At 32.2% G+C, this 71931-nt stretch overlaps 6 protein-coding genes and 1 non-coding gene across 11 annotated transcripts; 4 read left to right on the plus strand and 3 right to left on the minus strand.

Moving 5' to 3' along the window:
- Window positions 1–2333: 2333 nt before the first annotated feature.
- Window positions 2334–6320, minus strand: LOC21403027 (regulation of nuclear pre-mRNA domain-containing protein 1A). 3 transcript variants are annotated; one of them, XM_024167863.1, is made up of 8 exons: window positions 5935–6320; window positions 5575–5662; window positions 4649–4896; window positions 4246–4404; window positions 3915–4071; window positions 3624–3766; window positions 3471–3506; window positions 2334–3331 (listed from the first exon to the last, which is right to left on the minus strand). In XM_024167863.1, exons 2-8 carry the CDS (start codon window positions 5648–5650, stop codon window positions 2594–2596), a joined length of 1557 nt encoding a protein of 518 aa, XP_024023631.1. In that variant the 5' UTR covers window positions 5651–5662; window positions 5935–6320; the 3' UTR covers window positions 2334–2593. The 3 variants fall into 3 exon arrangements, with proteins under 3 accessions (XP_024023631.1, XP_024023630.1, XP_024023628.1); XM_024167862.1 differs by having other exon boundaries at window positions 5575–5669; XM_024167860.1 differs by having other exon boundaries at window positions 5575–5687.
- Window positions 6321–9515: 3195 nt separating this feature from the next.
- Window positions 9516–14378, minus strand: LOC21403028 (apoptotic chromatin condensation inducer in the nucleus). 3 transcript variants are annotated; one of them, XM_010101630.2, is made up of 6 exons: window positions 14078–14378; window positions 12102–13467; window positions 10929–11126; window positions 10692–10843; window positions 9892–10349; window positions 9516–9785 (listed from the first exon to the last, which is right to left on the minus strand). In XM_010101630.2, the coding sequence occupies exons 2-5, from the start codon at window positions 13435–13437 to the stop codon at window positions 9894–9896; spliced, it is 2142 nt and encodes a 713-aa protein (XP_010099932.1). In that variant the 5' UTR covers window positions 13438–13467; window positions 14078–14378; the 3' UTR covers window positions 9516–9785; window positions 9892–9893. The 3 variants fall into 3 exon arrangements, with proteins under 3 accessions (XP_010099932.1, XP_024023626.1, XP_024023625.1); XM_024167858.1 differs by having other exon boundaries at window positions 9516–10349; window positions 12102–13454; XM_024167857.1 differs by having other exon boundaries at window positions 9516–10349.
- A 6205-nt stretch (window positions 14379–20583) lies between these two features.
- On the plus strand, window positions 20584–27608 carry LOC21403030 (ribosome biogenesis protein TSR3 homolog). The gene is made up of 10 exons (XM_024167870.1): window positions 20584–20896; window positions 20994–21022; window positions 21587–21636; window positions 22630–22695; window positions 23542–23582; window positions 23697–23833; window positions 24967–25057; window positions 25565–25636; window positions 25785–25897; window positions 27108–27608. The coding sequence occupies exons 1-10, from the start codon at window positions 20814–20816 to the stop codon at window positions 27233–27235; spliced, it is 810 nt and encodes a 269-aa protein (XP_024023638.1). The 5' UTR covers window positions 20584–20813; the 3' UTR covers window positions 27236–27608.
- Window positions 27609–28593: 985 nt separating this feature from the next.
- On the minus strand, window positions 28594–28674 carry TRNAL-AAG. The gene has a single exon. It is a non-coding gene; the product is annotated as a tRNA-Leu (tRNA).
- Window positions 28675–36284: 7610 nt separating this feature from the next.
- LOC21403031 (galactose-specific lectin) lies at window positions 36285–37450 on the plus strand. Its single transcript, XM_024167883.1, has 3 exons — window positions 36285–36458; window positions 36670–36909; window positions 37208–37450. The coding sequence occupies exons 1-3, from the start codon at window positions 36285–36287 to the stop codon at window positions 37448–37450; spliced, it is 657 nt and encodes a 218-aa protein (XP_024023651.1).
- An 8913-nt stretch (window positions 37451–46363) lies between these two features.
- LOC21403033 (galactose-specific lectin) lies at window positions 46364–47555 on the plus strand. Its single transcript, XM_024167882.1, has 3 exons — window positions 46364–46540; window positions 46743–46988; window positions 47319–47555. The coding sequence occupies exons 1-3, from the start codon at window positions 46364–46366 to the stop codon at window positions 47553–47555; spliced, it is 660 nt and encodes a 219-aa protein (XP_024023650.1).
- Window positions 47556–59915: 12360 nt separating this feature from the next.
- LOC21403034 (galactose-specific lectin) lies at window positions 59916–61496 on the plus strand. The gene is made up of 3 exons (XM_010101636.2): window positions 59916–60080; window positions 60607–60852; window positions 61242–61496. The coding sequence occupies exons 1-3, from the start codon at window positions 59916–59918 to the stop codon at window positions 61476–61478; spliced, it is 648 nt and encodes a 215-aa protein (XP_010099938.1). The 3' UTR covers window positions 61479–61496.
- The last annotated feature ends 10435 nt before the right edge of the window (window positions 61497–71931 follow it).

The following is a 71931-nucleotide window of genomic DNA, read 5'->3' on the forward strand; positions in this document are numbered from 1 at the left end:
ATCCTCATTACATTGTGCAGTATATTGTTGAATAATATTGCTTCTGGTTGTTCTCCCCCATTTAATTGTGCAGTATATTGTTGAATAATATTGCTTCTGGTTGTTCTCCCCCATTTAATTAACTTGGCAATGGGGGAGAACAACCAGAAGCAATATTATTCAACAATATACTGCACAATTAAATGGGGGAGAACAACCAGAAGCAATATTATTCAACAATATACTGCACAATGTAATAAGGATTGCTGATTCATTTGGTTGAGAGTAAAATTGATGATTAAAGTATATATATATATATATTTTTTTTGGTGGTATTACTTGAAAACTTGTTGAACCCTGTTATATTAAACTGGTGAGGGAAATTGTTTAATACCTTAGATATTCATCGAAATTTCTATAGGGATAAAACAAGTAGAAAAAGAGAAGTGTCTTATTTCATTAAAATAAAAAATAAAAAATAAAAACATTATTGAAATGCTACATTATCTTTTGACATGTTCACTTCAATTTTGTCCAACAAATACAGTAAATTACAAGCCTTTTGTTCCAAACATATATACGATAGTGTTATCGAGTCATTCCCCTCTTTAAAACGCTCACTCTAATCCTACACGCACTATTTACAAAAACTTAGGAGATATTTAGTTCATAGATTAGAATCATGTGATTATAATTATTTTCGATTTACGTGTATTTTTGTGATAAAAATATTATAACAAAGCATGAACCATAATTAAAATCATAGTTTGAATCCTCCAACCAAACATCCTTTTAACCTTATTTCTCTCACCCACTTACCTGATTACCTCATCTCCGTTTTTTGTCTACTATAACTATAAGATTGCCACCTCCAACTTTATGTTATTGACAAAAAAAAAAAAAAAAGATTAAAAAAAAGAACAAAACAAAAACGTCAAGTTTATGAGATCACATATAGATATTCAAGTAACATCAATATGTTTTTCTGACATATATCTTTCGTTGCTTTTTCTATGTAAATGAAACTATTACATTTTCAAAGTCAATAAGTTGCCAATCGAAAATTTCGTGCATAACATTTTTGAAATGTCTATATAATAAATTTGAAAAGCACAACTTCATTTATAAATAGGTAATCTTAACAAATATTTTTGGTGCATGAATCAAGATTTTTACTATTTATTTTTAATTTATAATCTTTTTAGTTAGATAATTACACTAATAAAATGATATTTATCAAGAATAATGAGTAAAAGTCTAGATTCATACACTTTTAAGAATAAATTCTCTATTTTTTATTTATAAATTCCATTAAAAAAAAAACTCACACTTACAAAAAGAAAATAAATATGTTTCTCTTTGGATATTGACGTTATCAAGAAAATTTTGAATTTGTTTGTTTTGGATGAAAGCGTTTCTCTCTCTCTCTTCTCTCTCCTCTTCTTTTCTTAAAAGCAATTCCATTACAATAAAAAGATGGAATTTACATAAAATGTAGGGACTGTATGAACATAGGTTGAATAGTGAAAGTGACACTATTATAAATAGATCACCCTTATTCATCTTTATCGACTTAAAACTCCACTATTTTTTCTTTATCAGACTATAAATAAATCACCTTATTAGATAAGATCCAACTTAATAGGACTATTATTTTGTGAGTATGGAGTTTTATCCTTATTGGATAAATATCATTTTTTTTTTTTATAAATAAGTTTGGAAGTAATGGCTTGCAATATGCGGAGAAAATAAGTGACACGTGTCCAAAAATAAAATAGCATGCGAACAAGAGTCGATCTACCTGTGGTTTATCTTTTCTCAATCCTAAAGAAGAGCCATCTCCCTATTAATACCAATCCCGACCATTTCCATTTTTCTACCTGTGGTTTACCTTTTCTCAATCCTTGTCGTTCCATACACATTAAAAACTTACGAAAATAGTAAAAAATAAGCTAATATAAAAAGCTTAAGAGAGTATATAGATCAATTTTTAGTTATAAAAATTAATAGGTCATAATTTATTAAGTTATGGTTCATAATCAGATAAATTATAAACAAATTTGTCAAGTTATGATTCATAACCAGACAAGTTATAGACAAAAATATTAATTTATAGACAATAACTTATCAAATTATAGTTCATAACCAACAAATTATGAACGAAAACAATAATTTGACTTATTTATTAACTTATGTAAACTATTGACTTATTAATTTTAATTTATCTCAAGTCTTGACCTATTTCCCTCTTTCTCCTTAAACTTATTCGTAAGTATGTCGATCAATATTCTAACTATAATAATAATAATAATAATAATAATAATAATAATAATAATAATGCTAATTAATAGTCATTGAAACTTCTTCAGCGAAAAAAGAATAATAATTTTAATTAAAAAAAATACAACACTTCTCGAGTAAGGTGCCAATGAACTACACTAGCAGAAGCTGCGCCACTAAAAGCCAGCATGTGTTGGATGGTATCCGAATTGGTCGAATCACACAACCTCTGAAATCTATATCTCAAAAAATGATCAAACAAAATAAAAGCTTTTGAAACAACAAACTGTATTGTCAAAAATGGTCTACCATCTACTTTAGTTGAAAATTAGTTTCACTGAGAAGTACGAGGGTGACCATAATACACAATTCCCGGGGGCTGAAGAGGCCGAAAACTAGGAGCTATCGGGGGTTGCTGTGTCAAGGGCATCGTTTGTTGTTGCGCTATTGGTGGCAGCTGTTGAGCCAATGTCAAAGGCTGCTGCTGAGCTAGAGGCACCATTGGACTCACCATATGTGGCAGAGGCGGAGGCAGTGGCAATGGAGGAATGCTACTATAACCATATGGGGGCATGACCCCGCCACCTGGCTGCATGTACGTCTGGGAAACAGGGTTAGAAAGCATGTGATATTGAGCCTGAGAATGTGGAGCTTGGTTTTGCATAGCTGGTTGGGGTACCAAAACTGAATGGTATATATGGCTTGGGGGTGCGGTAAGCGACTGTGTTGACATAAAAACATTTGGATCTGAAACTGACACGGACTTTTCAGGTATAGAATCTGAATCCATACTCAATGAAGCGGAAGTCTTAGTTAGACCTGCGTTCTTGGCTTCTTCAGCGGCGAAGGTAGAGAGAACGGAACTCATAATTAGTTGCGATGAGCTAGAAGCTGCAAGCCTGTCTGCAACCTCAGCTGCAATCACTGCAGCTGATTTCTTTGGTGCTTGTCCTGGTGTTGCATTTGCATCAGCGGGTGAAGTGGTCGCATTTGATGATGATTTTGATACATAACCTTCATCTTCTAGACGCTTCCGCATGTTTCTTGCTTCCTCTGCTTGTGCATATGCCGCCTATACATATGCATACACGGCAATGGTGATTAGATAACTGACAGGGAAAAAAATATCATCCCCATGTGCAAAATGACTCTTAACATGCAGCTACAAACACTAAAAGTAACAGAAAACTACAGTTGCTTGGAGATTTTACCCGCATTTGCTTTTGAACATTCTCCAGTTCGGATTCCTGCACAAGAAGAATAATAGGGAGTAAATGCATAAAACCTCAAATTCATTTCGATAATTGCATATGGAAGAAAAGTAAAATAAATAAATATATAAATAAAATACTATAATCCAATACCTGTTCATGCAGAGCTTCTTTTAATTGTGATACCAGTGCTAATCTACTCGTTTCAGCCAATTTCAACTTTTCTACACACTGCTTCAAAGTATTTTCTTCCTCCTCCAGTTCCTTAGCAAGAGTTTTTCGTTTTGGATCCTTTGCTGACAGCAACAAAACTTAAGCCTTAGAGCACAACACACTGACTAATTGCAGAAAAGTAGGAGCATCCTATTCTAAATAGATGTAACAAAAGAAGTACGGGGCAAAACTTACTTAGGCAGATATTAACTTCATAACATCAGTGCTTACCCCTAGTACAGGCAGTCTCAACTTCTTTCTCCAACTTTTGTATGCGGCTGGTGGCAGACTTGCATTTATTCGTCTCTGCGTCTTCATTGGGTTGTTCACTGAGCACCAAGTGAAATGCCGAAACTATCTTTTCAGTCACACCTCCAATAGAAAGTTTCTGGTTTCCACGGTAATGCTATGTCAGAGATCATATACTAAACATGTTTATGAATTTTTCATGTAGAAAAAAACCTATAACCAGGTGAGCAGAATAATCCTTTCTATTTCTACAGCAAAACCAAATTAATAAATGGAGCAGAACAAGGGGGGAGAAAAAGGCCGCTGTGCTAACCGTTCTAATGGAACGAGAATCCCTTTTTACAATCTTAACAGAACGAGTGCGTTTCTTACTACCCAACTCCAACGGTGGAGGCGCTTCATCCCCTAGAATTACTTCCTTGAGGCTCCGCGCACGCGATCCAAATACTCTTCTTTCTTCCCATATGTCAACCTAAAAAAAGTGAAATTACCAGCTAAATAAGTTTGAATTTTCAAATTTACATACTAAGGAACTAAAAGGTAGCCGACATAAAGGAGGTCTTCCTAATTGCATAACCAACATAGCATTTCAACAAGTAAACATTTATAATGAAAAGCATATAGCCATTTAGTTGGATTGATAGTCGTACGTGCCACAGGGTGAAAATAGCAGTTTAAAAACAACCCTTAACAGGAAAGAGTAGGAATGAACCTACCAATCTGGAGACGACTTTCTTTCCACGCTCATCACCTTTCTGAATAACATCCTTGAGTGCTTTTGGAAGAACCTTCCAAAATTCGGTAACAAATTCATTTCCATTTTTCTTACTGTTCTGCAGGATGTCATTTGCAAGATAAAGAAGAGGAACTTTCTGAACCATCTGTGAACTGTGGAACTGTTTCTCCCATGTTGCAACAACCAGTTCTGCTTTGCTCCGATGGAATATACACCAATGCGATATAGCTATATAACAAAGTTAAGATACAACTCCAAATCACACCGGGAAAAACAATTGTTTTGTGTAAATCATAGCGGAGAGTGATTTATTTAACTCTGAGTGTGCGGACCCTAATTATATCCTAGACACAGAGTTAGCCCGCGGATAGATATTGGGATTTTCACACATGTATGACAGCTGAAATTACACGTCTATTGTGGGGACCCTGATTTTGAGAATTAGCTTAATACAGAGAAATACAAAAAGAATGACGGGCTTGAAATGTGTGATTCTCTTATAACTTTCATCTTCATCATTAAAGAAATTCAGTGACGGTTGAAAGTTGACATAGCTCTTCGATTAAGGATGTTCACCTTGTAAATCTTCTTTTATATATTATTGTTCTTGTTAGTAAATAATCAAGGGGTTTAATCCATTACAGTCAACAATTCAAAAAGGAAGAAAAACTAATCCAAAAAAAAAAAAAAAGAGAAACTTGGTAGTGCAAACTCCAAATTTATCAAATTAGGGTTCATAAATAAAAAGTTCATTGTTTTCTAACGCCAAGCAACGAATATATAAATAAAAACCTTAAAAGTTCATTGCTTTGATAAAAAAGAAAGAGGTTTATGAATAATGAGAAAACCAATAAAACCATAAAATAAAAATAAAAATGGGAAAAGATGATTATAAGCAAAGGATACTTTCAATAGACTGCTGGGTGCTGTTGACCTTGGAAAGCTTCTCAGCAAGTAACGGCTCGCTGAATACACTATTCATCCCACCTCCACACTGCCCACTTCAAAAACCAGCTCCACTATAATTTCAAATTATTCAATAAATAAATAAATAACTTATACCCTAAAAAAACCTTAATTTCATCAAATAAAATAAAATAAAAAACATGGGAATCCACAAAACTAAAAACCCAGAAAAGGGACAGTCAACAAAGAAAGAAACTCCAATTGGGTAAAATTATATGCGGTGTATTGTAGCCTAAGATTGGGAATTTTACAGAACAAAAAAGAAAATCAAAACTTTGACGTAGAAAGCAATTACTTTACCGGTCAATGCAATTCAGAAATGAAGGACGACGTTTTCAGTAGACTCCACAATGCAATGGCTACTCAGGATTGGAATAAGATGAATTCATAAGTTTGTGGTGTTGGGATGAGGACGGAGCAAAGTTGGAGGGTGAATTTTGAGAAACCCTAGAAACGAGTTTCGATTGTTCTATTGCAAAGCGGAAAGGGAACGTTTCGAAGGGAATGGAGATGGAGAACGGAAGAAAACAAGTCAAGACACAGAGAGACAGAGAAAAACTGTGTGCGAAATATATATAAACACACACACATATACATATATATATATATATATATAGAGAGAGAGAGAGATGGATAGAGAGAGGGACAGAGAGACACAGAGAGATGTCTAAAACGACGCAGATCAACGCTACAGTTTGAGTTTGAGAGAAGAGAACTCCTTGTGGATCCCAATTTACCCGCAACCCAATCGTTGGATCAAAGTCAACGTCAGCTCTAGATAAGTTCCAGAGTGGATGAGATCCTCATAGTTCAAATCACAATTACGTTTGTTTTCTAATATTCGTTCATTTACTAAATCATATTCATAATTCTTTATAATATTTTCTCTCATAAAAAAAATACACGTAAAACAAAAATAATTTTAAATTTATATAAACCAAACATCTTCTTAAGTTTTTAATACAATTTTTCTCTTGTGAAAATTCAAAGTCAATTATTTGCTAAGAGTATTTTTTTAACATAAATTTACTTGTTAACTTAAATTCTTAACTCAAAAAAAAAACAAAATTAACGAGGCAGAATTATACCTTGATAGTCATTGAATGCGTAATTAGAAATTGCGGATCAGAACTAGGAGAATCACGAGTTGGCGTACATTATTGATTAACAAGGAAAATTATGGTAATTTTGGTAGTGTACATTATTATGGTAGTTTAGGAAAATTATAAGATTTTAAAGATGACCGGACTTTTTCGACATGGAGAGGAAAAAAAAAAAAAAAGCATGCAAAATTCCTATTACACGTGGAATTGAAGGCTCGCAAAATTCCTCCACAATTGTGGTAGTATACAATATTATTGATTAACAAGGAAAATTATTAGATTTTAGAAAAATGAAGCATCGATGACCCAACTTTTTAGGCGTGCAGGAAAAGAATAATTGTTTCCAGCAAATCTCATATTTACTCGTCGCAATTAATAGATACATCATTTTTACAAACAATACTTACTAACTAAAATAATTGATAAATCTTATAGGTAAAATACCTAAAACACTCCGCGTGTTTGTCTAAATATCTTTCTGAAATAAATGTTACTCTTCTCAATCTATATTAATTGTTATTATAAATATGATTTAACTAAAAAAATAAATTAAAAAAATTAAAAATGTCCAAATAAATATTTCAATCAATTAAATACTTCAATTATGTTTTAGAAATTCTTCATTGTGTAAGATTGATTTTATTAATATTTTGGTCTAATAATATTTTAAATTATATTTAATAAAGATTAGGAAAGTTAATCTTCGAACTCTAAAAAATTAAATTGCTTTAGAAGGCATTTTAAGTTTTATTTTATAAATACATGTAGTGTTTTAGACATTTGTATAATAAAAGAGCTAAAAGTGGATTTAAGCAAAACACGGAGGACGTTTTTAGGTATTATCCCAATTTATATTTGTGAATAGTAATAGGGACACCAACTTAAATTTCAACTCTTAGTGTACCAACTGATGTAGCGTGTAAGTTGTTATTCTTACATTGGTGGATATTTAAAATATTATCACGTCAATTAATGAAATAGATTATATCTACTAATATAAAAAATGACAACTCGCATTTCAAATCAATTGGTAGAAAGAGTTAGGTCCCTCTCCCTTTAGGGTCGACCCCTGGCCCGATGAAAATAACAGACCAAGCCTGGCTGAAATTCCCATTTCACTTGACCCTAAAGGAGACAAATACCCAGTGCATGAGTTTAGATATTTATCATTTATTCTTAATTAATATCTTTTTTAGTCAAATAATATATTAGTCAAAAGGGTATTAATCAAAAGTAAGGTGTAAAAATCCAGACTCGTGCACTCTAAGGCTAACTTCATCAATTTTCTCTTTTGTTAAACTTTCCCTTAGAGCGTATGGGTCTAAATTTTTACCGCTTACTCTTAATTAATACCTTTTTAACTAATATAGTTGCTTGACGAAAAAGGATATTAATCAAGAGTGAAGAGTAAAACTCCAAACTCATACACTTTAAGAGGTATTTGACTCATTTTTCCTATCTGTTATCTTTTTTTTCTGAGAAAAACTTCATTAGATCCAATTTTATGGAGTCCCAATAGATAATGCATATTATCTCATTAATATAATTACACTAATATGAGATTCATTTGGCAACTTGTACCCAATCTCTGTTGGAATTGTTCAAGTTTAAATATAAGAAGGGTTGTAGCTTGACATCGAAGTCCCACATTGATAACTCATGAAGTGGAGTAGCACTTAAGAGAATTGGTTGTTGGAATGGCAACAAGAGAGTCTCTTGTGCCTTACATGGTGTATAAAGAGAATACTATTTATAATAATATATATATATATATTTCAATTTTAATTTTAAGATTTGGATTTAAAAGATAATTAAATTAGTTTAATTTATTTTTTGAGTGTACTTCCGGTTTTTAAAATCACAAAAACGTTGTAACATTTTTTATTCGGCAGCACATCTCTAAAAGGTCCATTAAAGGGTGTCATTTAATTATAAATACGAAAAAAGTTACTAGAAGAATTCACTCTAAAAATCTTGTTTCCTTTCTTCTCCAAATAGCACGTTCTCTGGTCTTGGTGTTTTTTCATTTTTGCTTAGTGTAAGAACACACAGAAAGGATTGTCATATCTTGAAGGCGATTGGTCACTGAAACCGCAAGCAATCTCACATATGAGAAAGAGCGAATAACGTTTTAAAGAAAGCGTATTTATTACATGTTTCAAGTCTTTATTACCCCACATAAAAAAATTAACGACTTATCCTTAAAAATATACGGGTTTAAATTTCATTATCTCATATGATTATTTGACTAAAAAAGATTATTAATCAAGAATAAGAGTAAAAATCAAACCTCATGAACTTAAAAGAATATTTATCAAGATTTCTCTTACTAAATTTTCAACAATCTCTCCAAAAATCCCTCAACGCACATCCCATGATATTATTATTCCCCACTCATAATAATTTGTTGTACATCACCAATCCAAAAATAATAATACCCCAAAACAAAGTTCAAAGTTTTGAGTGCGAACATCGAATTATAATAGCGTGACATTAGAAAATTCTGATTTATCTATTTAAATCTAGCCAAACCATATTAGATTGGTTGCTTACACCGGAATCAAATTACTCGCATTTCCGAACTTGTTTTCCAACTTCGTCCCCAAATCTGTTTTCCCAATCGTTTGTTTAAGAGGTCATGAACTAATGAAAACGTGCGTTTGTTTTGCCGTTCTTCCTCTTTGCTACGAGATTCCGTAAACCTGATTGTCGCTATTACCACCGCCTAATTTCTTTATAAAACAAGGGTTCTTTCAATAAGCAACAAATTGCAGAAAGTGGGCCTCAAACGCAGATCCTACATTTTAGAACCAAAATAAAGTATCTCTAAAAAGATCAACAAACTAAAAACTCTGGTACAAAAAGGAAAACCAGGTGTAGCTAGATGTGTGTTTAATACATCCATAAAGACAGCTCTCAATTATAAGGGTTCTAAATACTAAATACTAAATTTAACATACGCCAACACCAAAGCAGTTCTCCAAAAAAAAAACCCCGCAACTCCACCATGGAAGGACACTCTCCTTTCCACCACCAACATCCGCAGACCTGCAAAAACAGTAATAGATGCTTCTTTACCCTTATTCAGCATACCAACAAACCCGAAAGACAATCTCCATAGCAGCAAAGGATAACTCTAAAATAGTGTCCCTACTTCTAAGTGTTTTTCCCTGCTGCAAGTTTTGAGGCTGCTTGTTCTTCCGACAATGGAAGGTAATAGATACGAGGAGTCGCTTTGGTTTTGCGAAAAAGGTCGTCCAGTGTGACAATCGGAGGATCAAGCTTCTCTGGTAGCGGGGGTGGAGGCGGTAGAGGAAGCCGCTCTCTTGCTTGGGGAGGATTAGACAGAGGTGGCGGTGGAGGAAGTGATGGTGGGGCTGCAACCTGCTGCCTATGTTGGCGGGGGGACGGCTGGGACTGTGAGGCTGGTGGGGTCGGAGGAACAACAGGAGCTGCATTGGCAAGTGCAGCCGGAGCCTGTGGAGTCTCCAACCGGTCTTTAACTTCCTGAGGATCAACAAACTCAGCTAGAAGAAGGCGCCCACCATTTGGAGGCCACTGTAGGTTATACACAGCATTCCGTGTTTCTATGGCTTCTTCGACTGAGGAATACTGCATAATCATAATCATCAAATTTCATATTAATTTGTTGCTTCAATAGTTTACTAATCAAGATGTGCACGCACATGCAAATGCGAGTGCAGATATGGGCAAAGAGGCTTACAGTGACATGGCAGTGATAATCATCAAATTTCATATTAATTAGTTGCTTCAATAGTTTACTAATCAAGATGTGCACGCACATGCAAATGCGAGTGCAGATATGGGCAAAGAGCCTTACAGTGACATGGCAGTGATAATCATCACATTTCATATTAATTTGTTGCTTCAATAGATTACGAATCAAGATGTGCACATGCAAATGCGAGTGCAGATATGGGCAAAGAGCCTTACAGTGACATAGCAGTGGGTCTTAATGTGATCCATCCAGAAACTGGTAATATTCCCAGTTTTACCCAGAAGTTCTTGCACAGCTTTCAGGGTAAAGGGGCGCAGAAAACGATCAATTCTGAGAGAGTTAGTTGGAGGTTTCGGAGACGGTGGAACTGCAGAAAAACAAAAAGAAACAAAATGAAATCATATGTTTGATATAATTATCGGAATCCAAAGCAAGGTCATTAAGGAACTCACCAACACGCTCCTTAGGTGTATCCTCACTAGTAGTGGAGTCCACTCTGGTGAAGCGCTTAGAAAGCGGGGACTGAAAAGTATCCTTGGGAGTAGCTGTAGGTGTAAGGTTGGAGCTTTGTGGCTCTGGAACTTTTAGGCTTTCAGTGTTCCACCGCCGTTGCCTCTTTAGAGGCTCATTGTTTCCCACCAATGATTGATCTTGAAAAGCAAAAATACATTTATTTAGGGGAAAAAAATATTAAACTGAACAATGGAACAAAATAGAGGCAATAAAAGAAAGCTTGAAGACGAAGATATGAAAAGTGGAAAATTAATGAAAGTCAAAATTCTTAATGCAAGGGACATCTATGCCTTCGTCTCATCAACAAAATATTTTTCCTTGCAACGCAATCACTAATGGCAGGTATAAGGTACACCAACATCATAATAGGTCAGATAAAAGACGATTAGCATACACAAACATCCATCATCAAACAACATGCAAACCAAACAAAATTTAGTATTATACAGTGGCAGTAAATTCTGAAGTGCAATTCTCATTGAAAAAATAGTGGCAGCATAAAAGCAGTAAAGTCTCAATCCCTTTCTATTCTGTAATTTTCAAGTTCCCCTGAAAGGCTCTTTATGGGCCTTAAGTACTAAAACACAATGGCCAGAATTGAATCAACCTTTTCATCCACAATTATAAACCGTAATAGCTCCTATTTTTCAGGAAAAATAAATGTCACCGGCACACTTGTCCACATATGACCTAAAAACCCCATTCCATTTCTAAACTAGATAACAGAGCATAGTAACTGAATTTCCACATTCACCACCATGTCTAAAGCTCCTAAATCAAGTACAGTTAGAATAAATGAATGCCATCATGTTGATGACCGGTGTATTTGATTTAGAAATGTTAAGTTGTACAATAAATCTAGCAGAAAGTGAAATACAAGTGCTTAATATTATCTTAAGCGCATGAATTCATAACCAACAAGAGCACATTTCACATTCCCGGGACAGATACCATCTTGAAGAAGAAATGCACACAAACACATGTATAAATGCATCTATGCATGTATGCGTGTAGCAACATATGTATGCATAATGACAGAGGGAATCTTAAATTAACAAGTCTAAAAATGCCTAAAAATAAAACAATTAGAAAACTATAGCTGAAAAACTCACCACTAAGCTTTCTTTTCTCCACCACAGCAGATGGACGATCTTTAGTCTCAACATGAATGTCCTTTTTGTCTGCAGAAAAATCATCCCCCGTGATATCAACCTGATCCTCCTCCTTTACATCAAACACTCTTGTTTTCTCACTCTTATCTCCCACATTATCAGACCTATACTTAGAATCAACTTGCTTACTCTCCAGCACATCTTCTTCCATAGAATCATCTCCAGAACTTCTGTCTAAATTTAACTTTTCTGAGTACCCCACATCTACAATATCATTTTTCTTGCTCAAATCTGCATTAGTACCAGTAGTGTCATCCTTCTCTTCGACGGATGTGTTGCTCTCGTGTGGCTCTTCAACATCCATAGGATGTGAGTCACCACCAACTGGAACAATAGTAGCGGATGATGGTGCCACCATCTCCGGCTTAATAACATCTAATTCTAATTTGACATTATCAGCAATTATATTATCCTTTAGTTCATTCTTTTCATTAATTGACACAGAATCAGTAGAAATAGAATCATATTTTACTGGAGACCCTAAGTTAGGGCTGACCTCAGATACCTGGTTTTTGGAAGCAGAAACGTCGGGCCTGAATTCCTCGGATGTAGGCTTTGAATACTCATTCTCCAGCTGGGGCTTGGAATTGTCAATTTCCAGCTGGGTCTTTGAGTCTTCAGCGTCTACCTGGGGCTTTGAGTCGTCACTCTCTACGTGGGGCTTCAAACGCTCACCATCCAGCTGGGCCTTTGAATCCACAATCTCCAGCTGGGCCTTGGAATTTTCATTCTCCTCCTTAATCTGAGTATCTGGCAAATCTTGCTCTCTTTCTTTTACCTCATTCACCACACTCTCAGCGACCGTAACACTAGCATCCACAGTAGTTGCATGAACAACAGACATCTCCTCCACCACTTTCATTTCCTCCACCACTACCGAATCTTTGCCAACAAGAACATACCCTTCCTGAATATTTCCTAGATCAAAGACTGCGGCACTATTATTAGTGTCAACTTGAACCGGAAGATTATCCACCTTTCCAGTCTTCTTACCAATACTACCTTCATCTGCAATTCCTCTAACGCTTTCATTAAGAACCTCATGCGTGTCCAAATTTGTCACTACAACCTCAGGTTGAGGACTGAATTCAAGATCATTATCAGCATCATTCTGAGCATTTTCCCTCTCAATACGAACTGCTTCATCCAGACGTTTTACCAAATCCTCCTTCAAACCCCTGGTTATCAATTTCCTCTTCCTAAGTTCCTCTTTCAACTCTGTAACCCTCCAATGATCAAGTGGTCGATTGTCTAGAATCTGATATGGTGATGACATTTTTCTCCAATTGAAACCTAAAGTCAAACCCTGATTAAATATACCCAAATATTCAAAAATCAGCTGAATTAAAAAATGAAATTAAAAAAAAAAACAAAAGAAATAATAAAAAGAATTTACTGTATTTAAATTTCAAGTTTTTACAATAAGCAATGCATACATACATACAAGATACACGAAGATCCATTAGTTCATTAGAGCAAAAGGATATTGAAAAATAAATAAATATCATATGCATTATATGGATTGATTTACTAACGAAAGATAATGAAATTCGAAAAACATTGTTACAGTGAATTCAAGGTCGTATTATATTAGTTAAATAAAAAGAAGATGGAATTCAACAAGACCGCTTCTTTCATGCTAGGTAATTGAAAGGACAACAAAGAAAAAAATAAAAATAAAAAATACTATTCAAGGAAAACTCAGAAGGGAAAAAGAATGAAAAAATAATAATAATCAAAGGTAATTTCCCTCAAAGCTACCAAATTTCCGCCACAAAGCCCTCAAATTTTCTTTAAATAACCAAACAAGACACAATGCAAGTGAACCTTGAGAAGAAGAACCCAAACCCAATAAATATTGTCTGCCATAAGCTTTGAAATTAAACTCATAAATAAAAAATTCAGTAATTACTCACAGGAATGTTCGATTCGGATCGCGCCAATATAGAGAAAAGGCCCACAATTCCTTAAACAGAGCGATTGGGAGAAAAAAGTGAAACCCTAATTTCACAACAGAAAACCTCCCATTAGCGAAGAAAGCACAGAAAGCATCATTATCATCTACAGAAAAACCCACAACGAAACACGACAATTTCTCCAATTTCAGAGCTCTCCCGAAGAACGAAGACCCCCAAAAATATTTAGTCTGCTTCCTGAAAACAAATGAAACCAGAAAAAAAAAATCTCTGAAACAGAGAAATTAAAGAACAAATTAGAGAGAGAGAATGTAGAGAGATTAAAAATCGAACAAAAGAAAGTAAATTTCCGGTTCTTTTTTCCGCTTTGGAAGCAAGAAAATTGGGTAATCTAGGGTTTCTTATTATCTTTCGCTTTGGCTATCTGTGATATCGAACATAAATCAGCGGGGACCAAGCGGGCTTTCGTTGAAATACATTTTAAAGATTTTTTTTGGTTTGCGTACATTCCAGAAATACCCTCCATCTTATTTTTTTCCGCTGTTGATTAATCAGCTGGGCTGGGCTGTGCTCTTTTGGGCCATGCGATACCAATTTTACAGCAGATTCATGAAACAAAATTAAATAATAACATTTAAAACAACATGAAATAAATAGTAGTTTATTTACGACTATTAAAAATATTTTTTCAATGTAAATTTTCCGATTGATAAAAAGTTTTTTTTTGGATTAATAAAATTTTTTTACCATATAAATTATTTTTTACTAACTGTAAATGAAATATTTACATAATAAATTGATATTTATTTTAAATAGTTTAAAATTTGTTATTCGTTTAATTTAATTTTATAAATATGTTATTTATTACAAATTTCCTAAAAAAAAAAAGAAATAACAATTTAAAAAACATTAAAGAAGCAAATGTTAGTTGAAAAAATTAAATGAAAGAAATATCAAATTTTGTAAAAAATCTAAAACACCATCAATCCTCCCTCTTCTTCTTCTTCCTTTCTCCTCGGGACCATGAACAGTGCCAGAATCATGAAGCCGCTGATGGTGGAATCAACGCAACGCCAGAATATCAAAGCTCGCCATGACATCAGCGTTAGCATCTAGGAGATTGCGCAGATTACACGGGGAAGAAAGAGAGGACAATAGAGAGAGAAGAAGGGCAACTAAGAGAGATTTTTTGTTTAGAACATTTTTTTTTTGGTTTTACGCCTCATAATTCTTCTTCAGTCAGGTGGGGCAGAATACCGTACAAGTATTAATAGCATAGCAAAAATGTGTTCCTCATTATTAATATGTTTGCTCGCAGTAATTGTGTCCTCTCAAGCGAATCGATGATGTATCATTGATGCACTTACTAGTACTAGTACATCTGAGAAGTCTTATTTGGATTGTCGTAAATAACCCTAAACTGTAGATTATCCCAAACCTACACCGACGTATTGCAGCGATTCTCAAATATCACAAAACATAATACGATATGATGAGATAAAATGCAATGGCATCGATTTTCAAATATTGCAAAACATAATATGATATAATGAGATAAAATGCAATGGAAACAAAGACACAGGTAATGGGTTACCTACTTTTAATAGTCAATGTGAACCCTTTCAATTCGAACTAAAGAATTCAGAACGAATCAAATCTGCCTTAGTAGGATCCGAACCTACAATCAGTTATTTAACAGCCGACCGCTCTACCACTAAGCTACTGAGGAACAATGGGAGGTTAGATCGCGGGGGGAGAGAGAGAGAGAGAGAGAGAGATTAAAAGCAATCGACATAGAGAGAAGTGAGAGCGCGTGACAAATAATTTTTTGATTTTTAGGTATTTAAAAGGACATTTTGGGTAATGCATTGTGTTAAAATTTTTAATCTAATATTTTTTGTTATTTACTAAACATTTTTTAATATATGCTATTAGTTTGTATTAACTCTCCAAATTTGTTATTTCCTTTATTGACCCTTTAGGTTTTTTTATTTTTAAAGTAATAAAAAAAAGTGTTAGATTCATATTAACCTGAATTTAATATGAAAAAGGATCAATTTCAGATTGGTTCATCTAATATGAACATGACGTGAAAATCATTTGAAAAATAGGGAAAATGCACCATATAATATATTTTATAGTTATGTTTAAAGTAAATACTATATTTTTTAAATGATAATCAATTATAGCATATTATTAGTTTTCATTTTAAAATATATTAATCTCTTCCAAAACTACCCTTTCATTTAGGTTACATTTTTTTTCTCTTCTTTGAACCCAACCCGGCCGTTTCTCTCTATCTCTCTCTGTCCCCAACCCACCCCTCTCTCCTCCGAGCACTCTCCCTCTCTCTCATGGCGATCTCTCTTGTTCTCGCTTTTCTCTCTCCTCCGGTGAACGTTGCACAACGCCGCCACCAATCTTCGTCAAGTACTGCCGTCATTATGCACTCTCTACCGCTGCTGTCGTCATTCGTGCACCGGGTTCAATGTCGCGACGAAGGTCCTTCTTTCCGGCGCCGATTCAACTATTGTGTTGCCTCTTTTTTCTTCTCCACCGCGATTCAACCGTAGAAAGAAGATCGTGCTTTGCTCGTTGTGATTCCGATTTCCCTCTTTCCCCCCTTTCTCTCTATGCGACGGCTTCGCAAAACTCGTTCCCGTTCCTCGTTCGCTGTCCCCAATCAATTGTGATAGGTGCGGCGACTATTGATTTAAGATCCGCCTCCTAGAGTTCCGATCGACTTCTGGACAGATCCGTCAGTGTGGATTTCAAATATTATGGTTAGCGACCATATATGTTGTTTGGTTCTTTTATTTCCTCCTTTTCTTTATATGTATCAATCTGAAAAAAGAATATGTGTGTGTTGATTTATGAATATTTCCTTGATTTTTGAGTTGAGAAAACTGAGCATGTATTCGTGGAAGAGCTGTTTCTGGTCTTTTAGAAACAAAAAGATGAAATAACTAAAGTTTGTTCATTGATGTATTTTATATGATTTCGATCAATGTAGATTTTCCTCGGCAATAATAACCGTATTTACCGATAAATATAGTGTTAAAGGGTTAGATTTGGTGTCTTAATTTTTAGATAAATATGATATTTACTTGTAAATACAATATTTACTAGTAAATACAGTGTTAAATGGTCGCCGGAATCGATTGTCAAATTTTTATATAAATATAATATTTAATAGTAAATACGATATTTATTGATAAATACAGTATAAAACGGTCGCCGAAGTCAATGACTGAATTTTTTGTTAAATATAATATTTACTAATAAATACAATATTTATTGATAAATACGGTATTTAATTGTAAATGCAATGTTAAACGGTCGTCGAAAAAATATCATCGAAAAATGGTCACTAGTCGCCGGTTCCTGTCATAGTAGACTTGACTATAATCTATCTATTTTAAAAAATATGCTATAATTTATTATTATTATTTTTTAAAATAAATATTTAGGGGGAAGAGTGGGGTGGAAATGGAGATTTAGGGGTACGTTTAGGTTTTTAATAATGATTAAACCTTAAAATTTTAAATTATGCTATAATTTACTAGTTTTTAAAAATATATTATACTTTACTAATCACTCTACCAATTATGCTATATCTCTCTTTATCCTAAAAAAAATATTTTACATCGTATAGTTTAGACTTTGTTATGGACTTATGATCTTATATATAATATAGTTCTTAATTCTTATAATATTATGCTCCTATTTGCTTATTTTTTATGGGTGCTATCACATTTTAGTAAGTTATGAATTAGTGTGTAAACAAAACTCAATAAAAGGACAATTTTTTTGAAAATGAATAAAAGGACAATTTTTATGTCGATCTTAAGTTCATGTATCATTTTCGTATTGTATTATGTCAATTTTATTGTTTTTAAAATTTACATGTCATGGTTCATATTTAGGTTAGATAAAATTTAAAATATAAATAATTAAAATACAATACGAATACAACATGTAACTTATCACATCAAGAACCCATGCTCGATAAACTTTCATTGGAGAGGGGGCATGTTTCACAGTTTTATATGCTTATGTAGGTTTATTTATTTTTTTCGTAGGTTTTACTTTATAATGAAATTAGTTGGAAGCATGTATATAAGTATTTTGTGTATCTAACACTAGTGAGCATCGGCTAGTTGGATGGATTTTTGAAGTTTTTCTACACACCCAAATCAAGTTTTTTTCTTTTTAACGATGGGATTTGATGTATTCTTCAATTCAAATTTTTGTTCTATTGTTTTGGAAATTTCAAAACAAACCACTAATAAGTCTAATTGTTGTGTGCAGCTTGATACCGAGCACTTTAGGTTTGAAGTGTTTCCTCAAGCACCTATCAAAATTCTAAATTTTTCTATAAATAAAATCCCAAAAACACGTCCGAGATGTTTGTTTTCAAGTATTGAACTCCAACAAGGTCAAAATAGTATATCTACTGCTTGTTCATTTACATGATTTGAGTTCATATCTTAATTTGAGTTAAGGTGTATTTGAGCATGTTTTTGAGTTGAGACTCTAATTTGAGTTGTATTTAGATGTGCATATTTTGAGTTATGGTTTGAATTGAGAATCTATTTGAATTTGTGTTTAAGTGGATCAAAACTTGAATTTGTATTTAGATAATATTTTAATAAAAACTCAATGGTGATAAAAAATTTGAATATGGTATATGAGTGATGTTTTATTTGTCTATTTCTTGTGTAGAAAAAAATTATTTTAATGGGAATTAAAATAAAAAAGTTATGGCGTTTTTAAGAATAGAAAAAATACTGTTCATTAACTTGAGTTTGAGTTTATCAACTTGACTTGAACTCAGATTTTAACTCTAAACTTAAGTTAAAACTCAAGTTAAAATTCAAATTCAAACTCAAATTTTACAACAAAACAAAAAAAACTTGAATAAAATTCTAAATTGAGTTCAAACTTTTTTTGAGTTTAAGTGTAAATAAACGAGCCAATCTAATAACTTTAAACATGTAAAATGTGTTGATTTGGGTCCTTTGACAACTTAAGAGACAATTATATACTTTCTAGAATTCAACCTTAACAAAAATAAGATAAAGATGTCAAAACGTTACTTAATAATAAAAAATGAATTTACGATTTAATGGTTTGAACGTGGTTTCAAAATCGCAAACTAAACCAATTAAAAAAAATCAGTTGTTTAAGTGGAAATTAAACAGACAAAATGACGGTTTTGGCGGTTTTAAAAGTGACCATTTCAGTTTCGTTTTACAAACAAAGCCCTTCTTTTTAAAAGATATCAGTTCCCCTTTTATATTTTATTTTTTTAGGCTCTAATAAAAGAGATCCGCTTAGTTTATGTGCTGTTTGTTTTAATAATTCGAATAAAAAAATTCAATTCGAATTGTAGTTGAAGGTTTAAATTGATGTCTTTTAGAAAACTGAAAGAGGATAATTTAAACTATTAACAATGGTTTAAATCATTGTGTTTTAGAATTGACCTTACACCCCTAAATTCACAATTTTAGTTGTTTTTTACGGTAAATTATTCAGATTTTATATTTTTTCTCTCCTTAATTTTAAGTTTAAAAAATATCATAATTTTCTCATTTTAATTTTGATTAAGGTGATTTTTTTTAACGTGTTCATAACAAAAAGAGTAACAAATCTCCATCCACATTACATATTATTTTAATGTAATTTACAATTTAGTTTATAAGATTTGTTACAAAATAGTCTTCAACACTTTATTCAAACCCAATTCAAATTTTATTCTCAATCTAAAAAGAATTTGTTCTTTTAGAGTAAAACTCAAAAAAGAAAGTTTAAACTTTATTCAAGTTCCCGTTCATTTCGCCGATTCGAATTTAGAATTTGAGTTTTGTTACAGTAAAAAGCTCTCAGAAATAGTCACATCTAATTTTTTTGCTACAGTAGAAAGCTCTCACACAAAATCACATCTTAACTCGAATTACAAACTCGAATCAGCGAAGTGAACGGGCTTCGTTTGTAAAATTTGAGTTTGAACTTGAGTTTTAACTTAAGTGTGGGGGTAAAAATCTGAGTTCAAGTTTTCCCTTCAACTCAAGTTTTAAACTCAAATTTAAGTTAATGAACAATATTTTTTTTATTATTAAAAATGTCATAACTTTTTCGTTTTAATTCCGATTGAGATGATTTTTTTCTGCGTTCACAACGAAAAGACGAATAAAACCCTACCTATATACGCTATTAAAATTTTTCATCACTATTTTGTTTTTATTAAAATACTATATAAATACAAATTCAAGTTTTGACCTACTCAAACACAAACTCAAATAGATTCTCAATTCAAATCATAACTCAAATGTACATGTCTAAACACAAATTCAAATTACAACTTTAACTCAAATTATAACTCAAAATATCCATTCAAATCACTATAACTCAAAAATATAACCGAACAATCCCTAAATTATAATTTATTTACGTACATAAATATAGATTTGAGACACAATTCAAATCACCACACGAGAGTCCCATTTTCAAAATGGAAAATCACATGTCGTTTCTACTTTACTTTAATTTCTTTCGGAGGTGTTTAGGGATACAACTACAGAAATCGAAACATTTTTAGCAGTTCTCTTCTATTTTTCTTCTTTTCCGGAATAAATAAGCCAGTTACGACTTACGCAGTTGATTCGCCGGCTGCCAACTCCGCCGCCACCGCACCGCCAGCGCCACTAACGGCTGGTTTCCGCCGCAAAAACAAATGGGTCACAACAAGCCAAGACGATTCAGAAGCCATAACTCTCATCGTGGGGAAGGCAGCCGAAACCGTCATCAATTTCCTCCGTAAGCAAAAGCCTCATCATCAGTTCAAACCCCACTCATTTTTTTTTTTTTGAATTATGATTCACGCTTTATCACTTGTGTATTTATCTGATTTCAGTGAGGACGAGCCCCCACCGTCTGATCAAGGTGAAAGATTCTCCGTTACTTGTTTTTCTTTGTTAGTTGTTTGGGGGTGCCTATTAGGTGTTTGATCTGTTGCCCGTGTGGTGTTGGTTTTGAATTTTTTATTTATTTATTTTTATAAGTGTATTTATTTTTATAAGCGTTGATAAAAATCAAGTATAAAGAAATAAAAAGGAAAAGTAGAGCATCAAAGGCACCATTCTTTTCACAATTCGGATCAGAACTCAAACTTTTTGTTAGAGTATTTTCTCTCGCAAAAATTTAAATTCACCTTTTTTGCCATAGTATTTCTCTCACGTAAATTCACTTTCAACTCAAGAGCTTGAACTCACGAAAATAAGTTTGCCATCATATTCTTCCAATTAAGAATAATCAAAGAAAATGGAAAATTCTGTGAAAACTTTATCCGTCGACGCCCACAAAGAAGCTGAGAACTTTGCTTTCTGGAATATATATGACATATCCGTATCTTTATCTTAAAAAATTCGTGAATTCTTTCCATCCAGATTGTCCAAAGAAGTGAAATTACCATAAATTTGGTTGCTGATGAATTTATTGTTGTTGCAGCTCATGAAGTGGAGGAGCCAGGAGGTCCGAAAATCCAACTCGCAATGTGGGTATGCATCATTCTCTGCTTATTTAGTTTCTTTTGCTGTATCTTCTTATATCGCATTGTATGGCTAGACTAGATGGAATTAAGGGATTAATGGTTCTTGATCACAGATGGTTTCAAATAGGTTATTCAGCTGCCTCTTGGATTTGCTGTCTGGGTCTTTTGACATTACAGAAAATATTTGGCGAGCTATCATATCATATTGTTAAGTTATTACTCAGGGCTAATAGTCAAGTAAATGAATCATGTCATTGGAAATATTTGGAACTGTTTTATTTTGTTATTTTTCTAGGATATGTATGGTCTGAAAATCCAACTCGCAATGTGGGTATGCATCATTCTCTAATTATTTAGTTTCTTTTGCTGTATCTTCTTATATCGCATTGTATGGCTAGACTAGATGGAGTTAAGGGATTAATGGTGCTTGATCACAGATGGTTTCAAATAGGTTATTCAGCTGCCTCTTGGATTTGCTGTCTGGGTCTTTTGACATTACAGAAAATATTTGGCCAGCTATCATATCATATTGTTAAGTTATTACTCAGGGCTAATAGTCAAGTAAATGAATCATGTTATTGGAAATATTTGGAACTGTTTTATTTGTTATTTTTCTAGCATAAGTACCCTAACTTCCCCTCTGATTATCCAAATGCCATGTTTTGCCTTGTCTTTTAAACACAAGGATTGATCGTGGCATTCCTGAAACAACAAGGTAAAATGTGACATTTTGATGAAGCACATGGGAGATTAGGTACTTAATTCCTTTTTGTTGGTACCATAAGACAAGCTTTTGCTCCTCCTCTCCATCACAATGGTTTTTTTTTTTTTTTTTTTTTGGTTTTAATATATTTTGGTTATAATATATTGAAAACATAGAGTAATTATGAAGGTTTTGTAAAATGCAGCAATAAGAACTCTCTGTGTTTGTTTTGTTGTGTGAAAAGAATAAGGTTTTTTTTTTTTTTTTTTCAATTAAGTTGCTCCTTGGTTGATGCAGGACTTCGGGCAATGTGATGCAAAAAGGTGCACAGGACGCAAGCTTTCAAGATTTGGCTTGATAAAAGAAAGTATCTGGTTCATTTTTCCCCTCTAATGGTGTTTTATTGTGCAAATATATACATGTTTTATGCTGCACAGATATAATTTCTTAAAGTAAAGTTATTTAAGAATAAGGATAAAGTCATTTTGGTACTCTTTGTCTTTGTTATAGCAAAATATCTTGCCGGTACTTTGTATTTTTAATAATATTAAAACGGTACTTTTACCTTTGAAAAAAACATTCTTTTGGTACCTTGAGACCGATTTTTGGGACATAAACCATTTTACCCTTCTCACAAATTAGCAACATACTAATATTTTTTGAAAAAGTTATGAAAATACTTTAAAACATTTAAAAATTAAGAAATCAAAATAAGTAAAAATGTTTGTAGAAAACATTTTCAAAGTTATTAGTTTTTATTTAATTAATGAAAAGGGCATTTTGACATTGTATGTCTCAAAAATCGGTCTCAAGGTTCCAAAAAAATGTTTTTTTAAAGGTGAAGGTACCGTGTTAATATTATTGAAAACACATGGGACCAGCGATATGTTTCACTATAATAGAGGGTACTAAAATGATTTTATCCCGTCAGAATATTTGTATTGCATGCTATATTTTGTCTATACCATGTTAATATTATTGCATGCATCAGATTCTTCCTCAATCAAATGTTGGAGACTGTTAATGTCTTAACTTCTTGTTTGCTGATTGACTTGATTTAAACCAATTGGGCTCTCTTTCAAATTTAAAATTAGTCACCACCTCACGGTCATTTTGAATATTCAGAAAGTTTCATTAATGTGGGGATATTGGTAGGAGGTTTCCATATTTATAGTCTAATATTCTTGAGATTTGAACAATTCTATACAGGAGTTACGTGTGAACAGTGGTTTTGGTGGCATTGTTTTAAGGTATCTCAATCAAATTGTCATGCTTTGCCTTAGAACATTTTTATATAAACTTGTTCTTCTTGACCAGCGTCATTTGTTGTCAAACTTACAATATTGTCCTTATGATTTTCGCAGTCCAGTTGGAACTCAATGTGTATCTAGAGAAGATTATAGCTTAATCACACGAAAGGGATTAGCTGTTGTGGATTGCTCATGGGCACGCTTGGATGATGTACCGTTTGTGAAGCTGCGTTGCAGTACTCCTCGCCTCTGTATGAGCTCTGATTCTTTTGTACTTTTGTCATTGTTTTGTGTTATTATTTGTCTTTCAACTTAAAATCAAAATGTCTCTAGTATAAATATAATTTAAAAACAAAGAAATAAGACAAAATTTCTGAACTCTTTCCAGAGACTCCAGTAGAACATCCTTTTTCTTTGAGAGCATCTCCAAGGGAACTCCTAACTTTTAGCTAAATTTTAGTTAAAATGGCTAGAAAGCTATTTTAGCTAGCAATTTTTTGGTGAGTCACTCCAACCATACTCCATAGTTTAGCTAAATATAAATTATTTTAATATTTATGAGTTTAAAATATAAATAATTTATTGAGTTTACAAAAGAATATTTGCATTTATTACAGTTGAAAGAACAAAATAATACAAAAAAAATAAATGGCCAGCCTCTCTATGCTAGCTATATTTAGCTAGTGTAGAAGGCATTATTCTAAAATAGCTAACCATTTAGCTAATGGTTGGAGTGGAGAAAAGCTCAAGAAAAGCTAAATAATTAGCCATTTTGGCTAAAAACATGTAATGGCTAGTATGGTTGGAGTTGCTCTTGACAAAATTTTTAGGTTACTAATTTTTCACATAATGTATTTCCACATTCTTTTTCTGCTCGAGTTGTACATTTCCTACGTGCACATCACAAATGATGCTATTATGCCCAATCCAGGGTTTCATTTCATCTATCCATTAAAGTTATTTCTTTTTGTTTCTCTCTCCATGTTTTCTATTTTATTTCAACCCCCTAATGGGTTACTGTTTTATGCTGTGCATAAAGTTGTGTAGTCCAAAAGCAGGTTTGCTGTAAATGTTATTATAAATGATATCGTATAAGAAAATTATTTGGGCATCTGTAATATTGTTAATACCATGATAATAACAGCTTGAACTTTATCATCTTTTTTAGAATAGAACGTTTAACTAATCTGCTGCTGCGTATTATTTTTAACTGTATATTGTTACCGGGAATGATTTTCTCATACATTGCACTGCCGCATTTGTGAATGTATTAATCTCGTCTTATTTTGCACCTGTTCTATTGTTCTTCATGTTAATATTGGAATACTATGTTTATTCCAATGAATTTCTCTCTTCAAGTTGTTTAAATATTTCTCAATTGCAGTGCCATGGCTAGTAGCAGCAAATCCAGTAAATTACGGTCGACCATGCCAGTTGTCTTGTGTGGAGGCATTATCAGCTGCTTTAATTATATGGTACCAAAATTCCGCCTCTTATCTTGCTGGCTGATTAGCTGTTTTTAGGCTCCTAATAATGCTGGAGTTTGAACTCAAGATATACTACATGGTGCAAGTGCATGCTCTGGTGATAGTTTTAACTTATCTATGAATATAGGACCTGAAGCATTGTATCTAGTCTTCTTTAGGATCCATCTTTCATAATCTATTCATGAAGCAGTAGCCAATTATTTAAGGTTTGAACAAAGATTTGAAATGTTTGGCTGTACTGTTTTCCTGTTACTAGTCATTTTCTTGGGCATTCATTTGGTTTCCTTCCAACTCCAAGTTGCTAAATTGATTCAGTCCTTCTGTTATAGTTGACTCTAGGTATAGAAAACCAACTTGGATAGGTTAATCCTTTAAGATACTCATCCCAAAACAGCTCTACTGTAATTTTTTACTTGGTCTAAGGTTGGATGTGCTAACTATTAGAGGCAAATACGAGATGTGTGGTTCATACATTTCTATTATATGGCTTTACAGTGGGGAAGAGGAAACTGCAAATTCGCTGCTTGGAAAATTCAAGTGGGGTCATGCTTTCCTCTCTCTTAACCGGTACGTTCACTTGTTAGCAAGTGGAAGGTTTGGGGCCTTGTGCGTGGTTCTAGACATTTGGGCATCTATCCCATTGGACATTGGAGATTTTTCCAATGTAACTCACTTTAAATGGTTTTCATACTTCGTACATTTTGTTGATGCGCAGGGAGCTTCTAAAGGCATATTCTGAATGTCAGAGCAGTGCTGATATTATCTCAGTTCAAAATTCTTGGCTTTCCCAACAAACCCAGGTCCCGAAGGGACGCACGGAAGTAGAAGGTATTGGCTGTTGTTGAGAAACTCTCTATTACATTATAGGCGGCGTTTGTTTCATCTCCTACTTTTTTTTAAAACAGTGTAGGGTTTATGACTCTCACTATATTAAGAAGAAACAAAACGACCCTTAGATCGCACTCACATACAGTGGTGGAGCCACCTTAGGCCAAGTGGGGCAGCCGCCCCCCACTGGTCCAAGGTGGCCCCTTTAATATTACCCCAACTAATTTTTGATTACATCTTTTTTCTCTTATATAATTTATGACATTTAGGTGAAATGTTTAAAAACATTTCAATTATACCTCAAAGTGTTACTTTTGAGTATCTCATATATGAAACCTAAATTGCTAAATAAAACAATAATCAATGACACTATAATATAAGTTCACAATTTGTAAATTGTAGGCCTTGAAAAGTGAATTAAACCTAATTAGAAGATTGGTTTCTTTAGATTAAAAAAATACAACAAAATAGTAAAGTAGAATAGTAATTTTACTATTACTTTAGTTTCAAAATTTTAGTTTCACTGCTGCCCCACTGAAAGAAGTTCCTGGCTCCGCCACTGCTCACATATATTACGCACCCAGCCATTTGAGCTAGCCTCGAGTGGCTTCATCTCCCATGATTACTTAGTCTAAAAAGTTTGTGTTTTAGAGCAACAATTGCTGATTTTGAAGGTTTTTTTTTCTGTGGTAATATTCACCTACTCCAATTTAATGGATCATGTTACTTATAGGAAAACCTTTCGGTCACATCCACTAATGCTCAACCACTTAATGCAACTAGGATTACTGTATCCAATGGAAAAAGACATGGCTTCCTTCTTAAACGACGTGTCTAACATATGAAATTGCAAAATTAACTCTCAATAATTTGCCCTGGTCCTCACCTGCATTTATGCGTTAAGATCTTAAGTCGAATGGATAGAATGACTAATGTTTGATGATTTGATAGATCAAGGACTCATTTTGAGACGTTTCACAAGTTAGGGATTAAAATAAGATTTGGCTTATAGTTCGGCTAAAAATGAGATTAAACCTTTTCAGTATGAGCCTGCTAGACTGCTAGTTGTTCCTCTTATGTCCTTTTTATCATCCTGACGAAAACTGTTCATGAGAACATATTATCGGTTACTTCTTGAGACCTTGTACATTCTCCGTGAAACTAATATAACTAATCAACTTGAGCATGTGTTTGCTTTCTGTTGCTGCAGGGGAAGAGAAGTCACTTCGGAGTGAAGATGGGGAGTCTAGCGATTCCGATGACGGGCTTCCCCCACTCGAAAGGAACATGAACCATCTGAACTTCCAAGAAACAGAAACTGATGAAGAAAGTGAGTAAAGATGATTATATTTTACTTCCCATCTACCTGGTTAACAGTAACAGAAGCTAGTGCCTCAGTACGTCACTTATGGATATAATGAAAGTAACGTATAGAAATACCCTGCAGAAGATGGTTTATATCTATTATGTATTTATTTATTTGCTATTTTTGTTCACTTGTAACGTCTTTCGTTTGCTCTCTTGGAACTACTAAACTGTACCGAGGTAGGGAGGTGTTTTTTTTTTAGAGCATGAAGGCTATTTTCTGTGATTAATGATCTAGATAAAAAAAAAAAAAAAACGATACACGATTCTATTGAAGGTTGAATATGCAGAGGCAAAGAGCCAAAGGTGAATAAGATTTAGCTTGCTCGTTGATAGGAATTTGATGGGCAAGATCACTTTGAATTATCTGCTATCTACATCAAGCTTTTTTATTTTTATTTTTTATTTTTATTTTTAAAATGACACACACAATTCAACCACGAGGGCTTTTTAAAGGAGGAGGTAACACCGTAACCTCTAAGTGGGCTTGGTTGAGATGAGTTCTACGGATTCTTCACAGAAGTCGCACAAATTTTAATTTTGGATTTGACTTAAGGGTTGTTTGGTTGGGGGATTCGTACATCGATTCGAATTATGGTTCATAGTTCATTATAGTATTTTCTCTCATAAAAAATACACATAAATAAAAAATAGTTCTAATCTTATGATTTTAATCCATGAACCAAATGTCTCCTTAATGTCGCAAGTTCACTTCACTTCTTGTCAATGTGGAACTCAAGATAATTAGGGAGGTTGACACAAGCTTTTAGTGTGGGTTAAATTATGCCAGAGATCTTAAACTCTTACCATTTCTGCTATAGAGTTAAAAAAAAAAAAAATCAATTGTATGGACTTAAATACCCCCAAAACTATATTGTAGGGTTAAGTTTCAACTCCCTTATTTATTTATTTTACTTTGTTATCTTAAATTTAAAATGTTTCATGTATTTTTACGATTAAACATAACTTTATCACTTAAACTACTATTAATATATACTTAAAAAAAAAAATTAATGTGTGGGGGATTCAAACTCAACATTTTGTGGCGGAGTTAGGTGTACAAACTTTATTAGGATAAGCATACTATCACTTACTGTATATTCTTTTTTAATCTCTAAATAACAATTTTTGTCCTATTTTGCTTATTGTTATAAAAACTTCAATTTTGTCATAAAAAAAAGCTTGTTCATACTTGTGACGTCTGTTTAATCCTTGAATTGATCTAAAGTCTAAATCAATGCAAGGAAAAAAAAAAGGAAAAAAAATGATGGAGCTAAACTCAGTGTGGTTCACAAACAGTACAAAGTGCAAAAAATGGAGAATGTTATTTGTGTTGAGAGTGGGATTTGAACCCACGCCCTTTCGGACCAGAACCTTAATCTGGCGCCTTAGACCAACTCGGCCATCTCAACGCTTGCTGCTGAAAGTGGTCCTTTATGAATTATAAATATTATTCCTTACTGCTGAATATTCGATAATACTTTATTGGAGGGGCACAGAAATTCCAGTCTATGATGAGGGAGGGAGCTCAAACATAAACGATTTCTTGCCTTTATTATATATATCATCACTTGCGTAGGTTGATTTTCAAGGGGTTGATAAGAGGATGATCAAGACGTGTGTCGTATGAAGAAAATGGATAGCTTTTTCCAGAGCCTCGTTGACGAGCACCAAAAAAAAAAAAAAAAAAGAAAAAAAAGAGAGAGCTGAATCTGGGGCAAACGACGATGAAAGGAACATGATGTTTACTTACATTGTCGTTGCAAGAGTCGAATCCAGAAGCGTGTGACGACGAGACGACAAAAGGACTTATCCTGGTAGCAGGGGGGGAAGAAGTCAGAAAAATTTTCCAGAGGACGCTTCAGTTAAAACTAAAATAAGTATGTAGTAAATATAATTCTAAGTTAAAATTGAGAGGGTAAATGAAATCATTTTAATTTTTAAATATCTTGCATAAAATTTAGGATCAGAAAATTTTAGAGGGGCAAAGTAAATAAACTTTTAAAAACTCTTAAAACAATTAATTTAAAACTTAGAAATAAAAAATTTTAGAGGGAGCTAAACGAGAAAATAATTAGGGGTAAAAATTATATATATATATGAAAAAAGAAACACATGAGAGAAATCACTTTAATAAGAATAAACTAAAGAACAAATATATTTTAAATATATATAATTTCATTTTTTTCTTATATTCTAAAATTACTTACTAGTTATTTCTTTATTGAGAAAAAGAGATTTGGTCTCCTGAAAAGATTTATGAATATCTTCTCACATGATATCCTTTTTAGACGGGTGGGTATTAGTTTGAATGGAATCCAAGAAAATGATTTCTTGGAAATTGATTTGTAATCATCCAAACCATCAAATGGATTGTTAAATTATTCGTCTTCTTCATGGATTGTAATCAAATGGATTGTTAAATTATTCATCAAATGGATTTGTAATCATCCAAACCATCAAAATATTTTCATTTGATCCTTATTAAAATATTTTCCTTAATATAATGATCACATCATAATGAAAAAAAATTACAAAATAAATCAGTTAAATGAAAATCAGTTACAATATAATTTAAAAAGGATTGAGTCACAACATAAAGGGTATGATATTATTATGAAGCTTTATCAAATGAAAATAAGTCGTCATTAGGGAATATATAAGATACAAAGAATATATAATTTCATTATTTTAATGATGAAACCATTATGAAAAAGAATATGTAATAAATCATTATGAAACAAAATATATGCTACAAAGAAAAAAAAAGTCTTTTCATTAGTTTAATCGTGACATAATTAAGAAACATGCTTAAAAAAAAGCAATACAATATGTATCAAACAATCAACATATACGAAAAAATAAACACATGCGAAATTGTTTAATTAATGCAGTGATCTAAAAAATACGTATAAGAATGAATATGAAATTTGAATGACTCGAAATGAATATTCCAATAAATATGCACAAAGGATGATACAAAGGACCATAAAAAAATGAAGAAAAACAATAAAATTCTTATTAAACATTCCTTCATCAATAAATATTCATTGTTAAAAAGATAAACTTGCTGTTTCATATGAACATAAAAATATGTTTTAAATAAATTTAAAAATATTAAGGTTGATTTTAGCCAAAAACTCTACAATATCTCAAAATGTGTGATATTACTTTACTATTCTTATAAAATTTCACGCGTACGAACACGTGACTCCAACTACTTCAATAAAGCAGAAATATATATATATATATATATATATAAGATAATTGTTCATTAATTAAAATGGATAAGATAATTAATCGTTCTGGGTCATTGAAGGTGGGTAGATTAAAAGCCCACGTTCTAAATACCTAAAAATATATGTGTTAATTAAATTCTGACCATCTCCCAAAGTACTCGAAGGACTCAAATATATTTTAAGGCAACACCTATATTGGGTCTAGATTGATGAGTAAATATTTTAAGGCAAAAAAACACTTGTCGGTCATCTGGTCAGGCCTCAGGTTTTTTTTTTTTTTTTTTTTTTTTTTTTTTTTTTTTTTTTTTTTAGTTGGTCGAGGTGAGAAGGATATATTCGACCTACTTGGAATTCATCTTATTTTTATTTTTTATATTTTTTTAAAAAATAAAAATATTTTTAAAATAACGTTTGACGTATTAAAGATAAAAAATAAAAATAAAAATAATTTTTTAGTTTAGTGTAAAATAAGAGATAAATAAAAAATAATTTTTAGTCGTTTTTTATTTTTTATTTTCGTTTTCTAATTTTTTGAGAAGAGAGAAAGAGATAGAGATATTAATGGATTTTTTTATACTGAAAATAATTTCTTAATAAAACTACTAAATACATTTTTAAAAATGATTTATGTCTAAGATTGAAAATATTTTCATACAAAAAATAAAATCATTTTAGAACGAATTCTAAACGCGCCCATTATAACCGGTTGAGGAGAAATAACGTAATATGACATGTATATAATAATGTAGAAACACACTTTAAGAAAGAAAAATGCTATACAAAAACGAACATGTAACTTTCTGTAATAACAAGTGTATCTTTTTTTTGAAGTAAAAGCATACATGACAATCTCATGTATATTGCTCATATTGTGATGATCCATTTTATTTGTGTTTAATGTCGTATGCTATAACGCGTCGTTATAATTGTGAAGATTGAAGAGAGTTGTTTGTGTATCAAATAACAAATTGTACTGTACAAAAGCACAAAAGAAAAAAAAAAAAGCAATGTCCTTTGTGTTCCTAATCGTGCTATTGAAGTTGTCAATAGCGAGTACAAGCCAATAAGAAAATTTCCAATATTTCCAGCACATTGAATGAGTAAAATAAAATACATTATACAACTCATGGAATAGAAAAGGACAACATTTTTACTTGTGGACAAGGCACTCAATTTTCTTAAAATTGTTCATTAACGATATACTTAATTTCTTAAAATTTATTGATTAGTGCATGAAAATGCACCATGAATACTGTTTTTGATTTATATAATATTAAAATATTTAAGCTTTAATTAAACAATTATATTATTTTTATTCATAATATTTTTAATTAGAATTTGTCTAATTTTTGCTTAATTACAAATAAAAAGCAGTGTAAAAAGCTACATAAAAATAAGCCATAAAAGCTATGTTTTCAACCACCCGGAGCCAAGCCACTAAGCCGAGCCTCACTAGCCAAAAGAGAGAAGAGCCGTGTGAGCCGAAGCCAAAGCCGATTTCCCCATGGGCCCCAGCTCGCCTGCCTTCCTCACTCCACCTCGCGCGCGTCACCAGCACGCAAACATCCCAGGGCGCGCGTTCTTCCTCCGCGCGATCCTCTAGCGTGTCTGACTCCTCAGCAACGTGGGTCCCGCGTGTCAGCGTGCCATCCCAAGCTCTTCTCCGCGTGCGACAACTGTCAAACCTTGTCCCCCACTCTGCCCGCGCCAGCACAATCCAACCAATCCGCCCACGACACGTGGCACGTTTTCTCCTCACTTCCAATCACGTTGCGACACGTGTCCCCTTTGGTGCTGAATTCGAATTCCTTCCCCAAAAATCAGAGCAAATTACCAGATTCCTTTCCCAAATCAAATATGTGATTTCTCCTAATTTATGTGTAATTTTATTTTGTTTCCTTTTCTTTTGTAATTTTCTAGTTTTACAATTTATTTCCTTATTTGACAGGCAACCTCTGAATACTATAAATAGAGGGGTTGGCCTAAGGTTTTAGAAAGCTTTGAATATTCAGTTTTCTGTCGTCTTGCTGTCAGTCTCATATTTTCTCTCTAGAACTTGTGAGAATGTTTTGCAAGATAAGCTAAAGTTCTCTTGGTGAGGTTAGAGATGAACTTCTATTGAGCGATCCAATTCAGAGTTTTGATTCCTTATACTGTAAAGTTCAATATCTTAATGAATTAAATATCATCTATTTTTCTATTACTTTTTAAAATATTGTGTGCCAATTTTTATATAAGTTCAGTCACGCTTTTCTTATGTAATTATGTCACGCATTATTTTGTTATTTCAATTATTTTACAAATTATCTTTTATTGCAATATTGTCAAATTGATATATTGTCGATTTTGGATAACTTGTAATAATAATATTTTCAGAGTTAACATGGAGATTTAATTTATTCGATTCTTTTATTTTGTGAATCAAAACTGGAATTGGTGAACGAAATATTAAGAATTCTCGACACCTTACCATTTTTATTATTGAATTTTCTTCATACAAATTCCCTCATTTCTATTTTATTTGCAACAAAAATCCCCAAAACTCTCATTTTTTTTAATTCACTTTTCTCTAACGCTCTTATTCTGTTAGTCATTCTTGTTATTTTGTTATCTCTCTGTGGATACGACCGCCCTTCTGTGCTACAATTGACCACTTGTGAGCATCATTTTTAGGCGTTAATCACTCATTGTCTTTGATTCATTAACATTATACTAAATTTTCCAAGACTCTCTTCGTCTCATTGTTTCTATGACAGTTTTTTTCTATAGTTGAGGGTTTAGTTTAAGATCATTTGGTCCCTTATAAAAAGAACCAGAGTAAGTAAGAAAATTTTTGCAGGAAAGGAACTAAGCTTGTTTGATATTTGGGATCTTCTTTTTAGTCGTGCAAATTAAAGCTTTGTTTCCATTATTTCATAAAGCAAAATAGGCTATAGTAGTTAACCATGTAAATGAATCTTTCACACTCAAGAAATAAAAATTCTTGCAATATCAATCTATTAGATTAATTTTGACGCCTCATGTTATAATATATCCATTCTACAATAACAAGAATTAAAATCGTTGCCTACTATGTTCCAACTAAAATTAAAGGTCTACACCACAAAAACACAAAAATATCAGACCAAACCTCTACAAAGTAACAAGGAACTCTCAATCCAACAACACCAAAGAAAAGTTTCAAAAGTAACGGTCAAATGTTTTAGATAGTGTAAATTCTTATCAATATTTAAAAGATTTAACACTTTTAAGATTTCTCCACAAAACCCCTACAAACCAATTTTTTGTCAATATCGAAAGAAGCATTTCAAATCTGCTCAAAAAAGAATAAAAAAATTTAATTCAGAATATATTGAACAATTTTCACAGCTCACAGACTCAATAATAACTTTGGATCTGAGTAACTTGGATAATCTTGACAAATATCTCTTGAAAGTGCACGGGTCAAGATTTTTACTCTTCACTCTTGATTCATAACATTTTTAGTCAAATAATTACATTAACAAAAAGATATTTATCAAGACTAAGGGTTAAAAGTCCAGAATCATACATTCTCAAGAGTAAATTCTCCATTTTTGGAGTAAGCACTTTGGATGCAAGAGTACGGATAAAAAGCCTAACATAAATATGCATAAGGACTCGGACAATATTGCTTTCCTGCTATCTTTAGATACAAAAAATGGGAATACATAGAAAACCAGCAAAAGTGAAAATAGGCAAAAAAAGCATCAATAGTTGGAGATTATTGGTAATCTCATTTCGTGATCTTCAACCATTTAGGATGACTTCTCTTCTGCTTCGAACCCCAGCGTTTTGCCCTCTGCTTCTTTATTATGAAAGCAGGATTAGGTTTATCGGATTTCATCCTCATCACCAATACAAAAATATCTTACTGTTTTGCCTTCTTTCAAAGCAGAAACAATAGGACTCACAATATCTACTACTTTCAACTCATCAAAAAACTAAAGAAATTTAAAAAGAGGAACAATGTCTTCGATTTGGTCTATTTCCATACTAAACTTATTAAAATTACATTATTTACGACTTTTCTATGTTGTTTACATATTCAAATATCACAACTTCGGATGCTACTTATTCTACGAATAATATAAACTACATTGAGAATCCCCAATACAAAGCACACTTTATAGTGTTTCTATTACATCTAAATATAGATTACATTTCAATTAAATAACCATTCTCTGAGTAGAGAATATATTTTAAAATCCAATATAAGATTAGACAGACAATCGTTTCACTTTGTATATCTCACTAACAATTTCTTTCATCTAAACCATTCAAAATTAACTTTCTTTCAATAATCAAAACCAAAACCAAAACTTATCCTTTACTCCACAATCGACCCAAAGATTGTCCTACAATACAAAAAATTTACCCAATTTGAATAATACCAAGAATGGGCCCAGTAATTTTGTCGCAAAATGTAGAAAAATTGAGAAATTTCATAAGAACTTCCATTTAAGAGATATTTGATATTTACAGTGCCTTATCTATTTTACTATGTAGTACGGTTCTCCTAAACTTCAACGACGAGATCGTATGCCTTGCGATATGAATGTTGCTACTCCGGCCAATCTATTATCGGGTTCCAGCAATATTACCGACCAATTGCATGCACAAATCGTAGTTGCGATAGAAAAACCCAAAACGACATCTGCTTTGTTGGTGGTTATAAACAAAGAGGAATAGGCTGAGTAATGAAACCCCAACTTACACATAATAAGCAAAATCCCACAAATTTAAGTTCAAACGACAATTCGTTGAATTACATGAATACTGAATATTTAAACCATTATAATAATCTATCATGGTACTAAATCTTTTTGTAGTCTTGACAAGTCTGGTTAATTAAGAACCCCGCGTGATCCACAAAAAAATTCAAATAAAAACGCTTATATATGCCCGTCCATTTTCAATCTTATTGCTACAATTAATGTTTTGACCGGTTAAGGGTCGTTTGGTACGAAGATTTAAACAAAGGTAATTTTAATAATGATTTTATAACTAGAACTATGATTCATCATTTTTAGTTAAAATCATACGTCTGAAACCATGATTCAGAATCAGGGGTTTGAATCACCTTAAATCAAGAGGAAGGTGGTTTTAGAATCATAATTTGAGCTAGTTTAAAACATCACATTAGATTCTGAATCATGATTCATAATCATCTAAGCCAAACACTGATTTTGAATCATGATTCAGAATCACTGTAAACAAACATTGATTCTGAACCAGGATCCAGAATCATGATTCTGAATTCATCTACTAAACGCACTCTAGTGTTTCAGATAATGTCTGATTAGAGACCATTAGTAAATAAAAAATAATAATAAAAATAAGAAGGAGATAAGACTCTTGCAGAGTTCCTAACTAAAGATAATTAAATTAGACCGGTTATGATTCGAACAACAAGGAACACTCAACTACTAGTCTAGTCCAGTATTTATTTATTTATTTATTTTTGCATTGGTAGGTAATTAGGGACATATGCATTATACCCTCACTACGACAGTATAACTTGGTTCAGAACCTTGTCTTCTAACAAAAGTTCATGGCTCAGCACGTGATGCCAGGTGATATTCTTCTTATCCAATACTATATATCTACAACCGAGGTCATGAATCGTTTGAATTTCCTTCATTGCCCCTAAGCAAACATGAAATTCCAAATAAGTGTAGCAGCTGTGTCTCTATATATAGCCACGTAAAGAAGCTAGTTTCTCCACAACCAAATATCTACTTGAACTAATTTTCAATATTTTCATGCGAATGGCCTCCTCTTCTTTTCTCTCCCTCTCCGTCCTTGTCCTCCTCTTCTCCATCTCCTCCGCCTACAGCCGCAAGTGGTCCTTGCCAAATGGCCTCGACCAAAACCCGATCAGGATAATCGAGGCCGCCATTGGAGTTTCTAAAGAAACCTTTAAGCACAGCGGGATGGTGAGGCTTCATACATATATTTACACACACATATATATATATATATATATATATGTATATATTTTGAAATGACATACATTTCTTTTATACGAATCGATAGAAATTGCATTGTAACTCTTCAACGAGGACATATTTCTCTATAATTCTTCTATTTGTTGCATTTTGATGTATTAGAATATACACGCAAAACCATTTGAAAAATATTTTGTAGGAAGCTAAAAACAATCAACAAAGTGGGAAAAGCCAGACAATAATTGTAGGAACATGGGGAACCCAAGCAACCAGTTCTAATGGTGTAGATTTTGATGATGGTGCATACACGGGAATAAGAGAAATAAACTTTGAATATAATGACGAAACAGCCATTGGGAGCTTTCAAGTGACCTACGACTCGAATGGTGTGCCATTTGTTGCAGAAAAGCATTCAAGCTTTATAACAGGCTTTACACCAGTGACGGTTAGTCTTTAATTCCTTTCTTTATTATTTTAATTTAGAGAATTTCTTTTATGGCCGTGTACATACATATATATGGGAATTTGTTTACTAAAAAAATTTAGAATTAGAGCTGTCTATAAGGATCTATTATATTTTTCAAAGTTAAAATATCAGTTGTAACTCGTTCCTCACACGTTAAACACATCTATAAATATTATAATTTACAAATATTTAGTTATAAATACTTACCATATACATCATATATATGTATTACTAGTTTAATTTATTTATTTATATTTTTGTATCCTTTGAGATTCAGATTTCTCTAAATTTTCCGAGTGAGTATATAGTCGAAGTGAGCGGGTACACAGATAATGTGCAAGGTTATAAAGTAATACGCTCTTTAACATTCAAGACCAACAAGGCAACCTATGGACCATATGGAACTAAGAGCGGCACACCTTTCAATCTTCCAATTCAAAATGGCTTAATTGTTGGATTTAAAGGAAGTATCGGCTATTGGTTGGACTATATCGGGTTTCATTTATCCCTTTAAGATTATGAGTAACTAATGAAAACATGCTAGTAAGATGGATTTTCGCTTTGCACTTATAAAATAATTCAAATCATTAAGTATGTAATGGTAATATTTTATGTTGGTTTTGCTAACTATCTTATTGCCCTATATACATATGAGGAATGATTTGAGGTGTATTTGTGACGTTTGAAATAAAAGATCTATCTAGTGAGCATATTGGTGTTGTGTAATATCAGCTCTTAAATTTTCTATTTTTTTTTGTTCTAGAATAATTTAAATGCTTTTTTGTATAAGTATCTCTTGAACTTATCGCTTATGACAAATTAATCTCTAAACTAAAATTTGTTGCAATTAACCTCTCAAAATTTGAAATTCGTGCCTAACAAGTTCAATTTTAAATGGTGTTTAACTTTTGATGAATTTTCTTCACATGCCCTGCACGCGACTTTTAAAGGATGGTAAACCTGCAGAATAACAAAAAAAGAAGATAAACCTGCATAAAAAAGAATTAGAAAAACAAAAACAATATATATATATATATATATATATACAAAGAAAACACAAAAAGTAAGGCTGATTTTGATTTGCAAAAAGTTCTATTGATGAATGAATCATTGGTCTAAAGTTTGGTCGTAGATTTGAATGATCGATGCTAAAATGGATGTTTCTGAGGTACCATTTGCGCTTGAGGGCTAAACATTTGAATTTGAAGCCAGAAAGAGGTGAAAGAAACATATACTTGAATGAGAAGACAACAAAAATGGAAAAATCCATTTCAAAGACGATTGCTTCGAATCATCTCAACTTTAATTATCTCAAATTTACGGTTTCTTTTCTTCTTGTTTTTTTTTTTTTTCATAAATGATCAACAATAAAATATGTAGTTTCCAAAAAATTATCAGCAAAACATAGAGCTCCTAATGCTGCATGCTCCATTGAGCAAAAAGGCCTCATTAGAGACGGCAAAATCTGCAGTTCTTCCAATGGCGTCATCTGGCAGGGACGACATTGCTACGCCGGGGCCTTCGCTGTACGTAGCTTGGATTGGTACAAGGTAGGGCTTTTTCTTGTCCCGCCCTAAAGGGTGCATGTTGCACATATTTGGCCCCAGCGATGTTAGAAAAATTTCACAACTCAATGATATATGGGTTGAGTTGGGGCTGTGCGGAGTGGGTTGGGTGGTCGATTCCAACATTCAAATAATCAAAGTTCGATCCAGCATTCAAAGTTTATCATCAAATAAAAATAGTAACTCCAACATTCAAAGTTCGTCATCAAATAATACTGATCATCAAAGAGAAATAATATTGATCATCAAACATAATTCTAACATTCAAAGTTTATAATCAAATAGAACTAATACTGATCAGTCCATCATCAAACATAACAATTCAAAGTTCAATCCAACATCAAACATGAAGCAAAGTAGTTCATCCAACATTAAACATAAACATGGGTTAGGTTGGGATATGCGGGCCAATATAGGCCCAACCCACAAACTGCCCCCAAATACCTCGGGTCAAATATTTAGTGGGTCGAAAAATAAAAAATAATGCTACAAATTACCTTTTTCGGGTTGAGTTGGGGTAGAGTGTGTTGGGTTTGCAGGTTGTTTGGGTTTATGTACAGCCCGGAGACAAAGGGTGGGGTTGCTGCAACGACGTCATCAGGAGGGGACAGAGATGTGCCGGCGAAGGTCCGCAGCGACGTTGGCATTTACATAGTTCAAGATTTATTTTTCTACATTTCCTTGATTATGGACTCATCCAGTAAAGTTGAGAAATTCAATTTGATCCAAAATCAGTTGCGGGGAATGCCGTGTTCGTGATGAAATTGCTCAACATATATGGAGATAAAATCAATGAATCAGTTAATTTTTGTCGATAATTACTAGTTAAGACAAGTTTTATATTTGAAAAATTATCAGGTTATGACCTGAGCTAATGCAGATTTATAGGGCCCGTTCACTTCACTAACTCCAATTTTATGATTTGAGTAAAAAAAGTGAACTTGAGTTATTTTTAATTGGAGTTGTAATGTGAAATTTGAGTTGCATGTTTAATAAGAGATTGATGTGACATTTATAACTTGAGTTTTGTGTTCACTTGCACAAATCTAAACTCACCACTTACATAATATTGCATTGGATTTATATTGATTTTCTGTATCTACATAAGTCATTAATAGTCTTGCAAGCCATAAGACAAATGGCCAGCTCAAATTAAGTACAGAAAAAATTCCTCAGCATTACACAACTTGACAATAAACATGGCTTGCTGTACGGCAGAGGTGAGCAAAAAACAACATCAAACCTGGAGAGAAAATGAGTAGGACGCAATGAACAAATGATGGCAGTGTAATCATCCACAGTGGATGCTATAGACTAAGGTACAAAAGGCCACAGCAGAAACATACCACAATAGGAGATGCATAAACTACAGTAACAACGGCAGCAGCAGAAACAATAAGGATAAATATGAGAGGCCATATGCTAACGTAAAAACGGCAATAGCATGGCCAATGCGACAATATGACCGGCCATAAGGTAAGGAAAACACGGCAACACCAGAGTGCCATCAGAGGAGGACCGGCCACAAGATAATGTAAAAACGGCAACATCAAAACTGAATGCCACAGTAGGTCCGGCCATAAGGTAAGGTAAAAACGGCATCAGGGAAGCCAATACAACAACCAGAGATGCAATAGGCTCAGGTAAAATGGGCAACAGATTAGCCAATACAGTAACAGGGGATGCAATAGGCTCGGGTAAAAACGGCAACAAATTAGCCAATACACCGGAACAGGGGATGCAATAACCCATATAAACGGCAACAATAGAGCCAAAACGACAACCCAGAAAAATAGCCAGGTAAGGTATAAACGACATCAGGCGACTACATACGGCAACAGGGGATGCAATAGGGGATGCAATGGAAACGACAACAGCGGATGCAATGGAAACACATACAAACGACAACAGTGGGGAAAAAACAACAACAGTAGCCAAGCATCGAACCAGTGAAAACGAAGAAGATGTACAGTGCAACCACGACAAATCCAGAGACAACAATGGTTTATAGAGCTTAGTAGAAATGAAAGAGCATACCCGGTTGGAACCAGTTGATGACAACTGCTTATTGTTTATCACAACCCCCAAACGCGAGCGTGAGGCACTTCGTACGACGGAGTGACACCGGAATGGCCGACGGTAACGTCGCAAAGGAAGATAACCAGACAATGCGAGATGGGGCCATTTGGCTCTACATCGACGCAATAAAACGGCCAACGGAGTTTGCCGGTTGCCGCGAGGCGGATGAATGGTATCCGTGATGAAGATTCAAGGGCACGGACGGGGAACACTTCTAGGGTTGGGCATGCAACAAGTAATCGAAGCAAAAATGGTGGAAATAGAGGAGAGGTTACCTTTTTTCGCTACGGATCGACACAAAAAACAATCGATTCGGGCAACCGACCCCGCTTGGGGAGAATCATTTTTCACTCCAAAATCTGCAGGAAATCGATGTTTAGAGTGAAATCAGAGGAGGAAGGCAGGAACGAGGGTCATGCGTGCAGAAAGCAGAGAGAAATCTGCAATGGGGAGGCAGGAACGAGGCAGCAACGGGAAGAAAGCAGAGGAATCTGCACTGTTCAAGCACATGGAAACACTGTATAAACACACTGCAGTAATGAAAAAACAACCGGTATGCCAAACTCTGAAATCAGAGTTATTACTCGAGTTTTACACTCGAGTTTGTTTTGATGAACGTAAAACTCAACCCAAAATTCAACTCGAGTTGGGCTTATTCGAGTGGGATACATGAAGTGAACGGGCCCATAGTTTTTATGATGTTGGCTTCGGCCTGTCAATTAGATCCCGACACTGGGCCCAACACGTTGGTTCGTTCTGGCACCGAGCCCGACTCATTAGTCTGGTCTTAAAGTTGATCACGTCTTGTTGTTTCGGTCTCGATATCAAGTTTATGTTATATTTTTGTTTTTTGTTTAGAAAAATAAGTAATAAAATTTTTGTTATCAAATGTGTTTTTTGTTTTTTTTAAACAAAAAAATAAATAGTATTTACCAAACATGTTTCTTGTTTTAAAAAGTAAAAATTAACAAGAAAATTATTTTTGTTTTTTGTTTAAACAAACACAAAAACAAAACATTTTCAAACAGGCCTAATTACTCAAAAAGGATTGAGTCACAATATCCAAGGGTATGATACTATTATGAAACTCTGTCCAATGAAAATAAGTCTTCATTAAGAAAATGAACACCGAATATTAAATTACATATCAAATACAAGAATATATCAGATATAAAGAATAGATAATTTCATTATTTTAATGATGAAGCCATTACGAAAAAGAATATATAACAAATCATTATGAGACAGAGTATGTGCTATAAAGAAAAGAAGATCTTTTTATTAGTTTAATCGTGACATAACTAAGAAACAATCTGAACAAAAAAAAAAAAAAACAATACAATATGTATCAAACAATCAACATATACAAAAAAATGAACACATGCGAAATTGTTTCATTAATGCAGTGATCTAAGAAATACATATAAGAATGAATATGAAATTTGCATGACTCGAAATGAATATTCCAATAAACATGAACAAAAGATGATACAAAGGGCCATAAAAAAAAAAAAAAAAAACGGAAAACAATACAACATGTATCCAACAATGAACATACTCGAAAACTTGAACAGATGCGAAAATTTTTATTAATGCAATGATCAAAGCAATACATAAAAGAATCAATACAAAATTTGAATTACCTGGATAAAGAAAGAAAACACTATTAAATCAGTGAAAAACAACACAAAAATCGTTTATGTCTAAAAGAAAAATCAAGGACACCAAATCCGAGTAACACTAAATAAACAACAATATCAACGAAAAAAACAGTAATAACAAAAGCAAACGAAGAACAAAAGGAATAGCATTAACGTAAACACAAGCAAATCAAACAAAAAGTAATAGCAGTAAAATAAACAACAAATAACAAAGACAGCCGTAAATAACAATAACAAAGACAGTCGATCAAGCAAGTAATAAACACCAAACAAAACGAAATCCAAAGAATTAAGACTGCAAATCAACGACAGATGAACTCAAGTCAACGATCAGTAACGAAGAACGTGAACACGAAACACAGAACGGGACAAATGAGCGAAAAAACGTGGAAAAAAATGCACACATACGATAGAATTCAAACATGAAAAAAGAGGAAAAATTAATAACCGGATAAAAAAATCATAATAAAAATCATATTGATTGATTACAATAAATCAATGAAAGTTAAAAAAGGGAAGCAAATATCTAAATTATAATAAAAAAATCAGTCTACAAATAAATAAACTCTAATCATATAAAGAACATTACTGAAAATACCCAATAAAGGCAATACTGGAAAAAAAATGCCTTATGAAAAACAAAGCGGTATTCTTGTAATATCTAGTCGATGTTTTTAAAAATATAGGTTCAAAAGTAGGCATTTTATGTAATTCAAGAAAGACAAATGAAGAAAATGAAACCCAAGCTGATTACAACGTAGTGTCCCAATTCCTATCCTGGACGAAAGTTACAAGAAAAAACGACAACAAATAACAAACAGAACAATATTATAAGTGTTTGAGATTCTTGTACAAATGAATAGGACCCTAGAATCCCTAGGTAATGATTGTCCATAGTCCAGCCCACACATGAAGAGAAGTGTTAAATGATAAAACTATTATTAGCCACCTCCTAATAGTTCAACTTTTTGGGATGGATTAGTAAACTAACATGGTATCAGAGAGGGGGTAAACACCGTAATTGCACTCTTTATTCTTATTTAAATTGTCATCATGTATTGTGTCTTTAATATATTTCGGACTTATTATCAAATATTCACGTATTGGGTTTTCTAATTAATTTACCTACACGATTGTCTATTGTCCAACCCACACGTGACGGAAAATGTTAAAGTATAAAAATATTTAAGTATAAAACTATTGTTAGCCTACATCTTAATAGCTTAAACTTTTAAGATGAATTGGTAAACTAACAGTATGAAGTGACAAGGAAAAACGACAACAAATTAATAATGAATATAGTATTTCAATGGCTATATATCTACAGCTTCTATGTGATTCCATTATTTGCTTCATCAAAACCATGTGATTATATGTAATGGATTCACCCGCCCGCCCAATTTTGTCACCTTGTCCAACAATTGACTTCCGGTGTTAACTTTTCTTTTTCTCTTCGCTTCTAAACGATTCGGACAAATCCAGGTTGGAGATTGAATAAGGCTATTTAAAACTTGTTTGGGACATATATTCAAATCTAAATTTGAGTTTTACTATAGTACTTTTTATCTCATAAAAATTTAAAATTTAAAATTTCATTTCTCAGAAAGTTTCTATCAATAAATCTAAATCATGACTTAAATATATGTTCCAAACGGGCCTTTTAGGTTCTTGGAAATTTTAAAGAACGTTGATGATGAGATTTTGAAGCTTTTGTTGTTTGTTAGAGCTCTTTTTTATCCTATATTTATTAGAAACTTTTCATTTTTTGGGCGGAATGAATAGACTTGTTTTTCATCATACAAAATGATGAAGCTAGTTTTAAAGCATAGAAGCTTGAGAGAAGATGAAAGTAGATGGAATAAAAAGCCAGGAAAGAAAATAGAATGACAAGTTTTATAAGTTCATGTAAAAACCGGTATTATTAGTGAGTTTAACACTAGTATAATATAATTTTTTTCTTATTAAATAGAAACTTACAAATGTTCACACTACAAACAAGAGCTTTTTCTCTTTTTCTTTATTACTGTTTGTTGGTTAAAAATATGGTAGAAGATCTGAATATACATAAAATTCTTCTTAAACATTCCTTCATAAATAAATATTCATAGTTAATAAAAAGATAAACTTGTTGTTTCATATGAACATACAAATTGTTTTAAATAAATTTAAAAATATTAAGATTGATTTTAGCCAAAAACTCTACATTATCTCAAAATGTGTGATATTAATCTACTATTTTTATAGAATTTCACGCGTACGAACACGTTACTCCAACTACTTCAATAAAACAGAAATATATATATATATATATATACATATATATAAGATAATTGTTCATTAATTGAAATGGTTAAGTTAATTAATCGTTCTGGGTTATTGAAGGTGGGTAGATTAAAAGCCCACGTTCTAAATACCTAAAAACATGTGTTAATTAAATTCTGACCATCTCCCAAAGTACTCGAAGGACTCAAATATATTATATTATTGTCTCCATTCCGGCAGCCGAACTAGAGCGACACCTATTTTAGGTCTAGATTGATGAGTAAAGATTTTAAGGCAAAAAAAGACCTGGCGATCATCTGGTTCAGGACTCAGGTTTTTTTTTTTTTTTTTTTTTTTTTTTGCACATCTGATAACACTTAGAGATGTTAGTTGGTTGATGTCTGGTGAGAAGGATATATTATAACCGGTTGATGAGCAATAACATAATATGACATGTATATAATAATGTAGAAATACACTTTAAGAAAGAAAAATGCGATACAAAAATGAATATGTAACTTTTTGTAATAACAAGTGGACAAGGAACTCGGTTTTCTTAAAATTGTTCATTAACGATATACTCAATTCTTTAAGACTCATCGTCTCTAATTCATTAACAATATATTTAATTTTCTAAGACTCCCATCATTTCGTTATTTCTATGAAAGTTTTTCTCTATAATTGAGGGTTTAGTTTCAGTTTATTTGGCCCCTTAAAAAGAGAACCAGAGTAAGTAGGAAATTTTTTGCAGGAAAAGAACTAAGCTTGTTTGATATTTGGGATCTTAGTTTTAGTCATGCAACTTAAAGCTTTGTTTCCATTATTTCATAAAGCAAAATAGGTTATAGTAGTTAACCATGTAAATGAATCTTTCACACTCAAGAAATAAAACTTCTTACAATATCAATCTATTAGATTAATTTTGACGCCTCATGTTATAATTTATCCATTCTACAATAACAAGAATTAAAATCGTTGCCTACATTGTTCCAACTAAAATTAAAGGTCTACACCACAAAAACACAAAAATAAACGACCAAACCTCTACAAAGTAAAAAGGAACTCTCAATCCAACAACACTAAAGAAAAGTTTCAAAAGTAACGGTCAAATGTTTCAGATAATGTAAATTCTTGCCAATATTTAGAAGATTTAACACTTTAAGATTCCTCCACAAAACCCCAACTTACACATAATAAGTAAAATCCTACAACTTAAAGTCCAAACGACAATCTGTTGAATTACATGAATACAGAATATTTAAACCATTATAATAATCTATCACGGTACTAAAAAAAATTCAAATAAAAACGCTTATTCATGACCATCCATTTTCAATCGGATAATTACAATTAATGTGCTGACCGGTCAAGTGTTTCAAACACTGTCTAATTGGAGACCATTAGTAAATAAAAAATAATAATAAAAATAAGAAGGTGATAAGACTCTGACAAAGTTCCCAACAGAAGATAATTAAATTAGACCGGTTATGATTCGAACAACAAGGAACACTCAACTACTAGCTAGTCTAGTCCAGTCTTTATTTATTTATTTTTTTTGCATTGGGAGGTAATTAGGCACATATGCATTATGCCCTCACTACAACAGTATAACTTGGTTCAGAACCTTTCTTGTCTTCTCACAAAAGTTCATGGCTCAGCACGTGATACCACGTGATATTCTTCTTATCCAATACTATTTATCTACAACCGAGGTCATGAATCGTTTGAATTTCCTTCATTGCCCGTAAGCAAGCATGAAATTCCAAATAAGTGTAGCAGATGTATCTCTATATATAGCCACGTAAAGAAGCAAGTTTCTCCACATCCAAATATCTACTTGAACTAATTTTCAATATTTTCATGCGAATGGCCTCCTCTTCTTTTCTCTCCCTCTCCGTCCTTGTCCTCCTCTTCTCCATCTCCTCCGCCTACAGCCACAAGTGGTCCTTGCCAAATGGCCGCCTCGACCAAAATCCAATCAGGATAATCGAGGCCGCCGTTGGAGTTTCTAAAGAAACCTTTAAACACAGTGGGATGGTGAGGCTCCATACATGTATTTACATATACATATATATATATATATATATATATTTTGCAATGACATACATTTTTTTATACGAATCGATATAAATTGCATTACAACTCTTCAACGAGGACATATTTCTTTATAATTCTTCTATTTGTTGCATTTTGATGAATTAGAATATACACGCAAAACCATTTGAAAAATATTTTGTAGGAAGCTAAAAATGATCAACAAAGTGGGAAAAGCCAGACAATAACTATAGGAACATGGGGAACCCAAGCAACCAGCTCTAATGGTGTAGTTTTTGATGATGGTGCATACACGGGAATAAGAGAAATAAACTTTGAATATAATGACGAAACAGCCATTGGAAGCTTTCAAGTGACCTACGACTTGAATGGTGTGCCATTTGTTGCAGAAAAACATTCAAGCTTTATAACAGGCTTCACACCAGTGACGGTTAGTCTATAATTCTTTCTTCATTCTTTTAATTTACAGAATTTCTTTTATGGTTGTGTACACACATATATATGGGAATTTGTATACTAAAAAAATTTGGAATTAGAGCAGTCTATAAAGATCTATTATATTTTCCAAAGTTAAAATTTCGATTGTAAAACGCTCCCTCACACATTAAACACATTAAGAATAAATTACCGAATATTAAAATATACACGTATAAATATTAAAATTTAAAAATCTTTAGTTATAAATACTTACCGTATACATACATATATATGTGTATTACTAGTTTAATTTATTTATATTTTTGTATCCTTTGAAATTCAGATTTCTCTAGATTTTCCGAGTGAGTATATAGTCGAAGTGAGCGGATACACTGATAATGTGCGAGGTTATAAAGTAGTACGCTCTTTAACATTCAAGACCAACAAGGCAACCTATGGACCATATGGAACTACGAGCGGCACACCTTTCAATCTTCCAATTCAAAATGGCTTGATTGTTGGATTCAAAGGAAGTATCGGCTATTGGTTGGACTATATTGGTTTTCATTTATCCCTTTAAGAATATGAGTAACTAATGAAAACAATGATGCTACTAAGATGGATTTTCGCTTTCCACTTATAAATAAATTCAAATCAGCAAGTATGCAATGGTAATATTTTATGTTGGTTTTGCTAACTGTCTTATTACCATATATACAAATGAGGAATGATTTGAGGTGTATCTGTGATGTTCGAAATAAAAGATCTATCTAGTGAGCATGTTGGTGTTGTGTAATATCAGTTCTTGAATTTTCTATTTTCTTTATTTTTTTTTGTTCTAGATTAATTTAAAAGCTTTTTTTGTATGACTACCTCTTGAGCTTATCGCTTCTGACAAATCAGTTTCTAAACTAAAAATTGTGACAATTAACCACTCAAATTTTTAAATTCATGCCAAGCAAGTTCAATTTTCTATGGTGTTTAACTTTTAACGGATTTTCTTCACATGCCCAGCACGTGACATTCGAAAGAGGGTAAACCTGCATAAAAAAGAATTAGAGAAACAAAAACAATATATTTACATATTTAAAAGAAAACTCAAAAAGTAAGGCCGATTTTGATTTGCAAACTCTAAAGTTCTGTTGATGAACGAATCATTGGTCGAAAGTATGGTTGTTGATTTGAATGATCGATGCTAAAATGGATGATTCTGAGCAACCATTTCCGCTTGAGTGCTAAAAATTTGAATTTGAATTTGAAGCGAGAAAGAGGTGAAAGAGACATATAATTGACAGAGAAGACAACAAAAATGGAAAAATCCATTTCAAAGGCGATTGCATCGAATCATCTCAGCTTTAATTATGATTTTTTTTTACTTTCCTTTTTAGTTGTGATACTATGGGTGTGTGTGTATATATATATATATATGAGGAGAGTTCAAGAAAAGAAGAAATTTACGGTTTTTTGTTTTTTTTGTTTTTCAAAAATCATCAGCAATAAAATATGCAGTTTCCACAAAATCATCAGCGAAATATGAAGCTCCTAATGCTGCATGCTCCATTAAACAAAAAGCATGCTCCATTAAACAAAAAGCATTCATTAGAGTCGGCAAAATCTGCAGTTCTTCCAATGGCGTCATCCGGCATGGGCGACGTTGCTACGCCGGGGATGTGGCTGATGAGGCAAAGGGTGGTGCTGCTGCGATGACGTCTAAGGTTCGGCGACGTTGGCATTTACATAGTTCAAGATTTATGTTTCTACATTTACTTGATTATGGATTCATCCAGTAAAGTTGAGAAATTCAATGTGATCCAAAATCAGTTGCGTGAAATGCTGTGTTCGTGATGAAATTGCTCAACATATATGGAGAGCAAATCAATGAATCAGATCTAACTAAAAACTTATATTTTGTGGATAATTACAAGTTAAGACTAGTTTTATATTCGAAAAATTATCAGTTTATGACCTGAGTTAATACAGATTTGTAGTTTTTATGATATTGAAATAGTCTATTAGTTTGTGTTTTTACTTTATCTGAATGCCTAGTTATTAAGTTACGAACAGAAAACAAATACATTAAATGAACTCCGGTGGTGCGATTTCAGCACTGGCCCAGTATGAGGGTACTATTCAAGCCTTAGCTTCGGCCTGTCAATCAAATCCCGGCACTGGGCTCGACAAGTCGGATCGATTCTAGCACCGAGGCCGACACATCAGTTCGATCTCACACTACAAGAAAAAAGGCTATTAGCGACGACAAAAAGTCCAAAAAATACAAAGCCGTCGCAAATGAATTTTTAGCGACCACTTGTCATCGCAAACCTGTCGCTGCAGTTGAATAGTCGCAAAAATATTTTTTGCGACCACAGCTTGTCGTCGCAATTATATTTGCGACGACAATCGTTGCAATTGAGTCGCTACAATTATTTCGTCGAGTACATCGTTAAGGTGACATGACATTAAGTATTTACGACGACATTTTTTGAATTAAGTCGTCACAAAAGAGGTAGTGGTAGCTGATGTGGCATATATTTTTTTGCGACCACATTTGTCGTCGCAAATAATATTTTAATTATTCATTTATTTTTTCTCATTTTAATAATTATAATAAATATAATTCATGATATTAAATATAAATAAAAATTATCATGGTAAAAAGTAATTAATAAAATAAAAATATAATTATAGTAGAAATGTGCGGAAGTATAAATTGTTATATTAATAAAACTCTAATCTCCTAAATTAGCAGCGCCACTAGAATTATCGTCGTTATCATCAGAAGGATTCGGAGGCAGATGACCTGGACGGGCATACGGCTCAGGAGGAGTAACCGCTGGGAAAGCCACGTTGGGGTGCATTTGAGTGATGAAATCCTGCATCATTCTAACACTCTCGTACAACTGGAGGTTTTGCTGGTAAGTCCGTTGTAAGTATTCTTCTACGTGTGGATTAGAACGTGTCGTAGAAGATCTTGCCGAGCATGAGCCATATGACGACGTATCCCCTCGATAAACTTTTTGTGGGAGTGTGTGACCCACTCCAGTCTTGTGTCCTTTGCGGGTGCCTAGAAATTGCTCCATAATATCATCCTCGTTAACTATTCATGCCGCGGAGGATCCAGAAGTAACAGATTGCGTTTGGATCTGCGTTTCTCTTTCTCCCCCAATCCGATGCTACAAATATTATAAGAAAAATAATTAAATGCATAATGCGATTTAAATAAAAAAATATAATTAAACATTATGAGTATACTTACGAAAGTCTGCTCAGCTTGGGGATTAACCCAAGTATCCCCACGACGATGCATGTCCCCCCAGTTATCGATGACGGACATCGGCTATTGAATCCCTATGGTAGACTGTATAGTAGTTTAAACGTATATGAATATAGTGTAATCAATTATCAAATTAACATTTATATGGAATAAATTATTAACAAATAATTACTTTCTTATCGCGATGTTGGGAGTACGACAGCCGACCATGAAAACTCGACCATTTTTGGTTGTTACGATTAAGTTTATTGATCCCTGACTTTTTCTATTTATGATTACATTTAGCGTTAGTAAAATTAACCTTCATTATATATCTTATAAAAACAACATATAAAATAGATTTAATTACCTGAAACTTGTCAGGCGTGGATCTATCACATATTTCAATTTCAATTCTAATTTAAAATTCACAATTCTAAATTCAAAACCACAAACTATATCAAAAATCTAAAATAAAATTATAAACCATACCAAAAATACCAAAACCAATTAACAAAATATCAAAATATTAACTCACAAAATCCAAACTCACAAATACCGGGGGTTGGAGAACGGTAAGGCAGCAAGAAAAGAGGACGCCGGCGGCCGAAAAACGGCGAGTGCGGCAGGAAAACAACGAGTCCAGCCGGAAAAGTGGGAGGCGAGAGGGAGATAAAAACTCTATGTTTTTTTGACTTTTTCTCTCCACAAATGAAATATTTGAAGAGAGGACGGCATTTTTAAGCTATTTTCAATGTTTTTAGATGGTTTTTGGAGGTTTTGGACAGAGAGAGGAACGGAAAATGCGAGAGCTTCACCGGGAAAAATGGTGAAGGAGGTCTGTGATTTGGTTTATGCAGGTTATTTTTTGCGACGACATTATGTCATTACAAAAAAGATTAAATAGTCGTCGTAATTCATGTTAAAATGATGACGTTCTTCTTCACCTCATTAATATTGCTGAGAATATTCTTGACGAATTTACCCTGGTTCCTTTTTTGAGATGACAATTTAACAATGTCGTCGTAAATAATTTTGAGGAAACCGCCAAAGTTTCCTCCCATTTTTTGGGAAATATTAAATCCCATGTTATTTGCGACGACACGTGTCGTGGCAAAAAACAGTCGTCTTTGATAGAATTTTCTGGAACCCTTTTTTCTGACGACAAGTGTCGTCGCAAAAAAGTCGTTCTGAAAAGAATTTTCTGGAACTATTTTTTGCGACGACGTTTTGCATAGTCGTCGCAAAAATTAAGGAAATATCTGGAACCTATTCGCGGGAAACTGCCAAATTTCCCGCCTCTTTTTGGCCATGTCACCACCAGTTGTAACCATCAATATTTGTAACGACATGTCCTCGCAAATAATGTACAAACTGCCACTAAAATTGTTAGCGCCAGATTGATTTTGGCGCCAATGGGTATTAGCGATGACATGTCATCGCTAATATGCCTTTCTATTTTAACGATGAAATATCGTCATAGTTATATAAATTTTATGCAATGATATGTCGTCGCAAATAGTGAATGCGACGACAAGTTGTTCAAAAATTTTATTTTCTTTTAAGCGACGACATGTTGTCGCTAATATTGTAATTTTAGTAACAACAAATGTCGTCGCTAATAATGTCATCGCTAATAACACTTTTTATTGTAGTGTCAACATTGATTACATCAGTTCGATCTTAATCTTGACATAATTAAGAAACATGCTTAAAAAGAAGCAATACAATATGTATCAAACAATCAACATATATGAAAAAATAAACACACGCCAAATTGTTTCATTAATGTGGTGATCTAAAAAATACGTATAAGAATGAATATGAAATTTGAATGACTCGCAATGAATATTCCAATAAATATGCACAAAGGATGATACAAAGGACCATAAAAAAAAAAAAAGAAGAAGAAAAACAATACAACATGTATCCAACAATGAACATACTCAAAAACGTGAACAGATCGAAAATTTTCATTAATGCAAGGATCAAAGAAATACATAAAAGAATGAATATGAAATTTGAATGACCTGGATAAAAAAACAACATAATTAAATTAGTGAAAAAGAATACAAAAATCTTTTATGTACAAAAGAAAAGCCATGGACACAAAATCCGAGTAACACTAAATAAACAACAATATCAAAGATATTAGAATCCCACATTTGCGGTAGATATTGACACGATCCACTTAATAAAAAGAGGACAATCCTCCCCTGACAAGACGGTTTTGTTAGGTTGAGTTATACCAAATATCATTTGATTTCTGTAAAATGGTATCAGAGCAGGCCTAATTTTGTAATGTTGGGTCCCCCAATATCGACTTATTCGCAGTGGTTTGGCATGGTCCACGATGTACGTGAGGGGGCGTATTAGAATCTCACATTGGCTGGAGATATTGGCAAGATCCACTTAATTAGGCGAGGACAATCCTTCCCTAACAAGCCGATTTTGTTAGGTTGAGTTAGGCCCAATATCCTTTGATTTCTGCAAAATCGGCTTGTTAGGGGAGGATTGTCCTCACCTTATTAAGTGGATCATGTCAATATCTCCAGCCAATGTGGGATTCTAATACGCCTCCTCACGCACAGTGTGGACCATGCGAAACCGCTGCAAATAAGTCGATATTGGAGGACCCAACATTGCAAAACTGAGCCTGCTCTGATACTTTTTTTACATAAATAAAAGGATATTGGGCCTAACTCAACCTAGCAAAACCGGCTTGTTAGGGGAGGATTGCCCTTACCTTATTAAGTAGATCATGCCAATATCTCCAGCTAATGTGAGATTCTAATACGCCCCCTCTCGCACAACGTGGACCATACCAAACAGCTGCGAATAAGTCGATATTGGGGGACCCAACATTGGAAAACTGGGCCTGCTCTGATACCATTTTATAGAAATCAAATGATATTTGGCCCAACTCAACCTAACAAAACCGGCTTGTTAGGGAATGATTGCCCTCACCTTATTAAGTAGATCATACCAATATCTCCAGCCATGTGGGATTCTAATAAAAGAAAAAAACAGTAATAACAAAAGCAAACGAAGAACAAAAGGAATAGCATTAACGTAAAGTCGTAAACACAAGCAAATAAAACAAAAAGTAATAGCAGTAAAATAAACAACAAATAACAAAGACAGCCGTAAATAACAATAACAAAGACAGTCGATCAAGCAAATAAACACCAAACAATACACCTACCAGCCCATGAGTAAACAACGAAATCCAAAGAATTAAGACCTCAAATCAACGACCGATGAACTCAAGTCAACAATCAGCAACGAAGAACGTGAACGCGAAACACAGAACGGAACAAATGAGCGAAAAAACGTGGGAAAAAAATGCACACATACGATAGAATTCAAACATGAAAAAAGAGGAAAAATTAATAACCGGGTAAAAAAAATCATCATAAAAATCATACTGATTGATTACAATAAATCAATTAAAGTTAGAAAAGGGCAGCAAATATCTAAATTATAATAATAAAATCTGTCTACAAATAAATAAACTCTAACCATATAAAGAACATTACTGAAAATATCCAATAAGGGCAATACTGGAAAAAAATGCCATATGAAAAACAAATTAGTATTCTTGTAATATCATGAAATAGTCGATATTTTTAAAAATATAGGTTCAAAAGTAGGCATTTTAGGTAATTACTTCTAAATTAATTTCAAAGAAAGACAAAAGAAAGAAAATGAAACCCAAGCTGATTATAACGTAGTGTTCCAATTCCTATCCTACACGAAAGTTACAAGAAAAAACGATTATAAGTGTTGAGATTCTTATACAAATGAATAGGAGCGTAGAATCACCACGTAACGATTGCCCATTGTTTAACTCACACGTGAGGAGAGAGAAAGTGTTAAAGTATAAAATGATTGTGGGCTTTCAAATTAATTTACTCACACGATTGCCCATCCAGCCCACATGTGAGGGGAAGTGTTAAAGTATAAAAATGTTAAAGTATAAAATTATTGTTGACCCACCTCCTAATAGTTTAATTTTTTGGGATGAATTGATAAACTAACAATAATATGATGCAGGAAGTGACAAGGAAAAATGACAACAAATTAATAATGAATTTGGCATTTCAATGGCTATATGACTACAGCTTCTATGTGATTCCATGATTTGATTCGTCAAAACCATGTGATTATATGTAATGGATTCCCCCGCCCACCCAATTTGGTCACCTTGTCCAACAATTGACCTCCTGTGTTAACTTTTCTTTTTGTCTTCGCTTCTAAACTATTCGAACAATTCCAGGATGGAGATTGAATAAGGTTATTTAAAGTTTGTTTGGAACATATATTCAAACCAAAATTTAGGTTTTGTTATAATGATTTTTATCTCATAAAAATATTAAATTTCAAAATTTTCTCTAATAAACCTAAATTATGACTTGAATATATGTTCTAAATGGGTCATAAAATTCTTGAAGACTTTAAAGAACGTTGATGATGAGATTTTGAAGCTTTTGTTGTTTATTACAGCTCTTTCTTATCCTATATTTATTAGAAAATTTTCATTTTTTTGGGTGGAATGAATATACTTGTTTTTCATCATACAAAATGATGAAGCTAGTTTTAAAGCATAGAAGCTTGGGAGAAGATGAAAGTAAAAGGAATAAAAAGCCAGGAAAGAAAATAGAATGACAAGTTTTATAAGTTCATGTGAAAACAGGTATTATTAGTGAGTTTAGCACTACTATAATATAATTTTTTTCTTATTAAATAGAAACTTACAAATATTCACACTACGAACGAGAGCCTTTTCCCTTTTCTTATTACAGTTTGTTGGTTAAAAATCGGTACAAGTTCTGAATATATATAAAATTCTTATTAAACATTCCTTCATCAATAAATATTCATTGTTAAAAAGATAAACTTGCTGTTTCATATGAACATAAAAATATGTTTTAAATAAATTTAAAAATATTAAGGTTGATTATAGCCAAAAACTTTACAATATCTCAAAATGTGTCATATTAATTTACTATTTTTATAGAATTTCACGCGTACGAGCACGAGACTCCAACTACTTCAATAAAACAGAAATATATATATATATAATTCACAGGTATTGTCTTCTGCCAGCCGGACGAGCCACACCTATTTTGGGTCTAGATTGATGAGTAAAGATTTTAAGGCAAAAAAACTCTTGTCGATCATCTGGCTCAGGCCTCAGGTTTTTTTTTTTTTTTTTTTTGGTTGTTGTGCAGATCTGATAACACGTAGAGATGTCACTTGGTTGATGTCTGGTTAGAAGGATATATTATAACCGGTTGAGGAGCAATAACGTAATAGGACATGTATATAATAATGTAGAAACACACTTTAAGAAAGAAAAATGCGATACAAAAACGAACATGTAACTTTCTGTAATGACAAGTGTATCTTTTTTTGAAATAAATGCATACATGACATAGTCTCATGTATATTGCTCAAATTGTGATGATTCATTTCATGTGTGTTTAATATCGTATGCTCTAACGAGTCATTATAATTTTGAAGATTGAAGAGAGTTGTTTGTATATGAAACAACAAATTGTACTGTACAAAAGCACCAAAAGAAAAAAAAAGCAAGGTCCTCTATGTTCCTAATTGTGCTATTGAAGTTGTCAATTGCGAGTACAAGTCAATAAGAAAATTTCCAATATTTCAGGTACATTGAATGAGTAAAATAAAATACATTATACAACTCATGGAATAGAAAAGGGAAACATTTTTACTTGTGACAAGGAACTCAGTTTTCTTAGAATTGCTCATTAATGATATACTCAATTTCTTAAGACTCATCGTCTCTAATTCATTAATAATATACTCAATTTTCTAAGACTCCCATCGTCGCGTTGTTTTTATGATAGTTTTTCTCCGTAGTTGAGGGTTTAGTCTCAGTTCATTTGGCCCCTTTTAAAGAGAATTAGAGTATAAAGCTCCAATAGTTTGTTTTCATTATGCCTGCAAACAAGTAGGAATTTTTTTACAGGAAAAGAACTAAGCTTGTTTGATATTTGGAATCTTCTTTTTAGTCATGCAAATTAAAGCTTTGTTTCTAATATTTCATAAAGCAAAATAGGCTAGAGTAGTTAACCATGTAAATGAGTTAGGATTTTTACCCTTTACTCTTGATTCATAACATTTTTAGCCAAATAATTACATTAACAAAAGGATATTTATCAAGACTAAAGCGTAAATGTCCAGACTTATACACTTTCAGAAGTAAATCTCCATTTTTTCGAGTAAGCACTTTGGATGCAAGAGTATACATTAAAGGCCTATCATAAAAATAATAAATATCAATAACGTCTTCCCTACAATTGAACATGGTTTCCAAAACAGAGTCATGCCTGCTAACATTACAGTCAATAAATAGCATTAGAAATGCTTTTTTAGTTACCAATACAGATGCATAAGGACTAAGACAATATTGACTTCTTGCTATTTTTCGATACAAAAACGGGAAAACACAGAAAACAAGCAAAAGTGAAAATAGGGAAAAAAAAAAGCATCAATAGTTGACTCATTTCATGATCTTCAACCATTTAGCAGGACTTCTCTTCTGCTTTGAACCCCAGCGTTTTGCCCTCTACTTCTTTGTTACGAAAGCAAGATTAGGTTTATCGGATTTTATCGTTTACTTTTTATGCCACTTGACTCTGCATCAAAAGCAAGATTAGGTAAAATCCAACTCCCCATGTGTTTCTTCTCCCACTGCAAACTATTCCTCACGTTTAAGATAATGAAACCTCATCACCAATACAAAAATATCATACTGCTTTGCCTTCTTTCAACGTAGAAACAGTAGGACTCACAATATCTACTACTTTCAACTCATCTAAAAACTAAAGAATTTTAAAAAGAGGAACCATGTCTTCAATTTTGTCTGTTTCCATACTAAACTTATTAAAACTACATTATTTACGACTTTTCTATGTTGTTTACATATTCAAATAAACACAATCACAACTTCGGATGCTACTTATTATACGAATAATTTAAACTACATTGAGAATCCCCAATACAAAGCACACTTTATAGTGTTTCTATTACATCTAAATATAGATTACATTTCAATTAAAAAAACATTCTCTGAGTAACATATTAAAACTGCATTATTTACGACTTTTCTATGTTGCTTACATATTCCAATAAACACAATCACAAGTTCGGATGCTACTTATTCTACGAATAATATAAACTACATTGAGAATCCCCAATACAAAGCACACTTTATAGTGTTGCTATTACATCTAAATATAGATTACATTTCAATTAAATAACCATTCTCTGAGTAGAGCATATATTTCAAAATATACATTGATGCTACTTATTAAAACTGCATTATTTACGACTTTTCTATGTTGTTTACATATTCAAATAAACACAATCACAACTTCGGATGCTACTTATTCTACGAATACTTTAAACTGCATTGAGAATCCCCAATACCAAGCACACTTTATAGTGTTTCTATTACATCTAAATATAGATTACATTTCAATTAAATAACCATTCTCCGAGTAGAGCATATATTTTAAAATCAAATATAAGATTAGACAGACAATCGTTTCACTTCGTATAACTCACTAACAATTTCTTTCATCTAAACTATTCAAAATTAACTTTGTTTCAATAATCGAAACCAAAACCAAAACTAATCCTTCACTCCACAATCGACCCAAATATTGTGCTACAATACAAAAAATTTATCCAATTTGAATAATACCAAAAATGGGCCCAGTAATTTGGTCGCAAAATGCAGAAAAATGAGAAATTTCATAAGGGCCCATTTAAGAGATATTTGATATTTACAGTACCTTATCTATTTTACCATATACATGCATATATGTGTATTACTAGTTTAATTTATTTATTTTTTTGTATCCTTTGAAATTCATATTTATCTAAATTTTTCGAGTGAGTATATAGTCGAAGTGAGCGGTTACACTGATAATGTGCAAGGTTATACATTAGTACGCTCTTTAACATTCAAGACAACTAAGGTAACCTTATGGACCATTTGAAACTACAAGCGGCACACCTTTTAATCTCTCAATTCAAAATGACTTGATTGTTGGATTTAAACAAAGTATCGACTATTGGTTGGACTACATAGGGTTTCATTTATCCCCTTAAGAATATGAGTAACTAATGAAAACAATGATGCTACTAAGATGGATTTTCGCTTTCCACTTATAAATAAATTCAAATCAGCAAGTATGCAATGGTAATATTTTATGTTGGTTTTGCTAACTCTCTTATTACCATATATACATATGAGGAATGATTTGAGGTGTATTTGTGATGTTTGAAATAAAAGATCTATCTAGTGAGCATGTTGGTGTTGTGTAATATAAGTTCTTGAATTTTCTATTTTCTATTTTTTTTTGTTCTAGATTAATTTAAAAGCTTTTTGTATGAGTATCTCTTGAGTTTATCGCTTCTGACAAATCAGTTTCTAAACTAAAAATTGTGACATTAACCACTCAAATTTTTAAATTCATGTCTAGCAAGTTCAATTTTCAATGGTGTTTAACTTTTAACGGATTTTCTTCACATGCCCAACACGCGACTTTCAAGTTTCAAAGGAGGGTAAACCTGCATAAAAAAGAATTAGAGAAACAAAAACAATATATATATACATATTTAAAAGAAAACTCAAAAAGTAAGGCCGATTTTGATTTGCAAACTCTAAAGTTCTATTGATGAACGAATCATTGGTCGAAAGTATGGTTGTTGATTTGAATGATCGATGTTAAAATGGATGATTCTGGCAAAATCTGGCGTCATCTGGCTGCTGCGACGACGTCATCTGGAGGGGACAGAGATGTGCCGGCAATGGTTCGGCGACGTTGGCATTTACATAGTTCAAGATTTATTTTTCTACATTTACTTTATTATAGATTCATCCTGTAAAGTTGAGAAATTCAATGTGATCCAAAATCAGTTGCGTGGAATGCTGTGTTCGTGATGAAATTGCTCAACATATATGGAGAGGAAATCAATGAATCAGATCTAACTAAAAACTTATATTTTGTGGATAATTACATGCTAAGATACATGAGTTTATGACTTGAGTCAATGCAGATTTGTAGTTTTTATGATATTAAAATAGTTTATTAGTTTGTGTTTTTACTTTATCAGAATGCCTAGTTATTAAATTAAGAAGAGAAAGCAAAGACACATTAAGTGAACTCCCGCGGTGTGATTTCAGCACTGGCCCAGTATTGTTTGTTACCAAAAAATTTTCGACAGAAACTAAATTTCATTTAACGCCATATTGTTTGTTACCAAATTATACGCCATCCTACCCACCAATATCGGCGTGCAAAGATCAATTGAGCGTTCATCCTTTACAAATGTTATCCAATGAGATTCATGTTGGACTATTAGCGAGAACTACACAAAATTAATGAAAATTAATTATTCTGGAGAGCTTATTTAAGAAAGATGAAATATAAGACAATCGTACTTTTTTGGAGTGTATATGATAATCATTCTATCTACCTACTAGTGATAGCGTGAATAATTTGAAATTCCTTCATTGCCCCTAAAAATTCACAAAATTCCAAATTAGTGTAGGAGCCAAATTACTATATATAGCCAAGTAAGTGCATAAGTTTCTCCACATCCAAATATCTACGTAAACTAGATTTCAATATTTTCAAGCGGATGGCTTCCTCTTCCCTTCTCTCCCTCTCCGGCCTTGTGCTTCTCTTCTCCATCTCCTCCGCTACTCGCAAGTGGTCTTCTGAAAGTGGCTGCAACCAGAAACCGATCTCGATAAATGAGGGCGCCATTGGAGTTTCTGAAGACCTCCTTAAGCTCAATGGGATGGTGAGAGCACATATATATATATATATATTTATATATTGGTTTTGTAGTGACACACATCTTTTTATACACATTGATAGCATTGCATTATAACTCTTCTACGATGACATATTTATTGATGGTTCTTTTATATGTTTTACTTTGATTTGTTAGAACATACATGTAACACCATTTTGTGACCTCGATAACGAGCTAAGAGGTATGATAATTCTTTACTAATTGCTCAAAATTATCCTAAAAAAAAAAGTTTTACAAGAGAATATATCATATCTCTCAAACTCGGCCATTTGCTACTAGCTATCTATTAAACTCGGTCATTAGAAAAAAGTTGCAAGATTAGAAAAATTTTAAAGTTTCAAATTTATCCATTATTATCATCTAGTCAAAAACCTTTTTTATTGGCTTGCTATGTGTATGCTTTACTAATACACAACTCATAATGAATCAAATAAAGTTTAAACCTGAGTTTTAAGATTGCAAATCATGTATGTTGAAGATTTATCACTGTCGTTTTGAAAATATTTTGTAGGAAGTTAAAAACAATCAACAAAGTGGGAAAAGCCAGGCAATGACTGTAGGAACATGGGGAGCCCAAGCGACTAGCTCTAATGGTGTAGCTTTTGATGATGGTGTATACACAGGAATAAGGGAAATAAACTTTGAATATAAAGATGAAACAGCCATTGGGAGCTTTCAAGTGACCTACGACTTGAATGGTGCGTCATTTGTTGCAGAAAAACATTCAAGCTTTATAACAGGCTTCACACCAGTGACGGTTAGTCTAAAATTCCTTTCTTCATTCTTTTAAGTTACATAATTTCTTTTATAGCATTGTTACTCGTAAAAGCATTCAGTTACTATAAGCTGAACATGGCTCCATCAATGCATACATACATATATATATATATATATATATATATGGGAATTTGTTTACACAAAAAAATTTGGAATTAGAGCCGTCTATAAGATCTATTATATTTTCTAAGTTAAAATATCGTTTGTAAAACGCTCCCTCACACATTAAGAATAAATTATCGAATATTAAGATATACAGTATAAATATTATAATTTTAAAATATTTAGTTATAAATACATACCATATACATACATATATATGTGTTACTAGTTTAATTTATTTATATTTTTGTATCCTTTGAAATTCAGATTACTCTAGATTTTCCGAGTGAGTATATAGTCGAAGTGAGCGGGTACACTGATAATGTGCAAGGTTATACAGTAGTACGCTCTTTAACATTTAAGACTACGAAGGCAACCTATGGACCATATGGAACTACAAGCGGCACATCTTTTAATCTTCCAATTCAAAATGGCTTGATTATTGGAATCAAAGGAAGTGTCGGCTATTGGTTGGACTACATTGGGTTTCACTTATCCTTTTAAGATTTTGTGTAACTAATGAAAACAATGATGCTACTAAGATGGATTTTCGCTTTCCACTTATAAATAAATTCAAATCATCAACTATGTAATGGTAATATTGTATGTTGGTTTTGCTAACTATCTTATTACCATATATACATACGTGGAATGATTTGAGGTGCATTTGTGATGTTTGAAATAAAAGATCTATCTAGTGAGCATATTGGTGTTCCGTAATATCAGTTCTTGAATTTTTTTTTTCTTTTTTTTTTGTTCTAGAATAATTAAAAGGTTTTTTTTTTTCTTTAGGAGTACCTCTTGAGTTTATTGCTTCTGACAAATCAATCTATAAACTCAAAATTGTGGCAATTAGCTCCTTAAAATTTGAAATTTATGCTTGGCAAGTTCAATTTTAAATGGTGTTTAACTTTTGACGGATTTTCTTCACATGCCCAGCAGGTGACTTTCAAAGGGAGGGTAAACCTGCATAAAACATGCGTAAAAAAGAATTAGAAAAACAAAAAGAATATATATATATATTTATAAGGGAAACTAAAAAAGTAGGGCCGATTTTGATTTGCAAACTCTAAAGTTCTGTTGATGAACGAATCATTGGTCGAAAGTACGGTTGTTGATTTGAAAGATCGATGCTTAAATGGATGGTTCTGAGCAAACATTTCCGCTTGAGTGCTAAAAACTTGAATTTTAATTTGAAGCCAGAAAGAGGTGAAAGAAATATATACTTGAATGAGAAGACAACAAAAATGGAAAAATCCATTTCAAAGGCGATTGCTTTAAATCATCTCGACTTTAATTATGATTTTTATTTTTTTTACTTTTCTTTTATATATATATATATATATATATATGAAGAGAGTTCAAGAAAAGTTTCTTTTCTTTTCTTTTTTTTCTTCAAAAATCATTCACAATAAAATATGCAGTTTCCACAAAATCATCAGCAAAACATGATGTTCCTAATACTGCATGCTCTATTAAATAAAAAGTATTCATTAGAGTCGGCAAAATCTGCAGTTCTTCCAATGGCGTCATCTGACAGGGACGACGTTGCTACGCCGGAGATCTACATGATGAGGCTAAGGGTGGGGCTGCTGCGATGACGACATCTGGAGGGGACAGAGATGTGCCGGCGAAGGTTCAGCGACGTTGGCATTTACATAGTTCAAGATTTATTTTTCTACATTTACTTTATTATAGATTCATCCTGTAAAGTTGAGAAATTTAATGTGATCCAAAATCAGTTGCGTGAAATGCTGTGTTCGTGATGAAATTGCTCAACATATATGGAGAGCAAATCAATGAATCAGATGTAACTAGAAACTTATATTTTGTGGATAATTACAAGCTAAGATACATTAGTTTTTGACTTAGAGTCAATGCAGATTTGTAGTTTTTATGATATTAAACTAGTCTATTAGTTTGTGTTTTTACTTTATCAGAATGCCTAGTTATTAAGTTACGAAGAGAAAGCAAAGACACATTAAGTGAACTCCGGCGGTGTGATTTCGGCACTGGCCCAATATGAGGGTACTATTCAACGTTGATCACGTCTTGACATTGTTTTGGTCTCGACATCAAGTTCAAGTTATATTTTTGTTTTTTGTTTAGAAAAATATGTAATTGTCAAGCGTGTATTTTGTTTTTTATTTTCAAGCAAAAAAAAAAAAAATTGGTAGTTACCAAACATGTTTCTTGTTTGAAAAAATAAAAAACATTAACACGAAAAACATTTTAGTTTTTTGTTTAAACAAACAGAAAAATAAAACATTACCAAACATGGCAAAAAATTCTCATTGAAAAATTTGAATATAAATTTAAATTTTTTTAAGAGAAAATACTATAGCAAAAAGATTTAAATAGTAGTTTGAACCTATAAAATAAATTCATGGTAAGTGTGTTCGGGTTTAGCTTTTGCCCCAAAAGTTTTCGTGGATTGATGAATTATACGACTCAACTTTTAATTTTGATAAATTACACCTAAATTTAATATAATGTTGCATAATACCCTCAATTCAACGCATTCATGTCAGCGTCTAAATTTGAACAACAATAATTCATACAATTATTATTACATTTTAAAATAATTTCCCAAAATTAAAAATATTGGCGATAACATGCCAATTCGAATGAAATTTAAGGGAATATATTTTTTTTTTACTTTTAAATAGAAATAATAGCACAAATAAATAATTTTTCTACTTCGTGGATGGATTGGAAAATTTTTTTGGAATTGCAGCAGAATAGGTTATAGAAATTTTCGATTAAAACAAGATCTTTTACCTCATAATACTATATACAATAATTCTTTGAAAATCTAAAATACGTATGAATAATAAAATTCTAGTGGATCAAGCTTTCTAAGAACTTTGAGTTCTCACACCATGTTACCTTGCTTGTTATATCTCTCTTTCTCCATAAATAGAAATGTATGCGGGAAAACTTTATAGATTCAGAGTTTACCAGAAACCAAAAGGAAATAATCACCCAATTTTTTCTTCCTCCTTAATCAAATCATTAGCGCTGTAGAAACTGAGAACACTAGAGGAGAGGGTCATGGAATTCTTCTCTTGAATAACAAGTAGTCTAAAAGCATTGTGAGCCTCAACAAGCTCTTTTATAGTCTAACTAGGTACATTTGAGTTATATATAAACATAATTTGAAAAAGATATGAAGCATAAAATTTTTCCTCGTTATAAGTTACAATCTTGTAATATTTAGTTAATTATTTTTTACCAATAATTGGCAAATAACTTCGAATTAGAGGAATTTTGGTTCACCGATCCGAATTGAAAAAGTCCAGCTCGAATGACTAACAAGGTTTAAATCAGTACTGTTTGTTGCATCATTTAATATGGGCATTTGGGTTAAATACACAATTTGAATATGCTCCAAATCTTCAAATAATTTTACAATTTTAACCTATATGTAAAAAGGGTTTCTATTTTTTTTCTCCCCCTCTTATACCGTTAAGCTTTAAAATGTCATACTTCTTCATTTCAACTCCAATTAAGTTGATTCTTCATCCTATGTATTTATAACAAAAAGATGAACAAATTTGTAACCATATAGCCTATCAAAATCTACCATGAGCAATGAGGTTCTGAAAGATTTGTTCCAAAACAAAAATTCTCAAATTATTGTTCTCAAAACTATATCCAAACACAAATTAGACATTATTTACCATTTTGATACTAATCGTGTATAACAAAAAATTTTAAAAACTTTTAGTGATACTCTGTAAAATATATAAATTAACGATAGAAATAATTAATCTAATTATTTTTATACCTTTGAAGTCATTGGTACGATATCTTCTTAATTTCTAAGTTCTATTCATTACAACAACAAAACAAAACAGAAAAGATAACTATTTATTTAAATACATACACCTACCATCATTGACTTCCCCAAATAGGTATTTTCCTTGTTGGTCCTCTTCTTCTTTCTACCTTCCACATAATTTTCTTCACGCATTCATTTGCAGGAAATTTCTTACTTTTAAACACTCATCTTTCGATCACATCAAAACTCAACCTCACTTTAAACACTTGGAGCTAGCTAAGAAAGCCTTAATTTTCTCATTATAGCTATTGCTTCTTCTTCTTCTTTCGAGATCAACAATGAAGTCTTTATGCTGCATTATGCCGGAAACACATTCAAACCTACAGAGATGAGGAGATTCTTGACAGAGTAGATGAAATTTCGCCTGCACTTTCGAGGACAATAGAGGAATCGATGATTTCCATAATCGTCTTCTGGAAAGAGTATGCTTCTCGAGATGGTACTTTTGGATGAGCTCGTGCACATAATGAAATGCAAGAACGAAAGAAGCCAAATTGTCTTACCTATCTTTTATGGCATCGATCCGTCGGATATTAGGAAGCAGAAGGGGAGTTATGGTGATGCTTTCGCTGCACATGAAGGAACGTTTTGAGCACAACAAGATCAAAGTGAAAGAGTGGAGGGAGGCTTCGACTGCTGCGGCTGATCTATTTGGTTTTCATTCACAAGATGAGTGAGTAATTGCATCTTTTTTTTCTTTTTTTTTTTCTTTTTTGCTACAATAATGTGTGATTATTTGGGATCCGGAATGTGAGAAGGAAAAAAAAGGGTCTTAATTAGCAAGTTTCACTAGATGGAGATGTAGATGCTGCGGCCAGATATTGCTTTATTGTATATAATTGTTTTATCTTGATCATATCTAGTTATCTATCACTAGCTGGGCTGATGAAAAAAAAAAAAAAAAAAAAAACAAGAGAAAGAGTGAGAAATCATTACTTCCTCAGATTCGTGAATTTTGTTATTTTTAGAATTAAAATATGTGAAGAGTTTTACTAAGAAATAATTAGTTTGAACGGCAGCTTTTCATTTTTCAAAACATACAAAAAAATAAATTAATTAATTAAAGTGCCGTTAAGTTGTAAGATCATCTCTAATGTAAATGTCAGTACCAATTATATATATAGCATTAAAATGCATGATAATAAGACATTTGACATGTTGTGTTCTAATGCATAATGTTATTTTAAATGCTAAATCTACTTTTGACTATAATCATTGAGTTTTGAAAGATGTAAAAGTAAAATTTTAATTTAAAATAATTTGAAAAAGTAAATGTTGCAATGATTAATTGAAAAGGTAAACATATATACCAACCAATACCAATCAAATGTCAAATTTATCATATGTTATATTTGTTGACAAATTTACCAAAAAGTGTAGCATAGAGAAAAATTTAGCACAAAAAATATACCACTACTTTGAAGAATATTTTTCACACTCAAATGTCAAATTTTTCATTGCCACATCAATTATAAATTAATCAGCAATTGATGTCTCTAATTATCTCTAAATGACCTGCCACACAAGCAAAGCCGTTAAGTTTATAAGCAGAAATGGATAGAGGGGGTAACTTGATCTATTTTTTATATATTAGGGGGTATTTTGAACCATTTTGAAAAGTCAATGGGCACTTTGAAACAATATACCTACTTTAAAGGGCATTTACGAAAATAATAGTTTTCAACATGATGCATAGACTCATATTGCTCAAGATATACGTTTCAAAATATTCCTATCATACTAAATTTAAAGTAGACCTTACTCAAGGTCTGCAATTTCTTCCTTCCTCTAAGATATTATTATTTGTATAACTACCCATTAGACCGATTTTCATAGATTATCATAAAGAAAATCTTATTGAACTTTACAAATCTTGTAGCAAGCTTAAGCAACTTTGGGGTGGTGTAAAGTTGTGCTCATATTATATAAGTGTTTTTGGTAAAAATAATAATAATTATTATTTACTAAAAAGGGATTTTCATTTTCCAACTTTCTCTCTGTTTTTTTTTTTTTTTTTTTTTTTTTTTTTTTTTTAAACTTAAGTTGCTAACATATACTATTAGGTAGTTGGATTTTTGACAACTTTCGTTCGGCAAAATAATAAATTTCCCTGTTTTGATATTAGCTTCATTTTGACTTGGTATTTTGGTTGATTATTTACACGGATAAGCTTATAAATAAACTGTTTTGTGTCAGAAACTCTATTTGGTCAGTTCCCCATCAATCTACACTCTATTCATACTCTTGAAGCGACACACATTTTTTGATACACATTAATAGGCGTTGCATTATAACTCTTCTACGATAACATATTTATTGATGGTTCTTTTATATGTTCTATTTTGAATTCTTAGAACATGCACATAACACCATTTTGTGACCTCGATAACTGTCTAACTGTTATGGTAGATTCTTTACTAATTGCTCAAAACTATCCAAAAAAAAAAAAAAGGTTTACAAGAGAATATATCATACCTCTCAAACAAAAATTCGGATAATTTTAGATTTTTAACAATAATATTTCTAACATATTAAAGAACTATATGTTCGTAAATTGACAATAAATTTAATATTGTCGTTAAAGAATAAGAAAATATACCTTTCAGTAGGTATTTAAATTGTATCTATTAAAGTCTCACTCATATATGTATGATATAAATTCTAATATTCCAAACAAACTACGCTTTAAAAGGAAAAAATTACTTTCCCTTTTGGAGTTTCTCTCTTTTTTTTTTTTATTATCATTTTCCATTTGCCATTAGCTATCAAGGAAAAATTTTAAAGTTTCTCATTTATCCATTATCCCCTAGTGAATAAACTTTTATATTGGTTTGCTATGCCTATGCTTTAAAAAGCAAACATTATTGTTTCTTGTCTTAAATTTAACCATCTAATATTTCACACAGCTTAAAAAATATCATAAATAGCAATGTGGTATTCTAATTTCTAGGGAGGCTTGAATGAAACTAAAAAAATTTAAATTAGAGTAATTGTGTAATACAGTATTGTTTTAATTTTAAACTACAAAATTTTAAATTGAAGTAATTGTGTAATACGGTACTGTTTTAATTTTAGACTACAAAAATTAAAACTAAATTAATTGTGTAATAGAGTATTATTATAAGTAAAAATTAAGGGTGTACATGAAAACTTTTAAATGTTCTACAGAATATGGAATTAAAAATCTTTAAAGGGGAAAAGTAATATAAATTTTGTATAAAACTTAATTATAAAAAAATTTAAAATTTAACATAAAACTTAGAAATGAAAAATTTTAGAGGGGCTAAACAAGAAAAAATAGTGCAAAACTAAAAATTTTTTGAATAACACTAAAGAAGCTAGCTGAGGCTAAGGGGGGCTGCACTGGTCTTAGCTAGCCACATCCCTGTTTGTAGCGTTCTTCCAAAGAATGAGATAAGGCTCTATCTTTTAGAGATAGCTACTAGTTTTATAGGCTTTTTGTTCTGTTTTTTCGTTTGTTTAGTCTTTTTACTTTTGGGTTTTTTTATTAAAACGTTTTACTTTATTTATTTATTTATGTTCAATTTTAATATTATTGAGTGAGAGTTCTGGTATAGGACGAGATTGTTTAGTGGGTGCCAACTTAATTAGAATGTACTAACAATCTCTTATATAAGCTGACGCGGTTTAATAAAAAAAAATATTTGAAACAAATAGTAGTTTACCGTATAAATGTTTCATTTATGACTAATAAAAACATTATTCTTCACGTAATTTTTTTCAACTAATAAAAAGATTTTTTTTTATGTAAATAAAATTATTTTACAATGTAAATTATTTTTTACTAGTTGTAACAAAATCATTTATACCGTACATTATTATTTATTTCAAATAGTTTTAAAATCTACAATTTAACTAATTTAGTTTCATAAATCTCCTATTTTACTACAATCTCGCTTTTCCTTTCATGTCTTCTTGTTTTATTAGCTAGCCTCTGTGGTTTGATTTTAATTTTTGATTATTTACAGAAATCCTCCATAAAGCATCTTAAATCTAAAAATGCCTACTTAGTATTTTATTTAGAAAAATACTTATTGTCGTACATATAAATACATTTATATCCTTACAAAATGTCAAACAATTAAATTTAATGAAACCTACGTATTTTTTTTATTATTATAAAGAATACGCACTTTATACAAATAAAGAAAAGTACGTTCCCTTTTTAAAAAATTAAAAATAAAAACCAAACAAGGGCACAAAATAAGCTACAGACAAGCAACCAAAACAATTACGAATAAAATTTTTTTATTATCTTAATGATAGTATCATTAGAAAAATGAATGAATACAAAATTTTTAAGCAATTTGAAACAATTAAAATATAAGAAAACGTGAGTCTACAATCTTTCTATTTTCATTACATTAAGAAATGTGAAAAACATGGTAAATATTTAAAACAAACTATAGAAAAGTAAATAAAACAACAAATATAAAACATCTCACATTTTCTTTATTTTAATGATGGTATCATTATGAAAAATCATGAATACAATGGTTTTAATATGTTAAGGAATGATAAAATTATGGTACAGATATAAAATAAACCATATACAAACAAACGAAATAATGAATAAAAAATTCTCACATTTTCATTATCTCAATAACGATGTCATTATGAAAAATAATGAAAAAATCAGCCCACCTTATGAAAACTAATGTATAAGGAAAGTCAAAAGGGAATATACTAGTAGAAAAAATCAGCCCATATAATGAAAAAATAACCACATAAGGAACGTAGCTAAAAAAATGAATATAGGTATATCTGGCATTAGATGTGTCTTATTAATTAGAAGTAGATATTTTTGTAATATTGTATATAAATGGGTATTTTTTAATTTAGGGCGTTGAATGTAGGCACTTTTTGTAATTACTTCTTTGATTTTTTACTTTATGTATTTTAAGTGATAAATTAGAGTAAGCCGAGGATGGTATAAGACAAGCTGCTTAGTACATGCTAACCTAATTGTACTAGTGTATTCATGTTAAACTTCAAAAGAATTTAAGTTTCTTAAATAATTGATTGTTAATTGTACTTTTAATTAATTAGCGGTAATTTCATATTTACTCTATCAATGATAAAGTTTTAAGTTTGATTGTAATTCTTCACTTATTCTCTTTTACCTTCTATCATCATATTGAGGTCATTATATGATCAACTTAAGGTTCTTCATTCTTGTTGATGTGGATCTGCCACAACCTGGAAATCAAGTATTAATTAATTTTTTTTTTCTCTGAAGTACTAAATAACTAATAATAACTTTTTAACAAGTAATTTTTAACTTGCACCAATAGTGGATTGTAATTTTTCTCATTATCTTAACATTTGAAGCTGGTTAATGAACTTCATTGTCTCTCTATCTCTCTAGTTTCCTTTGCATTGGAGCAAAGATAAACTTAGTATTCGAGAACATTTATACATCATAACAAAGTTCATACTCATGATCATGAAGCTCTCTTAACCGGACGCGAAGCCGGAAGCTCCAACTCAAATTATAAATAATAAAAGAAAAAGAAAATCACAAAAGTATAAGAGTGAAACTAGCCCGACAGGCAAATATGAATAAACTGGATAAAAAAGACTTACAAACCGGTTTAAACTTTTGAAATGAATGATTTACTCTTTCGTATACTCAAAACTAGTTCAGCCTCGTGGTATGTACGTGAGGAATAACTTTATAAGTTTGATTTCGCGTCAAACACATAGTCTACTCAAAAACTTAGTAAGATACTTAAATCTCACAAACGTGAATGAACATTTTTATTCATCAACAATAAATGTCATTATGAGAACAATTATTTTTTAACATATTTTAGCTTTAAAATTCATCATATATTAGGCCCGATGTTGTACTATCATAGCGCGCTAGCCATGCGTGTGGTAGCAAATCTCATACCAACCGTGACAATAAATCCGTTCACCGGATAAAGGACCACTCACCGGTCACCATTAAGGATGTACAAAACCATTTAAAACATAAAAATATATATATATACATGTTTCTTCAAAACGCCATCATAAGAGAAATATTAAAAGCGTCATAACATCATTATAAATATCGAAATCATATACTTCTCAATTATTCAATTCTTGTTGTAGGTGAAAGTGTACTTATATAAACGCCTTAGTTAACCCTTTTAAATTTTCCAACGGTGATGCGACGAATGAGATCCTCAGATGCTCACCCCTAGAACCGTTCAAGCCATAAATCATAAATATAATAAATTAAATGGATTGTAATCATCCAAACCATCAAATGGATTGTTAAATTATTAGTCTTCGTCGTGGATTGTAATCAAAGGGATTGTCAAATTATTCATCAAATGGATTGTTTTTTAAAAAATTGCTTAGAGATGGACCTAGTATGCGCATGAATTATATTCATCGAGTGCCGTCAATATTTGAGGAAGTTAGCATAATCTTTATTTAAGTTTATTTTGTTAAGTGGTTATTTTTTGATAAAGTTGTAATTCAAGTTATTCCTGATCTTTAGGAGATTAGACAACTTTTAAATTTTCATTCTTGTATCGTATATATACATCAATTACTATTAGTTGAAGGTTTATCCGACTATTTTTGGAATCACTTTGGTTATACATAGGGCCCCTCAAACAATTCAAGAAACCTGATAACCGTTTCAATGTAGTTGTAAAAACACTATAACGGTAACAGCACACCACAATCCATTATAAGATGTAGAGTTTAAATTCCCTACTTTTTAATTCACAAAAAAAAAAGTGATAATATTAACTGCTTCAACCTGTGGACAAACCTTTGAAGATCGATAACAGAAAAGTAGAAAACAAAAAAATCTAGCATAGGATTGAGATTCTAGAAAGGAAAATAAGCGCTGAGAGATCAATATAATGACTGGTGGCCTATTTAAAATGAAGCTCTAACTGTTCTAGTTTGACATAAACATTAACAAGTAACAACACATGCCACGCATGAAAACTCCCCTATTTTATCTAATTTTATTGGATATTCAATGAATTCATTTTCTAGAAAAATCATGGCTTCATTAAAGCATGCCACACGTTATAAGTTTCTATATGTAATATTAAGGTATAATAAAATACTTGGATGGTGTGA

Source organism: Morus notabilis, unplaced genomic scaffold (genome assembly GCF_000414095.1).
Source record: "Morus notabilis unplaced genomic scaffold, ASM41409v2 Scaffold604, whole genome shotgun sequence".
NCBI classification, from domain to species: domain Eukaryota; kingdom Viridiplantae; phylum Streptophyta; class Magnoliopsida; order Rosales; family Moraceae; genus Morus; species Morus notabilis.

Coding starts and splice junctions, on each gene's coding strand:
- LOC21403027 (XM_024167863.1), bottom strand. CDS start 5,650: ATGAATAGTGTATTCAGCGAGCCGTTACTTGCTGAGAAGCTTTCCAAG. Junction 4,072..4,245: donor ATTCTCGTTCCATTAGAACG/GTTAGCACAGCG, acceptor CGTGGAAACCAG/AAACTTTCTATTGGAGGTGT. Junction 3,767..3,914: donor TGAGACTGCCTGTACTAGGG/GTAAGCACTGAT, acceptor TGTTGCTGTCAG/CAAAGGATCCAAAACGAAAA.
- LOC21403031 (XM_024167883.1), top strand. CDS start 36,285: ATGCGAATGGCCTCCTCTTCTTTTCTCTCCCTCTCCGTCCTTGTCCTC. Junction 36,459..36,669: donor CCTTTAAGCACAGCGGGATG/GTGAGGCTTCAT, acceptor AATATTTTGTAG/GAAGCTAAAAACAATCAACA. Junction 36,910..37,207: donor TTATAACAGGCTTTACACCA/GTGACGGTTAGT, acceptor GTATCCTTTGAG/ATTCAGATTTCTCTAAATTT.
- LOC21403028 (XM_024167858.1), bottom strand. CDS start 13,437: ATGTCATCACCATATCAGATTCTAGACAATCGACCACTTGATCATTGG. Junction 11,127..12,101: donor GGAGAAAAGAAAGCTTAGTG/GTGAGTTTTTCA, acceptor TTGCTTTTCAAG/ATCAATCATTGGTGGGAAAC. Junction 10,844..10,928: donor TACACCTAAGGAGCGTGTTG/GTGAGTTCCTTA, acceptor GTTTTTCTGCAG/TTCCACCGTCTCCGAAACCT.
- LOC21403030 (XM_024167870.1), top strand. CDS start 20,814: ATGGGTCACAACAAGCCAAGACGATTCAGAAGCCATAACTCTCATCGT. Junction 23,583..23,696: donor TTTGGTGGCATTGTTTTAAG/GTATCTCAATCA, acceptor TGATTTTCGCAG/TCCAGTTGGAACTCAATGTG. Junction 25,898..27,107: donor GGGACGCACGGAAGTAGAAG/GTATTGGCTGTT, acceptor CTGTTGCTGCAG/GGGAAGAGAAGTCACTTCGG.
- LOC21403033 (XM_024167882.1), top strand. CDS start 46,364: ATGCGAATGGCCTCCTCTTCTTTTCTCTCCCTCTCCGTCCTTGTCCTC. Junction 46,541..46,742: donor CCTTTAAACACAGTGGGATG/GTGAGGCTCCAT, acceptor AATATTTTGTAG/GAAGCTAAAAATGATCAACA. Junction 46,989..47,318: donor CAGGCTTCACACCAGTGACG/GTTAGTCTATAA, acceptor TTTGAAATTCAG/ATTTCTCTAGATTTTCCGAG.
- LOC21403034 (XM_010101636.2), top strand. CDS start 59,916: ATGGCTTCCTCTTCCCTTCTCTCCCTCTCCGGCCTTGTGCTTCTCTTC. Junction 60,081..60,606: donor TCCTTAAGCTCAATGGGATG/GTGAGAGCACAT, acceptor AATATTTTGTAG/GAAGTTAAAAACAATCAACA. Junction 60,853..61,241: donor CAGGCTTCACACCAGTGACG/GTTAGTCTAAAA, acceptor TTTGAAATTCAG/ATTACTCTAGATTTTCCGAG.